The sequence below is a fragment of the Micromys minutus genome (genome assembly GCF_963924665.1).
Source record: "Micromys minutus genome assembly, chromosome: 10".
Taxonomy (NCBI): domain Eukaryota; kingdom Metazoa; phylum Chordata; class Mammalia; order Rodentia; family Muridae; genus Micromys; species Micromys minutus.
The window spans coordinates 20,852,183-20,921,178 of record NC_137979.1 but is presented as its reverse complement, the minus strand read 5'-3'; the positions used below and the strand labels follow the sequence as shown (position 1 = coordinate 20,921,178).

At 50.6% G+C, this 68,996-nt stretch overlaps 5 protein-coding genes across 11 annotated transcripts in view; all 5 read right to left on the bottom strand.

The window, feature by feature from the left end:
• ALOX12B (arachidonate 12-lipoxygenase, 12R type) overlaps positions 1-2,447 on the bottom strand; it is a gene marked incomplete at both ends in the record, with an annotated part of 11,130 nt that extends 8,683 nt beyond the window's left edge. Inside the window, 2 exons of the mRNA XM_080922814.1 lie at positions 1,291-1,495; positions 2,301-2,447. Of these exons, the coding sequence (XP_080778940.1) occupies positions 1,291-1,495; positions 2,301-2,447 (352 nt within the window). The remainder of the gene's footprint in view (positions 1-1,290; positions 1,496-2,300) is intronic.
• Positions 2,448-10,202: 7,755 nt separating this feature from the next.
• Positions 10,203-31,714, bottom strand: ALOXE3 (arachidonate epidermal lipoxygenase 3; the record flags this gene model as incomplete). Its single annotated transcript, XM_080922243.1, has 15 exons — positions 10,203-10,605; positions 16,179-16,349; positions 16,915-17,015; positions 22,135-22,256; positions 22,766-22,935; positions 23,398-23,484; positions 23,574-23,777; positions 23,860-24,003; positions 24,636-24,808; positions 25,275-25,378; positions 28,059-28,184; positions 28,508-28,624; positions 29,423-29,504; positions 30,613-30,817; positions 31,568-31,714. The coding sequence occupies 15 exons, from the start codon at positions 31,712-31,714 to the stop codon at positions 10,426-10,428; spliced, it is 2,133 nt and encodes a 710-aa protein (XP_080778369.1). The 3' UTR covers positions 10,203-10,425.
• A 3,128-nt stretch (positions 31,715-34,842) lies between these two features.
• Positions 34,843-38,668, bottom strand: HES7 (hes family bHLH transcription factor 7; the record flags this gene model as incomplete). Of its 4 annotated transcripts, XM_080923476.1 has the most annotated exons (5): positions 34,843-35,291; positions 35,609-35,696; positions 36,249-36,344; positions 38,192-38,258; positions 38,607-38,668. In XM_080923476.1, the coding sequence occupies 5 exons, from the start codon at positions 38,666-38,668 to the stop codon at positions 34,843-34,845; spliced, it is 762 nt and encodes a 253-aa protein (XP_080779602.1). The 4 variants fall into 4 exon arrangements, with proteins under 4 accessions (XP_080779602.1, XP_080779603.1, XP_080779604.1 ...); XM_080923477.1 differs by lacking the exon at positions 38,192-38,258; XM_080923478.1 differs by lacking the exons at positions 38,192-38,258; positions 38,607-38,668 and adding an exon at positions 37,273-37,314 and having other exon boundaries at positions 34,843-35,306.
• Positions 38,669-46,787: 8,119 nt separating this feature from the next.
• On the bottom strand, positions 46,788-61,356 carry PER1 (period circadian regulator 1). 4 transcript variants are annotated; one of them, XM_080922376.1, is made up of 23 exons: positions 61,279-61,356; positions 55,754-56,163; positions 55,521-55,619; positions 55,273-55,427; positions 55,058-55,179; positions 54,765-54,966; positions 54,604-54,655; positions 54,331-54,473; positions 53,880-53,958; positions 53,701-53,807; positions 53,380-53,533; positions 53,186-53,294; positions 52,972-53,103; positions 52,702-52,807; positions 52,429-52,600; positions 52,215-52,345; positions 51,823-52,002; positions 51,011-51,253; positions 49,607-50,217; positions 48,976-49,162; positions 48,606-48,795; positions 48,178-48,328; positions 46,788-47,618 (listed from the first exon to the last, which is right to left on the bottom strand). In XM_080922376.1, the coding sequence occupies exons 2-23, from the start codon at positions 56,026-56,028 to the stop codon at positions 47,361-47,363; spliced, it is 3,858 nt and encodes a 1,285-aa protein (XP_080778502.1). In that variant the 5' UTR covers positions 56,029-56,163; positions 61,279-61,356; the 3' UTR covers positions 46,788-47,360. The 4 variants fall into 4 exon arrangements, with proteins under 4 accessions (XP_080778502.1, XP_080778503.1, XP_080778505.1 ...); XM_080922377.1 differs by having other exon boundaries at positions 51,020-51,253; XM_080922379.1 differs by lacking the exon at positions 61,279-61,356 and having other exon boundaries at positions 48,606-48,791; positions 48,972-49,162; positions 55,754-56,142.
• Positions 61,357-63,650: 2,294 nt separating this feature from the next.
• VAMP2 (vesicle associated membrane protein 2) lies at positions 63,651-67,514 on the bottom strand. Its single transcript, XM_080923046.1, has 5 exons — positions 67,389-67,514; positions 66,763-66,883; positions 66,127-66,285; positions 65,983-66,034; positions 63,651-65,392 (listed from the first exon to the last, which is right to left on the bottom strand). Coding segments are annotated over exons 1-5 (351 nt in total). The 5' UTR covers positions 67,391-67,514; the 3' UTR covers positions 63,651-65,375.
• Positions 67,515-68,996: the final 1,482 nt, after the last annotated feature.

Below are 68,996 nucleotides of genomic sequence, written 5' to 3'. Positions count from 1 at the left end.
GGCCTCCTATGCGAGCCGGGGAATCCTTGCTGAGTAGAAAAGCCTATTTGGATAGCAGTGAATCCTGTTAGGAAACCAAGGTATCCCACTGGGGTAGCAGAATCCTCTGAAGCAAGATAATGGCTCATTAGTGTATATATATATATATATATATATATATATATATATATATATATACACATATTTTCATTAGTGTAAATATATACATTTACATATATATGTGTGTGTGATACATATATATATAGTATATATACTATTAGTATAGTAATATACTAGTATATATATGTATATATATATATACACACACTAATATATATGTGTTCTTGTATATTCTTAGTAGTTTCCTAGCTGAATGTTTATATATATATATATATATATATATATATATATATATATATGCTTGTATGTATATGTGTGTGTATAAAATGTTCAGCTAGGAAACTAAGAATATAGCTTAATTGTAAAGTTCTCATCTACCATGCATAAGGCCCTGAGTTCAAATTCTTACTATCACAAAAAAAAAAAAAGAAAAGAAAAGAAAGGAAGGAAGGAAGAAAGAAAGAAAGAAAGAAAGAAAGAAAGAAAATATCAGGCCAATGAGACTGGTTGCATGAATATGGGCCCTTTCTGCCAAGACAGATGACTGAGTTTGATCACCAAGATTCACATGGTAGAGAGAACCAACCCCCACAAATTGTCCTTTGACTTCCGCTGTCACATACAAGGCTTGGCATGGTAGCACATGTCTTTGATCCCAGCACTTAGGAGGTAGGGGCAGAAGGATCTCTATGAGATCCTCAGTCTACACAATGAGCTCTAGAACAACTGGGACTATAGAGAGAGAGACCCTTTCTCAACCAAACAGTAAAATCATGTACAAGGGTTTGGTGACCCAGACAGCTTAGAAACTAGGCTTGTAAGTAGAACACAGATCCGGCTAGAACAATGGGGCATCCTATTGTAGAAACAGAATCCTGCTCCAGAAAGCCGCAGAGATCCTTGTAGCACATCAGGCATCCAATAGGAGTCAAGAGAGAGTGAAGCATGGAGAAGATTGATCTGGGAATGCTCTCTGCGCGATGCGGATGGTGGTCCCTGGGCCTCATGCACTTGGGTTCCTCCAGCATGCAGCCCCAACCTGAGCCCAGAGCAGCAATGGGGACTAAGGCAGGAGCTCTCTGGACTTCCTGGTGCCTGGTTGGCTCTACAAGATCCTAAGCCAATCTGGAGTAGCTGGGCCGGCAGAGAAAAACTCACTGCAAAGGACGAGGTGATTAGTGTGGGCTTTACCTGTGGCCTCCCGGAGTGCCAGGGTCTCATAGCCATCCATCCACTGGTAAGCTGGGAAGTGGTAGACGCGGCAGTTGGGAGCACAGATCTGCACATAGTTACAGTACCAGGGGTCCTTGGGTAGGAAGGAATGAGGCTCCTTGTGCAGACGGATGATGATGAGCTCCCCCAGGTCCTGCTGGCACTGCACCGTGTACTCATCCACCTGTATGAAATACGGGGGCTGAGTGCCTTGGCCAGGTCCTGAACCTTACCCTTTACTTAGACCCTGTGTTTGCAACACTCCCCTCCGGGACTGAAGAGTACACAGAGCAAGGATAAAGAGGACGCAGATGTGAACCTTCTGACTCGGCTGCCCTCTGCTGGACACATCTACCCAGGGCAGAGAAGGACCCTTACCTGCCTTCCCAGTCACTTGAAGCTGCAGGAGCTATTTAGAATCTTGGGAGCTGGTGTACAACTCCCAGGATTCCCTAGCATCCTGAAGTCCTAGAATGGAAAGTAGGGTACCCCTATCCTATTCCCTTCTCCCACTTCTCAAGGAAGATGCAGGGATCCAGAAGTGGCCACACAGGTGAAGGAGCCTATTCAGGTCACACAGGAGAGAAGGCTATCCCACTGGCCAGGCTGGCAGGATGCCATTTGAAGTCACAGAGAACCCGATGCAAATGGAAGCCAGTTGTGATGCAACTTGGCTGAGGAAGAGTGAGTAAGGATGGGAGAGGGGTGATGGAAAGGGACCTTAAGGTGTGGAAGAGAACCAAGAGAAGTGGATGAGCTGGGAGGGGGCGACGGGGGCGGGGGGAGGGATGTATTGGTTAAAAGGGATAAAAAAAGAGCAAGCAGAGAATGAATGGGGGGAGGGGAGAAGTAGGGAACCACTTGGGAGCCCACAGTATCAGAGCTGTCCTTGGTTCTCCAGTCCCCTGGCCCCAGCTCTGGCCACCCCCGGGACACCTCCATCCACCCCAAGCCTCCATCCATCCTGGGTGACACGCGCACGCTCTTACCGCTCCCGTGGCAAAGTCTCTTCCAAAGTGGTTCAACCGCTGCTTGTGGCTCTCTCCTTGGGTCCCCACGATGGTCAGTGAAATTGAATCCAGCGTCCCCGAAAAGAAGTCAGTGCCCGTGGCCACCTTGACTTTGTAGGTGGCCATGGCCGCTCTTCAGGAGGCAAGAGAGGGCTCAATCCCGGACACTATGGCTAGGGCCACACAGAAACAAGGTAGGCAGGGGAAGCCAGACAGCGCAGTGATGAAGCAGTCAGCGATGGAGAGTCAGCTTTGGAGCACTCAGCGGGAACCACTGTCCCGGGAATGGCTCTTGAGGCGGGAGCAGCTGCTGCCCTTGGCGGGCGGGATGTGAGCCACGCAGGTGAGGCGGGGCCGGGACAGTGGCCGGTGAGCTGATGGGGAGGAACCGCAGGTAGGGCGCTGGGTCTGCCTCTGAGAGGGCGGATGGAAGATGCTGCGACTGAAGCCGCCTTCAGGGTGTGGGAGCTGTCCAGGCTGAGCCAGGGCCCCCGGGAAGTTGGGGGAGGGGGCGGGGCAGGGCCGTCAGATCTTTATCAACTAATAATAAGCTCTTTCCTCCTGTTCGCCCCCATTGGCTGCAGCGACAGGCACCCATGCTGAACCTGGCCAAAATCAGACGTGACCTGCTTTGAAAGCATGAGGAGTGATACAGATGTGCTGTATACAGATGTGCTGTCCAGTCCTCCCCCCCCACTTCCGCCGCTTCTGCGTTAGAACCCAGGACCTGCAGTACTACGGGGGTGGGGGGGAGACGGGGAGATGTAGAAGCCAGGGAACTAAAGACCACAAGAGATTAGAGATGCCCTAGAGAGCGCCAGGTGGAAAGGTTTGGAGCTGGAAGGGGGTATCTGTTGCTTCCTTCCTAGCCAGTATTTACTTAGGGCTAGTGAATTAGTGATTAGTGAGTACACAGAGGACAGCTGAGTGAAAAGTTGAGGCAGGAGAATAAGACTAAAGGACTGGGATGCATACAGTTCACTGGTAGAGAACTTGCAGAGAATTCGAGAGACCCTGGATTCCATCCCCAAACCCCAAAAGGAGCCAGGCTAGAGTTAGGCACAGTGGTCCACACCTCAAATTCCAGTTACTTGGGTAGCTGAGACAAGGACTTCTAATGCCTGAACTACAAAGGGAGATCATCATCTCACAAGAAAAGAAAAGAAAAACCTACCTTTTTGTCTTGGATGTGTGGGTGTCTATGTATGAGCGTCTGTTTACCACTTGGGTGCCTGGTGCCTGCAGAGGCCATAAGGTAAAATTGGATCCCCTGGAACTGGAGTTATGGTCCATCATGTGGGTGCTGGGAATCGAACTTCAGATCCTCTAGAAAAGCAGCAGTTCTCTTAACAGCTGAGCCAGTCTCCAAATGAAGGTATTTTGCAGATGAATGCCCTAGAGATAGATGATAGAGAGCAAAAGATAACACACATTCAAACATGAAATGCTTTCTTGTCCCATTGATCCGAAGTTTCAGAACAGACAAAACTTGGCACCTCTTACACAATTCAGACCTGTGAGTACTTTTGGAATGGGGAAACCATGAAGGCAGCTAGAATGTTCTCTCTGCTGACCTGGCTCATAGAATAGGGCACTTGACAAATTTGACTATATCTGTGCTGTTCTGTAAATCAGTTTTGTAAAGAACATACTCTTACCGAGGGAGTCAAAACAAAACAGAAATAAAATGCTGGTCATGATGATTCATGTCTTTAACTCCAGCACTCTGGAGGCACAGGTAGGTGAATCTCTGTGAGTTCAAAGCCAGCCTGGTTGACAGAGCAAATTCCAGGTTGGTCAGGTCAGGACTAGAGAGTGAGATGCTGTCAGAAAACCAAAAACCAGAAACAACAACAACAAAGCCACCAGGATAGAAGGACGGAGAAGGGGGACAGAGATGGTTCAGTGGATAAATGTATGTCCCTCTAAGTCTAATGGCCTGATCTGAGTTTAAGTCCCCAGGTCCGTAGGGTCCAGGAAAGAACTGACATATGGAAGTTGACCTCTGACCCCCATACATGGCACATACTCTCACATATATGCTCATATGCTCATACATATACATCAAATAAATATCTTTTTCAAGGGAATAAAATTATAAAGAACTTGGATGAAGGTTAGGATCCAGTGAGAACTGAGTTGGTCAGGAACCTGCTATTATTACCTCTTTCTCTCATTCCTCCCCTTCATGGACTAGAGCACACACTCTTCCAATCATCGAAGACTCAAATGACCTTGGAACTTACTGACGAGCTAGATGAGGACAAGCAAGCCTATTTGTCAATATGGATTTGGATATTAAATAATCTGAAGAAAATAAATCTGAAATGGGAGGTTATTGAGACCAGGGGACCAGGGCTAGTTTCTGATTAAAAAATAAATAAATAAAATCATAGCAGCTGGCGTAGGGAAGAGCTGGGGACAAACAGCACCCTGAGGTAAGGAGCAGGGGTTGGAGCTGACAAAAGGGAGATCTGACTTCTGATCCCACCAGATAGTGTCTAAGACCCAGGGAGAGTGAGGAGAGAGTCATGTCCCCATCTTCTGGAACTGCCCTTTTCCCAGACAGCTCCTGTCAGCCAGGAAGTACCAGCTCTGGTTCCCTCCCCGGTGGCACCCTCTGTCACCACCCAGGAAAGGTTACACAGTGACCATGCCAACTTAGGGACGGAGAGTCAGACCCTGAGACGGAGAGAAGGTAACCGGTAGTTCCGGGTTGGAAGAGGGAAGGGACGGGGCTGGGATTGGAACTGCCATTCAGGTCCAGTTCAGAAACTGGAATGTGGTCGGGGCTAGGAACCCAAGTGACTTCTTCATGACTCAAATCTGCTTAGGTCACTGGGTGCTCCTCACCGTGTCTCATCAAGTCTGGCAGCATCTCTCCCTTGCCTTTGGGATGATACCATGTGCATTTTCTTCATTCGCCAGCCCCTGCCGCGTGCCCAGCTCTGTATCCGGCTTGGAGAACATCGTGTAACCAAAACAAACTGTGCACCCATGGAACTAACATTCTAATGAGGGAGCCAGAGAGCATTACATAACAGCCAAAGACGTTGAATAACACCAAGTGGTGGCAAGTGCTGAAGGGGGAAATAGAAACCAGGGGACGGGGGCATGATAAAGTATTGAGTCATACGGAGGAACCGGAAGTAGTTACGGTGCTTGCCGACTAGGTTCAAGCCCTGGATTTAATCCCCCGCCCCCACACTGGAAAAGAGAAAGAAAACAAAAATAAACTGAGGCTTTTGTAAGGAAGGTTCAATTTAACTGTAAATGGTTCTCAACATCTTTGCTTTGTATCCATTTACCCACTGTACTCGATTACGTAGCCTGTAACTTATTTTGTTTGATTTTCTCCCCATCTCCCGCCACATTGCCTGACATCAAGGAGACTCTTGAAATATGAGTCTTTGCTTCTTTTTTTTAAAGATATGTTTATTTTTAATCATGAGGGGCTGCCTCTGGAGTCTAGAAGCATTGGCTGCACCAAGAACGGTTGTTTCTGAGATATCTGACATGGTTGCTGGGAATCAATCCCCAAATCCTCTAGAAGAACAGTTTGTGCTCCTTAACCACTGAGCTATCTTTCCAGCCCCAAAACGTAGTGACTGGGTGGATTGGCAATAAGATAATGGTGACTGGACCGTGGCAGCACATGCCTTTAATTCCAGCCCTAGGAGGCAGAGGCAGGTGGATCTCCAAGTTTAAGGCCATCCTGGTCTACAGAGTGAGTTCCAGGACAGCCAGGGCTACACAGAGAAACCCTGCCTTGAACAACAAAAAAACAAAAGGGGAGGTGGAGGAGGAAGAAAAGGAGGAGGACAGAGCTGAGGGTAGTGAGGGTAGGTGAAGGTTCACAGAGTAAAGCTGGTCGAACTCCATTCAGGAGGAATGATGGAGGTAAGGAATGGGTTAAGGAGAGGGATGAAAAAGATCATACTGAGGATGAAGGTCATAGCCCAGCTTCTGGGTGACTAGCAGGGTGCTTCATCCCCTAGGCACAATGCCATCCTAGGCCAGGACAGGAGCTGTTAGGCCGGTCATGCCCGCCCTCCTGGGCTGTGTTCAGCCACCCTCATGACTCTGTGGATGCTGAGAACCTGAATATGCAAATGTGTATCTCAATAGCAATCCTCAGAAACTTTCCTAGCCACGCCCCCACCCTGGAGACTGTGCCTCCAGGGGGCTGCTAATGAGGGTGCTGCTCAAAGGGATAAATTGAGATTCAAGGACTTGGGAAACTTCATCCCAGGTTCCTTGGGGATTCCAGGTCCTAGGGAACTGAGGATACCAGGCCCTAGGACCTTTGTAGTTTAATCCAGTAGTAAGTAAGATGGGTATGTAGGGAGAGGAGGTAGGGGCTCATAGAGGATCCTAGAGGACTGGATAGAAGAGGCTCGGGAGAGAGACAGAATGTGACGGAGGTTTTAAAGAAGATGGGTTGCCTTGCATAGAATTATTTCCACCCTGAAAAGCTGTCTCCAATCATGACCCAGTAGCAACAAGTCTCAAAAAAAAAGAAAGAAAGAAAAGAAAAGAAAGAAAGAAAGAAAAGAAAAAAGGAAGGAAGGAAGAAAAGTCAGGAGATGGTGGCTCACACCTTTGATCCCAGCTTGCAGAAGGCAGAGGCAGGTGGATCTCTGAATCCTAGGCCAGCCTGGTCTAGCCTAGTCTACAGATCGAGTTCTTAGGACAGACAGGGCTACACAGAGACACCCTATCTTTAAAAAAGAAAAAAAAAGTCCCTCTAAGCCAGACCACTTGCCCCCAAAGATGGAGTGACCCTTCTGGGTTTGATCCATCTTCAAGCCTTGGGTGAAACTTATGTTTCTCAGGAGAAAACAAAAGCTAGAGATGGGTGTAATAAACTACGTGAGTGTGGCCAGGAACATGGGGCCAGGACCGAAGCTGGGGACTTGGATGGGATTAGATGTAAGGATACGGATGGGCACTCCCCATTTGTGACCCAAACTTGGATGCATAACTCTGGGCAGGTGCTCACTGAAGAACTGGTTCTCCTGGACCAGGGGTGGGACCGGCAAATGTAAGAGGCCCTGGAATAGATGTACATTTGCAGGGGAGGTTCCTGACACCCACCTACACTAGAAGCTAGGTCCTCACTGTTGGGGCACCCCCCAGCTTGCCTCACTCCAAGCCTGAAAGGCTGGTCACAACCCCTGGGGCCCCGCTCCTCGGGGACAAAGAGGACAAAATCAAATCATACCCATCTCTTGCTTAAAAAGCATCGCCCTTCTAACCATAGATAGGGACCTGTGTGACCCAACATCTTGTTACAGTCACTTTGGCTTCCATTCTGTCTCTGAAACATATGCCCTTGATTTGTAACAATTTCCCCCAAACTGTTTTCAGGGTGGTTCGTTTGTTTGTTTGCTCGTTGGTCGGTTGGCTTCACTGTTTGTTTTTGTCTTTCCATCTGGGTCTCATCTCCGGTGTCATTTCCTTTGACAGCTGCCACAGTCCTCCCCTGCAGTCACACCATCACATGCACATGGTTTGTGTTTCTGACTACATTGCCACCATCAGAAATACTCCTCTGTTGATGGAATGGTTGGTCCATCTCCCCATTATCTGAAAGCCGGAGCCAGCCTGGGGAATTCTCGGTTGCTTCCCCGGCGTTGAGAGCAGAGGTAGGGAGACAGAGTCATGAGTCAAGCAGATCCTAAAACACCAGTTCAGGGAGGGACTTTCCAGGGCTTCTTCTGACTCCAGTTTCTCTGACAGATTTGGAGCTCTGGGGTGAGGGACTTGCTCAAGGCTGGCACGTGTCTTACGGTGACAATTAGTCTTCCCATTAGACAGAGGTGCAGAGCAAGGCTGACACTCTCCTGCATCCTCTTCAGACATGCTGAGTCAGGGAAGGAGTCCTCTGTGCCACCCCGCATGTCTTCCCAATAAATCTCCTCCAAAGCTGGCTCTCCAAGAAACCAGCTTCCAGTGATGCGCCCGAACCCCTCCCTCTGCTGCTCAGGAGTATTTCTAGAACCGGTATGCCTTCTGAGGGATGGTGCACAAGGAGAAAGATCACAGCTGCCTGTGCCTGTGCCTGACCAAGGTCGGGATTAAAAGGGTCTCCATTTTCCTCCCGTCATAGCCCAGATGGCCACAAGAGGGCACCCCTAGAATTTCTTAGTGCTAAAGCAAAACAAAACATGTTTTTAGCAAAACCACTGGACTCTTCAGACAGAATATCTCCAAACACCTCTGTATATACAGTAGTGTGTGGATTTCACTCTTCCAGAGTCAGGAATAGACAATCCAGTCTTTGCCACAGCTTGTGTGCATCAACACACACACACACACACACACCATACACGCCATGCATGCATATACACTCATACATACACAGACACACATACACATCACACACATATACACACACTGTACACACCATACACAAATATACACTTATACGTACTAACACACACACACCACACACACATATATATACATACATACATACAAACACATATACACACACACACTACACACACAGCTCACAAACACACACATGTACACCACACACATTACATACACAATTCACAAACACACACCACACACAAACACAACTCACACACATACACAAATACACATACAGCACATACACACCATACACCCATACACACCACACACACACACACACACACACACACACACACACACACACACACACGCACTCACACATTCCAGTGGACAGGGGGTTTGTTTGAATCCGGAGATTCTGGGACTAGAAGACGGAGAGGAAGCAGGCAGTGCGTTCTCCTGGCTCCGTGAGACATTCTTTATTTGAACATTTCAGCCCAGCTAAAGGATTTTCACTGAAGCTGATACTGGCCTGGGATAGAGTCAAGAGACCAAAGCCCTCAGCCAGAGAAGGACCTGGTGGAGGACACAGAGTTGTCACTAGGAGCAGAGGGGACCACATGCCAGAAATAGGACAGCTGATGGCTTGGGGCTAGCATGGACTACATGACAAGGCAGAAGGTGAAGACAGCAGCCGGGGAGAGAATGTGGGTAGCTGCCCGAGGCTCACAGATCTCCATTTTTAAAGACGGTGTGACTGAAAGGGGAAAAGGAAACTGTTCAGATCCACCCAGTCCAGTCAGGGGAGACTAGGTTACTCCCCAGTAACAAACAGACCGGGCAGATCTCAACAGCTTCTCTGACATCCAATTCAGCAGCACCTCTCTTTGGTTCTCTCAGACGCCGGGATGAACACCATCACCACTACATTAATGTCGACGGCCAGAATGCAGAAGCAGAGAATTCCAGACCGTCTCCATGAAGTCTGGAGATGACAACGCCACTTCTGCAAGAAAAGTCAGCTCAAAATTCTACATGTGACTCCACCCAGGCACCAGAAGGTCAGGGATGAGCTCGGTACGTGTCCAGGAGCAGAGCTTGATTAAGTAGCCCCACTAACAATGCCACACCCAGAACCTGGGTTCAGAGCCTTTGCAAAATGCCTGGCCTCTTCCTGCTAATCCTCTGGGTCCAGATATTTTTCTGATCCTGATGCCTCGCTCCAGGAAGTAAAGGTGGGAACAGTAGACTGAACAGACCATAGAGTGAACAGGTGCCTCTCTCCTCAAAGATGGCCCACAGATTCACTCTTGCCCCTCACCCCAGCACTTCTACACACCCCACCTTGGTCCACCTTATATCTCATCATCATCATCATCATCATGATCAAAACAAAAGGAAATGGGAACCAAATATGTTAGCTTTTATTGAAGTCACTGGGCTCAAAGGCAAACAATACAATGAGAGTGTCTTTAAGTAGGATGTGGAAAGAGAACTCAGAAACTCAAGTTGGACATCCTGATGTGGAAGGATTCCCACATAAGAAGGGCAAGGGGTCTATTGTGCATTTGACTTTAGTTAGCGGCTTTCACCCTGAACATGCTGTACTGGTCCCTCACAGCCCAGGACCCATTTATATAATGCCAAAGCCATCGTGGTCCCATGGGCAGAGGAGAAAGTCCACACTGAGATTAAAGAGGATGGAAGGTACTGGAAGGCCCTAGGGAGTTAGCCTTCCCCTTTGTTGGAACTTTCTCTCCTGTGGGATGGTTGGAAGTAGGGCTTAGATGGAGACACTGTTCTCAATGAGGGGAGGATCCAAATAGGCATAGGGTAGTGCCAGGCTCTGGTTGCGCTCCCTGATGTCCTTTGAGATCTGTGCCAGGCAGTTCTGGAAGGCTGCAATGCTTCGCCGTGGGGCCTCCTCTGTGAAGTGTTCATCTGGATAGGTGCCCAGAGGCCTCTAGGAGAAAATAGGTTGAGATGTTAGAAAGCCGTTCAAGATGAGATAGAGCGTTGTGAAGGTTCACATGTCAACAAATATAGCCAAGGTGTTATCTAAAAAAACATAACCAGAAATACAACCAAGGGGTTATCTAAAAACACAACCAGAAATACAGCCAAGGAGTTATCTAAAAATGCATCAGTCACTGCCATGGAGAGCAGGAGAACTTCATGTCCCAACTTCACTACAGTGTGACTCTGAATGAGCGTGGCCCCCACAGACTCATGTGTTTGATGCTTGGTCTCCAGCTGATGGAACTGTTTGAGAAGGATTTGGAGGCATGCCCTTCTTGAAGGAGGTGTGTTACTGAGGTGGGTTTTGAGGTTTCAAAAGCCCATTCCATTCCAACTTTTAAAACACCTCAAGTTGCTGGGCATGTTAGCACGCACCTTTAATCCCAGCACTCAGGAGGCAGAGACAAGTGGATCTCTTGTTTGTTCGAAGTCAGCCTGGCCTACAAAGAGAGTTCCAGAACAGCTAGGGCCTATTACACAGAAAAAAAACCTGTCTTGAAAAACAAAACAAAACAACAAAACATCTTGAGTTTATACATCAGCTGTGAACTCTCAGCTACTGCTCCAGGGTCATGCTTCCCGACATCAAAATCTTGGACTCTAACCCTCTGGAACCATGAGCCCCCAGGTAAATGTTTTCTTTTATAAGTTGCCTTGCTCACTGTGTTTTGTCACAGCCATAGGAAACAAACTAAGACAACCTCCAACCGCAGAAGCCCAGGCAGCGTAGAGCACACACTGTGACTTAGGCCCTATCCAATCTGGTCTGACTGCTTCCTCTGCTGGCCACCTTTTCTTGTCACTCTGACTCTGAAAGCCAATTCCTGGGTCTCAACAACGGAGACTGAAGAAAAGCTGGAGTCCGGCCCCTTCCAACCCCCAAAGCCAGACCCACACTTTAAACTCGGGGTACAGTCGCATTCACCGTTCAACAGAGGTTAGCAGACATATTCCAGAAAACAGGTCCAAGAATAGGTTTACAAACCCAAGCCCTGAGGACAGTCAGCAGCCTGGTTCTGGGCTATCTTTACAATCATCTGAGATGATGAAACCCTTGTCATCTATCTATTGCCACTATCACAGTAACATTGTCACACTTCGGCCACTGCTATCAGAGAATCTCACAGAGAACTTCAGTCGGGGCCACCCTGCGTTTAGGACTGTCCCTTCATGGTCACTGTCACTGCTAAAATACACAGGTCTCGGGCTGGAGAGATGGCTCAGTGGTGAAGAGCACTGACTGCTCTTCTAGAGGTCCTGAGTTCAAATCCCAGCAACCACAGGGTGGCTCAGGACCATCTGTAATGGGATCTGATGCCCTCTTCTGTTGTGTCTGAAGATAGCTACAGTGTACTCGTATATAATTAATAAATAAATTTAATAAAAGTAGATACATCTAAAAAAAATGCACTGGTCCAGCTCCCTAACCTTCATACAACACCAAGGCTACTGATGTTTTGCCATCTCTTGTTAAATACCAGCAGTAATAGTGAGAATTTTCTCATCCCGGATTTTAATGTGAAGACATCTATTCATCATAAACACAATGTTTTTTAAAGATAGACTTTAGGGCCAGAGATGGCGGTACATGGCTTCAGTGCCAGCATTCAGGAGGCAGAAGCAGGTGGATCTCTGAGTTCGAGGCCAGCCTAGTCTACAACTCAATTTCAGGGCAAGCGGGGATGTTGTACAGAAAAACTCTTTCTCAAAAAAACAAACAAACAAAAAGAGATACTTTAATTAAAATTCTATCGGGGGAGGGGTTCATTTGAAACAGGTTTTATTGATGATGGCTGTTTACACTGATCAAGTTCATTTCCAGCCTATGATGAGTTAATCATACAGCATGCTTCAGTATTGATGGAACAAAAGATATCGCTAAACTTCACAAGGTGAACCAGCCTCTTATTCTTAGGATAAACTAGACCTCACCAGGGTACATTATTGTTTACCACACAACACTTACCTTTATTAGCTGATATATTTTTAAGATTATTGGAGCTGAGTAGAGGAGTTTATAATTTCATTTTCTTAATGACAGTTGACACGTAAGTACTTTATATGAACTGTCATGATCATACAAACAACCCCTAAGACGGGTTCTTCTATCAGACCCACTTTATAGATAAGGAAAATTGAGGCTTAGCATGGCCAAATTAGAGACGTCACGAATATTAAGTGTAAAGCCATGATGGGGGCCCTCTAATGAGATCCACCTCCCTTAAGGTCACACACAGCCTCAGCCAGTTGGAGAACCAGGCTTCGCTGATTCAGAAAGATTCCGCCTTTTCCTGTGCTTTCCAGAAGTTTGAAACACAAAGGAACTGGGTGTGGTGGCAATTTGCTTGCCTTTGATCCCAGACCTGAGAGTGTGACTCCCTGGGATTGGCAGCCAGTGCCAGCACACCTATCCCTTATGTATGGTTTTCATAGCTTCTAAAGCATCCATTGTTTCTGTGTTCTTAGAAAACCATTCGCTTCATCCCAGGTTTCCAAACTTTTCTTCCATGAAACTGTAAGCAGTATCACTCTCTCTATATGAATTCCCTTTCCCATTCTGGATGTGTACTTATGTAGTTAGTTAGTTAATTAGTTAGTTAGTTAGTTAGTTAGTTAGAATTGCTGGAGAGATGGTGCAGCTGTTAAAAGTCAGGCTCAAATCCAAAAGGTCAAAAATTGTTCATAATTTCCTTATATTACCAATTTTTTTTCAATTTTCTTAACGGAGTCTCACACTGTAGCTCAGGTTAGCCTAGAAGTCACTATATAGCTCAGACTGGCATGTACCCACACCAATACACACATTACTAAAATAAAATACATTTTTTTTTTTAAAGATAGAGCTTGGTGGTATGTTTGTTTAATCCCAGTGCTCTGGAGGCAAAGGCAGGAAAATCTCTGTGAGTTCAAGGCCAGCCTGGTCTACACAGTGAGTTTCAGGACAGCCAGGGCTACATAGAGACCTGTTTCAAAAAACAAAAACAAAAACAAACAAAAAACAGCTCTGTGTTTATTATCACATTGAAACCTAATTCCTAAAACTACAATATAATTGTGAACAGAAAGAACACAGAGACATAATAGACTAAATTCAAGGCCCTCACATAGTTACTTGGTCAACTGAGCAAACAGCTTAATTTCTGAACCTCAATTGTCTCCCTACAGATGTTCACCAGCACCGTACTGGGCATCTTAAATATAGATATTTACTTGCTTTGTGTTATTTACATACTTATTTTGGTTTTTCCATGATAGAGTTTCTTTGTGTAGTCCTGGCTATCCTGGAACTCAATATGTAGATCAGGCTGACCTCGAACCTGGGCCCTCTGCTTCCCGAGTACTAGGATTAAAGGCGTGCACCACCACTGCCCGGCTACTTTGTATTTAAGATACTGTACTTTATATCTGATTCAGTGACTGAGACACAGACCAGATCCTCATCACTGAAGGCTACTATCATTGTTGCTGAACATTTCTCTGGCTATGAGAAGGGAGTCTCCAAATGACCACCCCCTTGTTCATTCATTCCTTGGGGACAGAAGGGTTAGTGTCTAAGAATAAGTTCCTGTGGTCCCAGAGCATAAGCTAGAACTTGCTAGGAAAGGATCAAAGAGATGGAGCAGTAGATAAAGGGGTTTGATCCCAAGCAGGACGACCTGGGCTTGTGCTCCTGGACCCTTGTGATAGGAGAGCACAGACTTGTAAAGGTTGTCCTCTGACCTTCACACATGGGCCCAAGCATGTGCACCCCAATCTCCAATAAATATACACAGAATTGTAATTTCCAAAAACTTGCTAGGAAGGTTGAGGATGTCGTTCATGTTACAATTCTTGCTTAAAATGCTGGATTCAATCCATTTCTCATGCACGCACGTGTGCACATACACACATACACTCACACTAAACCAGGTACTGTGATAAAGGCCTATAATCTTGGTTTCTTTAAAGGCTGAAACAGGAAGAGGGCTCAAACTCAGAAGTTCAAGGCCATCCTGGGAAAGACTGAGAAACTTATCTTAAAAAAAAAAAAAACATTTTAAAAAGACGAATTATGTTTATTTTATATGTATAAGTGCTTTTGTATGAATGTATGTATGTATGTATGTATACCATAAAGACCAGAAAGGATGTTGGATTCCCTGCAACTGGAGTTACAGACAGTAGTTAGCCTCTATATGGGTGTGGAAGCAAACCTGAATCCTCTGGAGAAGCAGAAAGGGCTCTAACTACTGAGCCATCTTTCCAGATCCTCAAAATAAATAAACAAATAGATAGATAGACAGACAGACAGACAGATAAATGAAAGACAGGTGTTGTGGCACACAGCTTTAATCCCAACACTTGGGAGGCAGAGCCAGGAGGATGTCTGTGAGTTAGAGGCCAGCCTGGGCTACTTACTGAGCTCCAGAACAGCCAAAACTACATAAAAAGACTCAAAAAAAAAGACAGACAAACAAAGCAAACAATAAAAGATCAAATAAATAAAAAGGTTGCTAGAGAGAATTAAAAAGAAGAAGAAATCTAGCACTAGAAAAAAAAAAAAAGCCCCCAAAAATGTGAGAAATGGGAGATGCTTGCAGGGGACAGGTGACCCTGGTGTGAAGCTGAGATCAAGAAGGCTGAGGTGACCTGGGCCAGGTGTAAATGACCGTGCAGGGTGTGAACTGCTGATTCAGCGGCTGCTCACTCTAACCTCAACTCCTTAGCTGTTTCATTTCCTCCAAACCTGTCCCTCTCAGCCACTGACACAGCCACTGGAACACCCTTGCTGGGACAAATTAAGTCATGTCACTTGTACTTTAAAAGCCAGAGCGGCCCTATTGTCCTCTGAATAACCACCGCACAAACCCTGCTTTTCTCTTCACCCTGCCACGTCACCCACCCAGCGATCCCGAGATACTCTCCCTTCCACATCCCCCGTGAAACCTTCTTGGGTTCTCCCAGAGCTGTGGAGGGTCCACCGGGCCCTATCCTTGCCTCCGTTAACAACAGTAAGCATCGCTTCCCACCAGTGGTGCTCAGGAAGTGATGGCAAGCCGAGGGCTAATATGTGAGTACTTCCTGTGACACTCCGATGTCCTCGTTCATTCACTTCTATGTCACATGATGGTATCATGGAACTGGTGGTCCAGGGGATGGGGTCTCAGTCAACTTTATGTACCTAGTATCAAGCACTATGCCGGCATGTTTAATGCTTGGGTGAATTAACGAGCAGTTGATGGATGAATGCATGATTGGATGGATGGATGGATGGATGGATGGATGGATGGACGGATGGGTGGGTAATTTGTAAATTACGTGGATGTCATACCCAGCCACCAAAGTGGCAATTGCTTCTATGTGTGTCCTAGGCGATCAAGTATCATTTCCTGTTAAGATAAAAAGACTTTCAAGGCAGCTGAGCGCAGTGGACGTAAATACCAGCAATTTGCATTCAACCCTCCTTCTCCAAATCCAATCTTCTCTGTGCAGGGCCCTGCAATGCCTAGCCCGTGTCCCATGTCTCCACACACGTACCTGGTCCTTGGGCTCTTGGCTGACCAGCCAGAAGAGGAGAAGGTTCCTACAGGTGGTGTTCACCTCTGGGAGGGTGTCTAGGTAACTCTTCATTGTTGTGTTGCCCTTGGTCTGAGGCGGAGGCTGCCTCATGGATGATGGGGCATTGGGCATCCAGGCCCCAAAGTCATGCTGTAGAAACAACCCCGACACCCCAGTTGGATGTGGATAAGCATCTTCTCCCTCATTTCTGATTCCACCACCATCACCCAGATCCCAAAGTTTAGAAATGAGAAGAATATGGAAAGACCCAGAGGTGGCCCATAAGCCCATGTCACCCATTTGTCATTCTCTACCCACTGTTCCACAAGTGGGCAGGATGAGTCACCGCGGAGGGAGGAGGACCCAGGGCAGAGGCAATCCTCAACAGAGGCCTTAGGCAGGCATGCCTCAAGAGCAACTTGATGCTCTATGTATCCAGTTCTTGCCAAGTTCAAGCTTTGTTCCCAATATAAGCTCCCAAGAGTCGCCATTGTAAGTCTGGAAGCAGCCCCACCCAGGTATCACTCAACAGTAGCCCTCACCCCACCCAGTCACCACTCCAACCTCAGTGCCAATAATAATCCCACCCCAACCCTGACCCACCCATTCATTCAAGCAGAACCCTGTCTTGAGTCCATTGCCAAGGCTGATACACCTTTGGAACCTAGCACGTTGGGTGGCCCAGTGCCCCTAGGCCGGCCCTCCCAAGCCTTACCTGCCCACTATTGACTGCCGCGTGCTGGGCGGAGCAGTTAAAGATGATTGCGGTGAGATACTTCACGAGCTGTCCTGGGGTGCACAGCCGGCTTGGGAAGCCTGGGTGTGGAGAGGAAAGGTAGAGGGTGTGGGTATGGGTGGGAGGTGCTGGATTTCTGGGGATTTCTCAGGGTAGGGGCTCACTGTGGGGAGGGGGGAGAGGAGTAAGGGCTGGACACAGGCTACAACCATCCTTAGACAAAAGTTAGCGCTGGGATGGCTGCCACCAGGAGCTGTGGTCTTTGAAGGGGCTACGTGGTTCTGGGAAGAGGAGTCTCCCCGTATTGAGGGATGGGTGAGATTTAAATAAACATGAAAGATGGCAGAGGCTGGGTGCAGAGGCCACAACTACAGAGTCTCAGATCTTTGGGAGGTTGAGGCAGGACTGCTTGTGCGCAGAAGTCCAAAGTTGATTGGACAGTAAGATCTCATCTCAAAAAAAAAAAACAAACACAACAACAAAAACAAACAAACAAACAAACAAACAAATGAAAAGGGCCGGAAAGACAGGTGAAGGATCTTGCCTGAGTTTCACACACACACACACACACACACACACACACACATGCACACATACACACACATACACACATGCACACACATACACACACACACACACATCTGGGACACACATGTGAAAGGAAAAAAGCAACTCATGCAAGTTGTTCTCAGACCTCACATACACACCATGGTGTAGATGCCTTTGCTCACACATATATGCATCGTACACATACACACACAAAATAAAATAGAACTTTTTTTAGCTCAGTGGTAGAGTGCTTGCCCAGCAAGCACAAAGCCATGGAGTCAGTCCTCAGCTCTGAAAAGAAAAGAGAGAGGGAAAGAAAGAGAGAGAATAACAAAAATAAATCATTTAAAAAGAAAAGACAATGCGGCTTCGTTGGTAGCGTGTTGTTTTTTGGGTTTTGTTGTTGTTGTTGCTGCTGTTGTTGTTGTTTTGTAATGTACATGAAGCCTCAGTTTGCTCCTCAGCACAACATAAACTCAGTGTTGGTGGCATGTGGCTACAATCCCAGCATTCCAGAGTAAAACCAGGGAGATCAGTTTAAGGTTATCCTCGGCTACTTTAAGTTTAAGACCAATCTGAGAGATACGAGACTGTGTCTCAAAATAAATAGATCAGAAAGTAGCCCTGGCTGTTGGCTCTATGTAGGTTAGACTTCTCTAATTCAGAGATCTGCCTTCCTCTACCGCAGAAGCGCTGGGATTAAAGACTAGCCACCACCCCTGGAATGACAACTGTATTCTCTGGTTTATTTTGAGTCATGGGGGGGGGTCTCTGTGTAGCCCCAGCTATCCTGTAACTCAATTTGTAGAGCAGGTTTGCCTTGAACACACAGAGATCCTCCTGCCTCTGCCTCCAGAGTTCTGGGATTAAAGAAGTGTGCCACCACTTCCCAGCGGACAACTGCACCATTTATCCAGTTACTCAGATCACAATCGGTGTGCTCACCTCTCCTCTTATCTCACATTATACATACAACAAACACTTCCCGGTCTAACTTTCCTGCCCACCACGTTTTACACCACCATCTGTCCTGGGTGAGTCTTGTTATCTCTTCTTCTATCCTAAATTAGGGGTTGGAGGTGGGTAGAGTGTACACTCGCGCGCGCATACACACACATACATACAAACACACACTCACAAGTCAAATGATGTCACTTTTCACTAGAACCTTCTAGAGAGTTCCTCTGTCACTCACTTTTCTATCAGCTCCTGTTCCCCTTCCGGTGTTTACTCCCCTTACCTACTCTACTCTGGCTACACAGGACACCTTTGTGAGATCCCTCAAACACTCTGGTATGCCCAGACCCCAGGGCCTTTGCACTTACCGTATCTCCCAATTATTCACACATTCCCTCACTCCCTTTGGAGCTCCACCCAAGCCCTAGCTCCTCAGAGAGTCTTCGAATGGCTACCTATATGAAATATTCTTCCTAATAAGATTCTGGTTTCCTTCCTAGCATTCAGAGCCATCTGACATAGTTGTTGATCATCATCCCCGCTCGCCCACCACAAAAAAAAAAAAAAAGTTAAATTCCATTAAGAACCGAAGTTTTGTCTATTCGTTCTCTGCTAAACCCCCAGCATCTAGAGCGACACTTAATAGATATAAGAGCCCTGTAATTGTCGGTAGAATAAAGTGAGAAGAGACGCTAAGAAACAGGAGTGATGGGGCGCGGGGCATGCAGTAGATGAAGGGCCTGGGGGAGGACTGAGCATGCGTGCTTCTTCATGGTTCCCGAGGGGAGTGACCTGCAGGCTTAACGAGCAGGCAGCAAGAGGCTGGGAGAGGGGAAGCAGAGGGAAAGCCACAGCACAACGCAGAGGCAGAGTCTGGTCCTGATGATGGAAAGGATGCAGGCGGTAGCGACTAACCATCCACTTGGGTCCAGGAAGACGAGAATGGAACATTGAGCCGACGCATGCTCAGATATTTAGAGCCAGACTGAGCGAGTGCGGGGAGGGGAGAATGGAAGGAGGACCAGGCATTAACCCAGAGTGGGAGGGGTCCTCTGAGGTTCTCTAAACTTTCCATCCTAGTTGATTCTCTAAATCCAGAAGCAAACGAGGAAGAAATGCAGGGAGTCAGGCCACAGGGACTTTTCTGTAATCCGGGTGTTTATTCCCCTACCCTCTCGAAATATGAAAGCCATAGTCCAACTGGCCCATTAGTATGTTTTACCTTTAAATTAGGATCTAAAGTAAGTTTGTACTGGTTGGAAGAGTTGTCATCAATCTAAAAAGGGCTATGGTGTACAGACTCACAGCTCAATAAAGAGGGGAACTGAACCAACAATAATTAAATCTCAATCTGAGTCTTCAACAGGAAGCATACGCCAAGAGAGAAAAAAAAAAACCAGCCAGGATCATGATTATCAGTGAGCTTGCAAAACACAGGAAAAGGTCACCCTTTAAAATATCCGAGAAACCCGGCTGTCATCACCTTAACCTAGAATTCACTCCTGGCTGTGTTAATGTTGAGGCAAGCTGACATCGGGCACCTTTCATTATGATGCAAACAGGACACAGAATCACCTGAGAAATATTCTTATCAAAAATGTGCAACCCTTAAACATTCCTCCCAGTCTACAAAAACTACACCAGACAGGAACAAGATGGGACACAGATAAGAAAGCGATTAGGTCAAGTCAAAGGTGACAACACTGAACAGCACATAGGGTTCCCACAACTATAAAAAGCAGGGGCCAGACACGGTGGGAGAGAAGGGCAGGCAGATCTCTGAAAGTGTGTGGCCAGCCTGGTCTACATAGAGAGTTCTAGGCCAGAAAGATATATGGCGAGACCTTGTCAGAACAAACAAACAAACAAACAAACAAACAAAACCCCCCAGAAAAACAAAAGTCAAAACAAACAATAACAAACTCCACAAAAGGCTTACGTTCAAAGAGTCTTTAAAGTTTAAGTAAAACGTGGTCCTTTTAAAAGGTTGGCTCCTGTCTCAGTTGGATCAATGGAGGAAACGGGGGGGGGGGGTGAGGAAATGTGGAGATGGCCTAACTGTGAGGTGACAGGGATGAGTACTAACAATTTTGTTAAGTGTAGGGCTAAGGGGACTGTGGTCCTGATGTCATGCACATGCCAGTATTCAGTAAGGGACACAGGCAGGCAGAGCTTTGTAAACTGAAAGCCTGGGCTAGCCTGGTCTACGTATCAAGTTCCAGGCCAGCTAGGGCTACATTAGACATGCTGTCTAAATCAAATAAACTCCAGCAATAAAAGCAAAACGATTAATCAAGAATGGCAGGCTGGAGAAACGGCTCAGTGGTTAAGTGCACTGATTGTTTTTGAGTTCAATCCCCAGCACCTACCTAAGGTGGCTCACAACCAGCTATAATGGGATCTGATGCCCTCTCTTGGCATGCAGGTGTACACACTGAGAAAGCATTCATACGTAAAATAAATGAGTCGTCTTTTTTAAATATGGCAAAATATTGGCCATAGTAGAATCTGGTGGGTAGGTTATTTATGAAGGTGTTTATTAGAGTGTACTCTAGTATTCTGTATCTTTGAAACATTTTGTCTAAAAGATTTAAACAGACACACACACACACACACAAGTCCCTTCTGGATAGGATTGCAATAGATGTTCTTTCTATTTGGAGGTGATATAAATCTAACCTCTTCTTTGAGTCTCACCAGACAGAATTCCCCTGTGTAGCCACCAGAAGCAATCAGTTGGCTAAAAGCCACATCCCTACTGAGAAGCCCAGGATAAGAGAAATTGTTGGATGGACATTTGAGCCTCTTTGATACAAGCAAAGACAGAAGGCTCAGGGAGTAAAGGCACTTGACACCCTAGCCTGATGCCCTGAATTCAACCCCTGGGACCCATACACTGGAAGGAGAGAACTGTAAGTTTCCCTCTGACTTCCATGCATGCACTGTTGTGTATATTATACACACAAACCAACCAAACAAATAAAATGTAATTAAAAATTAAAAAAAAAAATAACCAGGCATGGTGGCACACACCTTTAATCCCAGCACTGGAGTGGCAGAGGCAGGTAGATCTCAGACTTGGAGGCCAGCCTGTTCTACAAAACAAGTTCCAGGAGGAATGTGGGGTATGCAGAGGGATCACAGAGCCAGGGTTAGGTCCACCAGGGAGCAAGAGCCCAGTTCCCTGGGACTGAGAGAACACTAAGGAAGGGAGGTGTGGGACATCAGCTTGGACCAGAGCTGAAAGGAGCCGTGTCGTAGACAGGCGAGTGCTGTGGTTTAGGTGACTGAGCAGCAGAAGCCAGGAGTCAAGCGGCTCCAGACCAATCACTCCATGAAGAAGCTCGTGACCAGAGGAAGTGGAGAGAAGTTAGGGGCTAGCATGACCACCTAGCAAGATGATCACAAAAGCATGTAAGAAAAATTTCCAGACTCCATTAAAGTCCCAGGTGACTCCCACCACATGGCACGCAGCTGATCAATAGACCCGAAGGTTGGGGGGCCTTAAGATCAAGGTTGAAAAGCAAGAGCCTCAGACAGTCCGGAGGGGTCTGGAATTCTGCCTTAGCTGTTGAATGGAATAATAGCATGGACTTCAGAGGCCACATATCAAATGCAGTTTAGTAGTATGGATTTCAGTAATAACTGACTCGTGGAGGAGAGGTAGGTGGTGTGGATAAAGACGGAGGATACCTGAACTCTCCCGGCCGAGGAACGCTTGAGCAAAGATCTCACCCACCCAGGCCTGCAGCTCAGAGTCCTCCTGCACAGATGCATCGCTGGAATAATAGTAACTCACGATCTCTGAGACAAACCTGCAAGAGAAAAATGCTGGTGCCGGTGGAATGGGCATAGGCCGGGCCGGGCCAGACACTGAGGCCCACAACACTCAGGGTAGGGAGAAGCAGACGGCCAGAGTCTATTACCAAGTCCCCAGAGACAGAAGGTGACTTCAGTCAGTCCCACAGACCCAGCTGCCTAGCCTTCTTTAAGTACCCTGCCCCCTACCCCCAATCAAGGAAGTTTTGGGTCTCCTCCTGGGAGGTTATAAAGAGGAGAGTCTACGTGTTCTGTTCCCTCTCTATTCAGCAGGAGGAAGAAGTCCTGCCTGCCTCAACAAGCCCAGAAGAAGGTACCCCTTCCCTTTCTTATTGCTGTCTCACAGGGAACCTGTCTGCCGGTTCCTATGCTTGGGGGTTTCTTAGGCTGGATGGCGTCAGAACACCTAGAGACTCTGGCCTCAAGTGCTCCAACTGATGTGAAAACAGGAACCCACGATGCCCGGAGACCTTGGTGGCTGGAAGGACCTTAGGGGTCCCCACACCTCTCAATAGCCGCCCAGATCTTCAGGCCATCGTCTCGGTAGTGGTAGTTGGGAATGGTCAGGACCCCACGAGCCCGTAGGCTATCCGGAAGGCAGAAATCCGTGTAGGTGAAGTGGGCCAGCCCTGTGCTCATGAGGTAGATGAGGCCGCGCCTACCGATGGACGTAACCTGGGGACACAGGACACAGCTGGACTTCCCAAATTGGCTCACACCCCAACCATAATGTCTGGAGAACAACTGACACTAGTGGATCAGCTCAAGAAGGGGCGTATGTGATTTATCAGCAGTCAAGGATCACTCGGGCCTGCCTAATGCCAGCCGCACAGTCTGAGGACCTACCCAGTGCATGGGAGGGGACCTTGGGGGGGGGGGGGACGAGATCTCAGGATCAGCTGGGAGCAATGCTGAGCTAAGGCCGCCTTGCCCATAAAACCTACTTTTGAAGGGGTGGGATTGACCAACTGGGTCAAGGCTTAGGGGAGGGGCAAACAGAAAACTGGCCAAGAGGCGTGGTTTACAGGAAGAGGCAGAGGAGGATTACACAAGGGTCTGGGGAGCGAGAGTATAATCTGTGGGCGGGGCAAGCATACTTGGGGGCGGGGCCTTATGGTCGTGGCGGGGAGGCTGCACCTTGTCCACAAGGCCTTCTGGGTTGAGCAGCGTGGCCCTTGCGATGGTGTTCACTTGCAGCGTGTAACGAGTGTGAGGAAGCAGGAGCTGCGAGGGGAACGAGGTCACGTGAGCCGAATGTCAGGGAAGGCCTGCAGGCCCAGCTCCCTTTAGTCTCAACCCAGCGTCCCGCTGACCTTGAAGACTGGATGACAGAGCGGCAGCTGGCGCAGTGTAGCCATGGAGAAGGCCTCACAGAGCAAATGCGTGCACAGAAAATGCGTGTTGTTCTCATGCACCAAAAACTCAGAGTTGCGCACCCACGTCTTGGCCAGCAGCCAGTCCAACTCGCAGTCAGTGGGCAGAAAGATGGGGCTCTCGGGCCCTGGTATCTGGCTAAGCTGCGTGCGGGAGTAATAAAAGATGTGGCTCAAGCCTGTTAGCCCGAGGCTCCACCCCCTTAAGTCTCACCCGGAGGCTCACCTGTATTGCCAACGGCAGCAGCACCCCCTGTGGGTTGAGCCACAACAGGCAGAGCGGAGCTGTTACATACTGTTGACGACCGTTTAGGCAATGGACTGGAGCCTCCGCCAGGATCCAGTAATCGGCTAGGAAGATGTGCCCCCTCTGGAGAAGGCACAAAGACACTTAACAAGTCCTCTTCTTCCTGTGCCCCTCTTTTCTCTGTGTTCTCTGCAACAAGGAGGAGCTGAGGTTCCCCAGTTTGAGATTCTGCAGTTCTTGCTTCTTGCCACTAATAGCCAATGCTTAGGTGCCGCACCCTTCCCAGAATGTCCGGAATGAGGTCTAGTTGGGTTCTGTCATTGTGTAATCCCTCACCTGGCCTCTAGGATTGGACAAGGCAGCTCCCTCTGCTCCTCCCCCCACACCTTGTCAGCCCTACTCCCTCAGCTCAGAGGGAACCTCCTCCTAAGGTATGACCTCAGTGTATCCAACAACAGCAAAATCAATACATAATGGATTTACCAACCACAGCCCCCGCTTCAGAGAATGTCTGAGAGCTTGGCTGTCACAAAGGAGACTAGGCTGTCATCTACCCCACATCCTCGGAGCTCCTGGTCCTTTGTAATCATTCCTGCTACACCCGCCAGCCTTGGGTTGGCCTGTCCTACTGCAGCTCTCTAGCTTTAACACTGGGACTTTAACTGGACTATTCTGCAGTTACACACAACCCTAGTCCATGATGGTAGCCCACCTGCCTCCCTCCTGTTGTATCCACTGCCGAGGTCCTCACCCACCTCTAGCTCTGTTTGTAGGCAGGTGCCTGGTCCCAGCAAGGGTGCCACCATGTCATTGGTGACTGGCAGCTTACTGGGCAAGCTGGAGAGGCAGTGAAGCATGACAGGATTGACACCATTCAGGTACTGGTACCCAAAGAAGCTGTCCTCACACCAATGCTCGGTGACATACTCTGGGGGGGGGGGGGTGACAAGAGAGGGAACCAGTAGGTCTCTGGTCCTGCCCAGCCCTTTGCTCCCCTTTATGGCTCCCGTTTTTCTCCCAGCAACAATGCAAGTGGATGTAACTATATTTTCGGTTGAATGCTGGACACACATCAAGGCACTTGATTGGCAGTGTGGGAATCAGAAACAAAGTCATTCTGATCCCGAATCCCAGGACATCTGGCATAGGAGTAAGAAAGGAGTCGAGTGGCTCTGAGGAAAATCAGAATTTCTTAAATGGCCACAAGTTTCTTCTGGGTAAGTAGAGTGTCTCTATATCCTCCCCCATCCCTGTCTGAGGCGGTGCCTGGACTCCTTAAGGAAATCTGGAAGATGCTACAGGTGACATGAGGAGCTCAGCCCACTAGGATCCAACAGTTGGTACAAACATGAGATACAGTAAAAGACAGGCACCCCCTGCCCGGCTTTGCACACCTGAAGTGAAGGTCTTATGGCACCAGAAGATGTTCCGGATGTCATCCAGCCTCTTCCAGGAGCCCTTTCGGTCTAGCAGACCTCGAATCTTCATGCCCAAAGATCTGAGGGACAGAAAGTGAGAGCTGGTGGGGAGGGGGGCACATCAGGAGTCACTGTGCTCTAGACTGGAGAGGGTCAACAGGTTCACTTCCCAAGTAAAAGTGCCTAACAACCCACATGGGAGAAAAGCCTAGCACCAGGGTAAAGCCCTGCAGAGTTCAGGGTGCTGCTTCAAACGCTGATGTCCCTGGGTCTCGTGTGAGCAGAAGCAGTGTGCCCTCTCTGGAGTTTTGACCTGCTGTTGTCACGTTTCTAAGAACCTCTTAGATCTTCAATTGCTCCTTTCTACCTATAAGAAAGTCCCAGCTGCCAAACCTGGCTAGGTAACGATGCCCCACTCCAGGAACTCCCTTTAACCTTTGCAGTGTTTTCTCCCACTCCTATGCACCCACCAAAGCCTGTTTTTCAAACATCAATAATGTGCTGTGCTTGCTCTTGGACTAGCAAGAGTGGGGTTGACAAGCTGGGGCATGTGCTTCTTCTTGTAGATGCCTATATTGCCTGGTTTTTATTTTTCATGAGCATCAGAGATTTAAAAAAATAATCTTGAAATAAGATTGCCTTTCCTCTACTTCCAGGGCTTCATTGAAGCTGAGTCTCTGCTGAGAAGCCTCTTACTACCGTAGGTCAGTCTGGTCCTCTAGGTGCATCTCAGATGCCAGTTCCTCGCCCGACATCACTAAAGCCCTTGGAGCATTTACAACCCTCTGTGTTTCCTTGTAACCCTGTCCATCTATCACTTCCTATTCTCCTGTGGGCTCCTTAGGGAAAGGGCTTTCTATCCCGACATGCCCATCTCCCCGGAAGCACTCACCAAATGGGCTTGAACTAAAGGAAGAGGAATGGAGTCCAGAACAGGTAGGTTTGCAGCAAGGGGTCACTGAGGGACCTAGCTATGTAAGGACGCTGATGTGCTTTGAAGAGTGTAGGCAGCTGAGGAAGGCAGGGGGTGGAGGTGGTTTCATGCATGACCTTACAGACCCAAAGTCAAGGTCATCCACGCTCACAAACTGCTGCCTCGCTTACTGCACAAACAACTGTTGAGCATTTTTCTAGGCACCACCACCCAGGAGCTGAGCCTCGGAACACAAACCCATGTGGTCCCAACGACTCAGATGGTTAAGGAAGATTATATGCCTAACCCGCCTGCCTGAGTTATAAGAGCTAAGTAATGAAGGCAGAGGCTAAGAAAGGAAATAAGCAAAGACACTCTTTCCCTTTCCGAGGGCCTGCCACAGATGTCTTTCATGACACACCCTGGTCACCAAGGCCAGGCCTGCTTCCCTCTGACCTGACTCAGAACCTTCTGCTGGTGACCCCGTTCTTGCTTAGACCTTCACGTCCTTCTCGGACTCAGTTCTGGTCTTCTCTACCTTCCCAGATGCCACCCTCGGCAGTCCTGCCTGGGTGAGATAATGCATCCTTGTCCTGAATCCTGGGCCACCTGTTCCCACTCCATCCATCCCACCCACAGCCACACCCTCTTCCACTTGTCTTTTTCTGGAAGGGTTATTCTAGACACAGGAGTTCGGGAAATGAAGACCCAAGGTTCCACCTCTCCTCCTTTGGACTTCCACAGGACTCGGGATGAGTCTTTTCATAGAACCCTTGGCTCACTGTGCCCACCCTGGACTCAGCAGTCACTTTCTGTTCCCTCCCTCTTCCCTCCCAGGCTTGCTTCAACCCTGCCCTTCTACCTAAGAGACACATCCAAGACACAGCTGTCCGATGGCAACTGGACTCTTCCCTCTAGTGATACCATGATTAAAATCTTAGCTGTTGAGCTAAGCTGATAATGCCTGCCCCCGACAACTCTTAACTATACACAGACTTCCTTAGTGATACCATGGATCCCTTCTACCAAAAGGCATCTCTTTGAAGAGATTGTCTGTCTAGAGATTTTGTGCTTAGATGATCTCACTGGCCTTTCCTTAAAAACCTATGTTCAGGGTTGGAGAAATGGTTCAGTGATTAAGAGGGCACTAGCTTCTCTCAAGGAACCATTCAATACCATTACCCACAAGTGGGGGAGGGGTGGCAGCTCACAACCTCCTATAATCAATCTGACACCATCTTCTGGCCTCTGGGACACCTGTGTGGTCATGGCATGCACTCACATAGACACACACAAACATTTAAAAAATAATAAGAAGAATGTAAAACTTACGATGTTTGAGCGAGTGAGTCATTTTACCCTCTGGCCAATTGTCTAGAGACTACATAAGAATTAAGGTTATGCTAGGCAGGGTATGGTAGCTTGGGCCTTTAGTCCCAGGCAGAAGCAAGTAAATCTCTGTGAGTTTGAGGCCAGTCTGGTCTACATAGTGAGTTCCAGGCAGCCAGGGCTATATAGAGAGACCCTGTCTCAAAAAAAAAAAAAAAAAAAAAAGTAAAAGAACGAGAACAACAAAAAAATTAAGGTTACACAACCTGAGATGGTCTGGCTACACACCCTCAAGGCAAAGACTGTCCTACTTCATACGGTCCCTGGGACCATGCCCTGAAGACTAGAGAGGAGGTAAGAACAAGGCAAAGGGAGGCTGGGAGGAAAGAAGGAAGAAACGTGAAGATCTGTGTGGAAATGAGAGCAGAGAGAAGGACAGTCCTTTGAGGTGCTCGTGGCATGGATGGGGAAGAAGGGGACAAGAGCAGAGAGAGGTGCAGGGGAGACGACAGGCTCACGCAGGAATGGCGTTGAAGATCAGTGAGGCCGTCTTGGTGGCTGAGTAGCGAATATTATGTTCCATGTGCAGCAGAGACGGGATGTCGATTTTCATAGGAAAGCCAGGCAGGTACTGGTTCCCAGAGCTGAGGAGAGGCAGGCAGAGGGGATTGAGTCAGTCAGTGAACCTATAGCCTGTCCCCTTTAATTACCTTTCTCTGTCTTGTCTCCAGATTTTCCAGGCCTTCCCTCAGTCTTATCTCAACCCTGCCCTTTCTGCCCAAACCAGAAGAAACCTCTTTCCCTCTCTGCTAACCAGGTCAGAGCCATCACTGGTCCCTCTCCTGAGGGGGGATAGAACTGGGCTTCATATGGAGTCTGATACCCCTCCTTCCGTGCCCCAGCACCCATCTCAACCTTCCGTCTACATTCCTCCCCTCCACCTCCTTCCCAAGCCGCGGGCTCTCACTTATCCTGGTCTGCACAAGGTACTGTCTTGGTCAAGGCAAATTTCTTGTCTGACTCCATCTCCTGAAAGGTGCTGACATCCACCATTCGAGGGAAACCAGGAGCGTAGATCTTCCAGCTGCCCAGGGAAGGGGGCAGAAGCAGGCGGTTAATCTTGGGACATACAGAATCCGTTGCTTCTAAAGCTATGACTTCAGGTGACCACTGCTGTTTTCTGCCTCCTGTGTTTGTGACAAAGAATCGGATTTCCTCCATGAAGGGGCTAGGCTTTCAGACAGGGAGTGGAACAGAGGCTCTTGCGCGTGCTGAGCACACATTGCACTGCTGAACCACATCCCTAAGCCTCGGAGTTGCACTTGCGGATGACATAAACCCCAGCACTGATTCGGAGGTGGGTTTATATTATGATTAAGGTAAACCCAGCTTGGTGACACACACACCTGAAATCCCAACAGTTTGAAGGTCCTGAGTTCAAGTCCCAGCAACCACATGGTGGCTCACAACCATCTGTAATGGGATCTGATGCTCTCTTCTGCTCTGTCTGAAGAGAGCAGCAAAAGTGTACTCATAAGTAAACAAATCTTAAAAAAGAAAAGTTCCCAATACCGGGGCAATCAGGGGCTGAGAATGGTTAACTGATTAGTGTTGGGTTTGGGAATTTATGTGAGTGTTCAAGGGATCAAACTTGAGGCCTAGAGAATGGTCCTGGGCCACAGCTCCATCCCCTGATGAAAACGCTGTAGATATCGGTATTCTGGGTCCAGACTCGGGACCACTGTTAGAGCAAGGTTTAAAGGAGGATCCGGATCTGAATTGGGTTCCCAAGGTTTTCACTGATGTCAGAATTAGAAAAACTCTGAGTAAGGCTGAAGTCAGAATAAAGACGGGGCAAATGGTCCAACCAGGCTGCCCTCACCGGTAGCATTCTTGACGAGCTTGGAGTTCCCGTTTCCTGTGATCCAGAAGGAGGGGAAGAGAATCCTGACAGATGGTCCTTGCTGTAGGGAATGAAAAACACTCTTTATATAAATCTCTTTTTCAAACAGTACTTCCTACTGCCAATGTCTGAACCCCCTAACTCCTGAGCACAATCCCCGTTATCCCCTGCCGATGCAGGGGAATATCTATATATACTCTCTTGTTCATCCATCACAGGTGGGAAGCTATAGCAGTATACCAAGTCATAGCTGCGTTTCTAACTGTTCATGTTTGTCTCCTTTCTAGAAGATACACTCCTTCGGGATACCAGTGATGTCATACTCTCTGTCTGTCCTTCCAGGGTCTAGTTCCATACCTGACTATACTACAATGCTCATAGCAAACACTTGATAACTTTTGGATTGATACGTCTTGCTAAAGCCATCATGTGTTCCGATGCTGAATGGGGATTGACAGTCAAGTCTATGAAAAGTCCATGGTAGACTGTAGAATGATGTTCACGTGCCTCATGTTAACACAGACACCCGTCTCTCATCTCTGAGACCTATAACACACACAACACAAGCACACACACAGAGGCACACATGTCACACACACAGCAACCCCAGTGTCACACCTGTGGAACAAACAGTTCTGAAGGCAAGAAAGGGCTCACACCAATATCCTTGAGATCCAAAATTCAACAGGAGAGCCTAACTCACTTCCCAGAAAACTTCAACCCCACTAGAAAAGCTAGCAGGAAGTAACACACGGGGTCTTTGCAAATCAATTCTCTAAATACCCATGGCTTTCCCACCTGTTGAAATCTAGCTTGCAAGTTTATTCCTTTCTAAGTTCCAAAACATCATGTTCTGGAGAAACAAAGAGGGATACCATGGGATGTCGGCTGCCCGCTATGTAAGTGTGTGTGTGTGTGTGTGTGTGTGTGTGTGTGTGTGTGCGCGCGCGCGTCTGTGCGTCTGTCTGTCTGTCTGTGCATACCTCCAGAGCAATAAAGACTACCCAGGAAGCTCTTGCATGTCAGGGCCTGGGCAGTGCTCTTTAGCAGACACCGTCTCTTTGGGATCCCCGCTTTCCTAACCCCGATCCTATTCCCTACACACTGAGTTCTGTCAGACTCCATTCCCAACCCCGTAAGGAGCTGTGCTGTCTTTGTGCCTGGCCCACCTGCTCCTGGCCGCAGCTCCACAGTACAGTAGCCATCAATCCATTGGTAGCAGGGAAAGTGAACCACAGAGCCATCTGGGGCAGTGACGCAGATTCGACTGCAGTACCAAGGGTCTTTGTGGAAGAAAGCAAAGCGCTCCTTGTGTAAGCGCAACAACAAGATCTCGCCCAGCTCCGACGCACAGCGCACCTTGTACTTCTGAACCTGGAGTGAGGAAGGCAGCAAGCAAGTGAGAGACCAGGGACTGCTGAGGCCATCTTTGCACTTTGAAATGTGCATCGACGCCTCCGCCTATTCTGGTAACATAAGCCCGAGCAGTCGTTGATCCATTTCTGTGAATGAGAGAAAGAACCGGTCTTTTTCCAGGTCGAAGCAGGCACTCGGTGCCTGAGTGAGTTTTTGCAGGGGTTCCTGCTCTCACTGGCCAGTAGTTCACTTTTATGTAGTGCCACTAGCAAACTAAACTAGAAGCTGACAAATCAGACCCCTTCCAAAGAACAGGAAATCCATGATCTGATCAAAGGAATCAATTTGGTCGAAGCCTAGTGTCAATTAGGGGAGGAGCCAGGCCGGGTAGTGGTGGCTTTTAATCCTAGCACTCAGGAGGCAGAGGCAGTCAGATCCCTGAGTTCGAGGCCAGCCTAGTCTACAGAAAGAGTTCCAGGACAGCCAGGACTACACAGAGAAATTGTGCCTGGAAAAACCACAGAAAACAACGACGACGACGACAGGAGAAGCCAGGAAGTCAGAGGAAGTCCCTAGAGCCCATTTCTAACGCCCTTTATTCTCCACAGCCCGGTCTCAGAACAGTCGGTATGGTTTATCACCGCCCGAAAGGCAGAGATGACAAAGAAAATGGTCACGGGTTTTAGTAGGCATCCCGAGTTCAGGAGTGAATCCAACAAGAATAATCCCCACTTCCTTCAGGTTCCCCCATCTCTCCTCTGTACTCACCGATCCAGAGGCGAAGTCCCTGCCTACATGATCCAGCTTCTGCTTAGGGCTTTCACCACAGGTGCCTACCAATGTAGCATAGATGTTATCCAATGTGCCAGCCTTCAGGTAGGAACCGGTGCTCACACACAGGCGATATACTGCCATCAGTGCTGGCCTAGAGAAGGTGAGCTACAGGTGAGAGAGCGTAGGCTCCTGGGCAGGAGGAGGCTGGGGGCTGGGGAAGGGAGGGCCTGAGGAAGAATCCAGCTCTAGGATGTTCCTGGGCGCGCGCGCTCTCTCTGTCACCGCAGCTCCGCTGGTAGCTCGGCACTACTGTCCCCGCCCACAGACTTGCACCCTAATACTTGTTTGCCCGCCTCTGACACAGCCTGTCCCTCTAGCTGGCTCACCCAGATGGATATCAGAAGCCCGGGTCCATTGGCGAGGGAGGGAATTAGGGAGGAGGGACCAAATGTCAAGAGGAAGGTGACAGCTGTGTGGTTGAAACACTACCCTTGTGCCTGGTCAGAGGCTTGACTAATGTCCTGAACCCCATGTTCCCACCCAGACCCTTTTCCTCCTATTTCCAAACCAGAAACGGGCATCAGAACACAAGAATTCCTGCATGTGTGTCATCCAGGTGAATCACACGGTACGTCGGAAAGCTGCACCAGTTGGTAAACGACAGGTGAATAACACACATCTTAGCACGTGACAGGGTCATCTTTTCTCCATCCTGCCTCCGAGCGAGGCTCCCATCTCCTCCTCAAGTCTAGTTCTCTCTGTGTGTTTCTAGTTTTTGGTATTCCTGACCTCAATCACTCCTTTGGGATAGGACCTGCCTGCCAAGTGAATGGAAGCCTGCCCGACAGCATCTGGAGGCCCTCATGAGACATTCTTCACGCTCCAGTCTGCCTGCTGAACCATGGGAGGCAACCTGTGAGCCCTAGGTGTCCAAGATCTAGGTCACAAGGGCCAGGGAAGAAAAAAGGCTCTAGCTGGAAAACCTGTGGCTCGCAGCGGCCTCGCGTGGCTGGTCTCAGGCGCCTCTCGGTTCCAGCTTGAGTGGCGCTCCGGCCCTGCAAGCACCTTAACTTCTAATGAAGACAAAGGCGTTAGCAGCTAGGTTTCAATAAGTCACTAAATAAAACCAAACCTCATCCTTTGACTATAGACTGCTGTTCGTAAGTATTGAAAGATATTCTTATAGGTAAAAGCGGAAACATTCTTTAAGAGCCCGGATAGCTCAGTCGGTAGAGCATCAGACTTTTAATCTGAGGGTCCAGGGTTCAAGTCCCTGTTCGGGCGCTCGACTTTTGAGGACCTCTGCTTCCTGACAAGCGCTGGTTACTTTGTTATGTTCGACAACAGCAACGTAATAGCAAAATCATGTTTCTATTTTTTAAAAAAATGTAAAATGAACATAAGTAACGAACAACGATAATAAAAGGGAACAGCAGTATGTTAAAGGAGTGGCTGTATAAACCAGAATACACCAAGAAGAGTAAAAATAAGATGGAGAAGTTAGTATCAATTATTTACTTCATTTAATACAGCATTTGAAAATCTTATTTTAAATCTAAACTGATGTTTAAGTATCAGCATTTTAACAAATTAAAAAATTTTTTTCATAATCTTCAGGTTTAGAAGAAAGCATTTGTATTTCAGGTAGTCAATAATCACATTTAGTAGTTGGATTTATGTGTTTCTTTTGGATACTTTTGATGACTGGTAAAGTTGGGGTGATATGCAAAATGGGCGCAGAATAATGTATATAATTTCCGAAAAGGTTAAGGGAGAGGGGGTTCCATGGTGTAATGGTTAGCACTCTGGACTCTGAATCCAGCGATCCGAGTTCAAATCTCGGTGGAACCTTAACTTTTGATATTTAGTACATCAGCATCATAATAATAAAGTTTTTGGTTTTTTGCTATTTTTTATGTAGAATAGTATACCTCTACAGACCTACTGGTAGAACTTAAAATCACTTAAATACACCAAGTTCTGCGCTGAAATTAGTATATAAGAATATAGATTTCAGCAGTGTTTGTCAAGTCCTATCTATAAATAACGACAGCAACCTAGGGTTCTGTTGGGAAGACAAATGATGGTGGAACTCTAGGTAAGCAGTTGTTCGTTTTCATAAAAAAATGGAGAAAAACTCTGGTCTGGCAGCGGTGGGATTCGAACCCACGCCTCCGAAGAGACTGGAGCCTAAATCCAGCGCCTTAGACCGCTCGGCCACGCTACCCACATGGAGTCCCCGGCTTCCTGTTGTCTTCCTAAGAGAACAGAAGGAGGTCTGTTCGGACCCGAGTCTCTTCCGTTGTGGCGAATTTCAAACCCGAAATGAGGACTCGCCGAGACTCCGTACGACACAGTGAGGCGGCGAAACGAACGGACCAAAAGACACGGAGATTTTAAAACGAAACAAGTTTATTTAGTGGGAAACCGAGAGCAAGGCCGAGCCTTTGCCGTGCTGGGGAGCTCGGATTTCGGTAGTCTCCCTCTCCGCCCGCTCGCACTGCATCCGCCCTTGCTGCCCCTTGCTCGCGCGCTTTCCGTGTGCCACCTCTCGCCCTGAGGCCCTGAGATCCACACCCCTCGCTCCTAGGGCGCTCACCCGAGTCCCTGCGCGCACACTCCGCGCTACCCTTTTTTTTTTTTCTATGCTGCTGTCCGTAAGCCGAAAGGAGGCGCCGCCCGCCAGGTGGCTCTGTGGCGCAATGGATAGCGCATTGGACTTCTAGTGACGAGAAAGCGATTCAAAGGTTGTGGGTTCGAATCCCACCAGAGTCGATTTTATTTCCTTTTTTTTTTCTTTCTTTCTTTGGCTTTTAGTTAAAAACCCACAAATAAAGTTCGGTTCCAACCTCAGTTTGTCTCTCCGCTCTTTACTTACCTGACTCCCCCCACCCCAGGGCTTGGGCCGTGGAGAGCAGGCCTAAAGGTGGGAGAAGGGTATGGGCAAGTAGGCGTGGCGCCAATATAAAGGCAGGCCCCTGGCTAGGGGACACACCGGGATTTAATAACGATTTTATTCCATGCACTAGGGACTCGGGAAGGGACTGGGACTGGACTAGGATAGAGAGGGTACATTGCTACACGCAGGGTAGTGGGACAGGGGAAGGGAAAGGGAAATATATATTTATATAGATACTCTAATATAGACCACATCTCACCCGCGCGCTGAGCCCGCGCGCCCCGCTGCCCTCCTCGCCCGGATGCCTCTCCTGCCCTCCGGCTGGAGTCTCTATACCACCCCCGATCCCTGCCCCAGGCTCCCCCAGAGCTCAGGGCCAAGGTCTCCAAAACGCGGGCGGTGGGGGTGGCGGGGCCTTGGGCGCCCCGTCTTGTCTGTAAGGCGGCGGCGGCGGCAGCAGTCCGGTGAGAGGCGCCGGCGCGCCCGAATCCCCGGCGCGAGGGGAGCCGTGGGTTGGGGACCAGGCGAGGCGGGGACTTGGGGGGCCCTGGTGCGCTGGGGGGCGCTGGTGCAGCGCGGGGCCGAGGATTGGCGAGGCGGGGTCCAGCGGTGGGCGCGGCGCTGGGAGCCCGGGGTCTGCGGCCTCGGGCCGGGCTGGCTTGGGGCGCCGGCAGCCGTGCAGCGCGGAGAACAGCTGGGAGCGGGCGGCCGGGCTGGCGTCGTGCGCAAAGGCCGCCAAGCGAAGCAGGCACTCGCGGAAGCCGGACAAGTAGCAGCTGGCGAGCGCCTCGGCGTCCTGGCCCGGGCACCGGGGAAGCCCTGGTGCGGCCGGCGGGAGGACAGGCGGGCAGGGCGGGGGTGGGGGGGGAGCGGGGTGGAGGGAGGGGGAGGGGCGCAGAGACACCGAGGTCAGACGGGCGCACGGACAGAGACAGGAGGCCGGATGGACGTGCAGAGGAGCGCAGCGAGGGAGACACAGAGACAGACACGCGCGGGTGTCATTAACCTCGCCTAGCAGAACCCCCCCTTTCCCCCCCAGCCACCGCAGAACCCGCCCCTTCCCCGGCCCGAGCCTTCGGGGCTCTCCCCCGCCCGCCCTCCCGCCCTCCCTCCGCTGCCCCACCCCCGCGCTGTACCCGGGGGCTCCACCCGGCTTCGCTCCCTCAAGTAGCCCACGGCGAACTCCAGTATCTCTGCTTTCTCCAGCTTCGGGTTCCGGAGGTTCTACAGGCGGGGGGAGGGGCGCAGAGACAGAAAGGGGTAGGGAGAGAGGGGGAAAGTGGCTAGGGGAAGAAGGGAGGGGCGGATACGGGAGCTGCGGGTGCCCCCATGACTCGCGACCGAATGTGGAGAGGACCAAGGGGAAAAAAAAAAAAAAGTCCCTGTCCCGCCCTGAGACGAGACTGTCCAAACCGAGGGAGTGGAAACCAGTCCCCAACGTGTGAGGTGTGGGAAAACAGCAACCCGGAGGGTGAAAACCACCCCAGAACTGAAGCTCACTGGCCAGGGGTGGGGAGGTGGATGAGGACATTTAGGAACCCCACGTGGGAAGCTGACGCGCGCTGGATGCTCGGTTTACGGAGCCAGACAGGAAACTTACAGACCAGCAAGGTGGAGAAGATCAAATTCTGAGAGCGAGGGGAAGGGAGGGTCTGGGATGGGGATTCAAGGAGCAGGCTTGGGGTCCAGGATGCCTTGGGGCCAGATTCGCCACTCCAGCCTGTCTATGTCCCCCCACCCCGGTGGAAAAACTCTGGGGCCAGCGGTGGGACTGACCTGGTCCCTGGTCCTCTCCAGCAGCAGCAGCCTCAGCTCTTCCAGGCTGCGGTTGATGCGGTCCCGGCGCCGTTTCTCTACCAACGGCTTCAGCATCTGTGACCGGCGGGAAGGGAAAGCGGGCCGACGGGACCGAGACTCAGCGCCGCCAGGCGAGCGTCCCATCCTGCCTCCGGGAACACCCCCGTGCTCCCCTTCCCCCAAACCCCAGGTTGCTTGGGGACCGGTCCCTTCGTTCACTCTCACCCCCTCCTACTTCCCAGTGCCCCTGGGTCGGTTTCAGTGGCTCGCCCGCTGCTCCCTGCCCCCTTGCCCATGTTGGTTCAGCTTTCTCCCCTCTCCTCTATGACACTCCTCCTTTCTCTGTGTGTCTCTGTCTTGTGTGGTCTCCCTCTCTGTGCATCAGTGAAGAACTTTACACTCTCCCCCCCCCACACACACACACACCCAAGCTAGTGAGCCGCGCGATACAGACCTAAGGAGAAAGGCAGACACATAGCGCGACCACACCTCCTCTTCTCTCCCAAACCCTCCTAGACAGTCGCCTAGAAGCCGTCACTCGTACCCCTCTCACCCGGCCTCGCACCTCTGGAACCAGTGACTCAAAGGTCCTCCCAGGCGCTCACACACAGTGCCCGTAGCCTTTCCCCCTTTTAGTTCCCGCCTCCCTCCACCAGCGCTGCCCTCTAAGCTTATCTTACGTTGTTATAGTATAGCTCCGACCTGCCTCCAGCTTCCCGAGCCCTAGAATAGCCCACGATGCCCAAATTCTGGCACTTCCTAAGCCACAAGCCACAGCCCGCAGTAGTGCAGGCCCCAAGACCTCGGCTTCCACCCGAGCAAGCTCGGCTCTGGTGACCCTGTCCTCTATACTTTACAGGTTCTTGGGGTCGCACGAGCGCTTTGGTCCTTTCACTCCTGTGTCTCCATCCTCACCCTAGCCTCATCCTAACCCACAGAGTTAGAACCTGTAAGTCCTCTGGCCGGAGCAGGGACCCTATCTCCCTCCCTTCCCGCCTCTCACCTTGGGGCCGTCCCTATTCTCAGCTCGCTCCCGGGTGACCATTGCTCCTCCGGACCCTTTAGTGGACCCAGCGCGTGCAGCCTAGACCCTTATATCCCACCGCTGTGGGGTAGGAGGGCTAGGGCCCGGCCCCGCCCCCTTCAGCTCCTGGATGCCCAGGACAAGGACCCCCGGCACGAGGCTCCCGGAAAGGCAGGGAGTGAAGGGGGAGGGGAGGAACTAGCCCCAAGTGTGGGAAGTGAGGGGAGGAAGGGACCACAGGCTGCTTTAAGGACCATAAAGCTGTATAATAAGGCGGGGACCCAACTGGAGGGAGGAGAATTATCGGGGGAAGGGAGTCTAAGCGAGCTGGGCAGAACTCACTTAGGCATGAAATTTGGGGGTCTCCTAGACTAGTAGGTTTCTTGGAGGTTCACTATAACCTCACCAACACTGAAATAAGTGTTAGCACGCTTCAGCCTCCAGGCTAAATATTATAATCTTCTCCCAAGCACCAAAAGTGCAGAGCAGATAGATCTGCGGGATTCTACTGGCTAGCTGTGGGAAAAGACACCGTTGTACCTGTTCCATCCTCTCAATTCCCACGATAACTCCGGTACACATCCCTGCAGACCTGGCAATAAGAATCTGCCGCCAAATGATCCTATAGATGCTATAGAAGAGAAGAAAGTGGTTCCCCGGGAACAGATTTTTCTTTAGGATGGCTGGACCAAAGGAAACTTCTGGGGCAAAATCCTTAAGGTATACATAAGAGTGAAGAAATCTTTACCTTTACAAGAATTTGGTTTAAAACTAAATTCAGGAGTATAGCTGGCTGGGAAACCTACGAGTGCACAAGGGTTACTTGCCTCTGGAAGCCTCTAGTGTAGGGGAGCAGGGACAAGAAAGGATTGGCTGCAAAAAAGAGATCCGCACCCACCTCCAACCAAGAGCATGACCCTCTGCAGAAGGATATGTCAACACCTGGAGACGTCAGGACGAAGTGCCTGAGAAGGTAAAACCGAAATTGAAGATGACAGGAAGACATGGAGAAAGGACTTAATAAAGACGGGGCTACAAACCAAGCCAGAAGGTAGCTGTGGCGTCAGAGACAAGCCTCCTCCCAGAGGAGGAAAAAACCCACATCCTGAGAGGTTTTTCTGGCAGAGGCTGCCTTGCCAAAGGCAGAGCAGGAGGGGCCCGGTACTTGAGAAAGGGTCTCCCATTTGGGATTAGGGTCCTCAGTACATCCCACCTTCCCCTACTTCAGCCAAATGGGAGCACAGATGTGTGGCCCCAGCAGGCCCCACCGCCCCCCTCCTTGGGAACCAGGATTGGGGTTGAGTTTTTCTCACCTGCACGTGAGGCTCGGGGCCTGAGGCAGTTTGCACCCGGGTGTGGGGCCGCCCCTGGCCATATGGAATGACTTTATGGCCCGGTGGCCGGATCCGACCGAGAGAAAGAATGGCCTGGCGCTCCACCCACTTCAATCATTCGCTACAACCTTTTCCCACACCCAAAAGGATGAGCAGGATTGGCTCTGTCTTTGACAGTTCACATAGGCTAATAATGACAGCTTCTTCTGCCTGCATTGGTGGTTCAGTGGTAGAATTCTCGCCTGCCACGCGGGAGGCCCGGGTTCGATTCCCGGCCAATGCACACAACATCTTTTCTTCCTACTCCAACTAGTTCTGAAAGTAAAATTGACCACACAACAAGCAAGCGTTCTTTTTGTCCTAAAACGTTTCAACCAAAACTGAAATGTAGTGTTTTGATTTGATTCTGTGACTGGCTTGGACGTCCCAGAATTAAGTCACTGATTCCGTAGGTCTTCACCACCTATCCCTAACCCTGGGGGGGTTCTGGCTGGCTTGTCACAACACACATCCTTGTCCGCACCTCCAGAGGGGCAACCCTGAGAAAGGATCGGAGCTGGGATCGCTGCCCAGGGGTCCTCTCTTTCCTCGGCAGGGGAAGGCAAGGTCTTCCTGGTCTATTTCCCTCTTCCTCCCTCTCTGTTCTCTGGAGCACCTTTTCCCCAGGTCCAGTCTTGGCCATTTCAGTTTTCCGGCTTTTCTGGTCCCTGGGCACTTCTCAGCGACTCCATCTCTCTGATAGTTTTTTTCAGGTCTCTCGGCGACTTCTGCTGGGGTCTGTCCGGGTCTAGGGTGTTCTTTTCGGCTTCTGAGTCTCGCGTCCCTCTGTTGCTCCCTCTCTGGTCTCTCCCGGCTATCTCCTTGTCTTTCCCAGTCCCTGTCGCCTCCGGCGACCCTGCGCTCCCACGCTCGCACCCCCAGTTCCCTGCAGCTCCCTGGCCCGCCCCTTGTCGGCAGCTTTGATCCCGCACGCGCCGCGCCCGGGAAGGGCGGGACCCGGCACGGCCACCTGCCGGGGCCACTTGTGAGCGACCCGGGGGCCCTGACGCCCTGCGCCGGCTTTCCGCTCCCCTCCGGAGCGCTCCGCCACCCTCTGCGCCCCTCCTCCCGGCCTTCTCATGCTCGCACAGTCTGAATTCCGGTTTAAGCCTTCCTCTCCTCTCTGGGCTGTCAGCCTGGTCTCAGAATGTGTCAATGACAACTCTTTACTCGGTTCCAAGAAGAGGCCGTGGCCCTAGGAGAAGAGTAAATAGTTTTGGCATCTCTGTGAACCCAACTGGCACATTGGCCCACTCAGTCTCAATCTGTGTGTGCCCACTCCTGTTAGGCTTTCGGGTTACACTGGCTCCGAGCTCTCCTGAAACGTACATTGTTGGCGGGGATGGTGGTTGTGGGGACAGGAAACATCCCAAGAAGGCAGAAAATGGAGTAGGATAATTTCACGTGGTTGTAAGGGTAATTGCAAAGATGTGACAGTGAAGTGCTAGTTCGGTCCAAGTGGTCAGAGGCAACCTCACGGTCGTGATAATATCTCAGCATGGTTCAGCCATGAGTCCAAGCAAAACGGACAAATCCTGTAGAAAAAGAGATTTGCTGGTGGCAGCTAGAGAAAGAGAACCTGGAACGGAGAGTTTGGGGATGGCAGCTATGAGAAAGAATGTAAGACAGGATTTTGGAAGCTTGGGGATTAGTCTAAGTGCAGTGACGAGTTCAAGGCCAGCCTTGGCAACAAAGTCTACTTTCCAGTTGGCATCCTAGTTTGAACCATTTGCTCTCTAAGAAAGAGCAGCAATTAAAAGAGCCCCACTTTCCCATGTCATGCCCTCCACCTCCGACGGGAAAGGGGTCTTCCCTGCTACTGAAGCTGATTCCTCACCGCCATCTGACGTCAACTCACTCATCTCCAGCCCCACCTCAGATCCTGGTTATTCCCACGGGCATCAGAAGTGCCATAGGCCATTTGATGAGAAACAGGTGAAACGCTCGTTTTGAGAACTAGACAAAGAAATCTACAGGTTTAAGAAAATAGGCTTTCCCAGCAGGCTGAAAGTCTTTGGTGGGTGGAGGGAACAACAGAAGAACTTCTAGGGCAAGGCCGATTCACCTTGTTGCTAATGCAGCTGAGGGACCCCCGAAAGCAGGCTGGGGCAAGTTCCTACAAGGTGCTCACAGGACCTATAGAATTCTGAAAAACCACACATACACACCAAGAAAAAGAAATGTATAAAGTAGGTAGGCAGTCTGCAGAAAACATTGTAGAGGTTTGCCAGGAGTTAGGCTGCTTTTCTGGCATGTGCCAGTGTTAGACTTATGGGATATTAATTATCATTACAACCCTCATTGTACCTATTTCTGAGACAGGGTCTTGCTTTTCTTGTTGTTTTACTTCACTGACAGTTTGTCAGATTTTTTTTTTTTCCCATCAGTATTGAGGATTGAACCCAGAGTTTCCCCCTCTATTCGTCAGCTTCTGTTTTTATTTTTGGTTTTTCGAGGCAGTGTTTCTCTGTATAGTCCTGGCTGTCCTGGAACTTTCTATATAGACCAGGCTGGCCTTGAACTCACTCACAGTCAGCCTGCCTGTACCTCCTGAGTGCTGGGACTAAAAGTGTGCACCACCACTGCCTAATGTTAATTTTTTAAAGATGTAAACCATTCCATCCTTTGCTTTGTTCTAAATATGACTTATTATGCCTAGTTTTGTATTTTCCATTTGTTCTAAATATTTCCTTGTTCCAAAGATGACTTATTCCTAGTTTTGTATTTCTACACACTGGGTAGTGGCACTGCATACCTTTAATCCCAGTACTTGAGAGGCAGAAGCAGGAGCACCTGTGTGGGTGAGTGCCAGGACAGTCGGGGTTACAAAAAGAAACCCTGCCTTGAGAAACCAAAACTAAAAATTTAAAGCTATGTGCTCTTCGGACCCTCAAAGCCTAAGGTTACCCTCCAGAGAATGAGCTGGATAATCTGACCTCCAGCTTTCTGCTCTGTGAAGATGTCACCTTTGTTGGAGGGAGGGACTAGGGTCTCGATGAAGCTCACAAGTCTCTGCCAGAGAGGACATGCTTTGGTTGTGCTGACAGTACAGTGTCTCCATAGAGTGTAGTGTGAACTACACTATAGTTCAGAGAGGGCAGAGTATGGTCATGTGTAGGCCTCTAGGGATTCAGGCTGGAAAGAAAGACTGGGAACAGCTGGCAGCCGCTTAACTTCCGCTCTCCCACTGGGGCAGCTGCCCAGGCCTGCCTTTCAAGCTGCTTGTTCTTGCCCTTTAGTTCATCAAAGGGAAAGTGGTCTCCTTAGGATCCCTAGGTCCTGAGTTGGGGATGTTCCTAGAAGGCTGTTTCCATAGCCTTAGAAAGTAAGAAAACTCACTCAGCCAAAGCAGCAAAACAGAGGAGAGTTGTGGGCTCCTAAAGCAACCGTGGCCTGGCTTCCTGGTCTTTTGTTTATGGTTCAAAACTAAACCGGGGGATGGATCTCAGGCTCTGATAAAATAGAAAAGAGCACTTGTTTCTTTTCTTTTTTTACTCCATCCTTTTCCCCCTCCTTTCTTTCTTCTTCCTTTTGTTGTTGTTTGTTTGTTTGTTTTGAAAAGGGTCTCAACAGGAAAACACTTACAAACTTTAAAGACCACAGCTACAAAAGACAAAAGTTGAAACCTGCCTGCCATTTCTCTAATCCTCGGTATATATTTATCCTACCTGCTCTGTTCTAGGCCCCAGCTCTGAACAAAACAGGCAACCGGCTCTGCCTTTACCGGCTTCTGCTTTTGTGGGGAATCAGTCTGTGTGCATTGCTGGGCAGTCAGTAGGTATGATGGAGAAAAGGCAGAGAAAGGGAGAAGAAGGTAAAAACTGTAATTCTGCAAAGCCTCATCCTAGAAGAATAGGGAGCCAGGACATGGCCTTGTAGTTCTAGCACTTGAGAGGCAGAGGTGTGAAAATCAGGGACCCACAAACTTCCCCAACTATATAAGGAGTTTGAGGCTAGCCTGGGCTACATGAGACCATGCCTCCCCCCCCCCCCAAAAAAAAAAAAGAAAAGAAAAGAGGAAGTAAATGTTTTTTGTTCTGAGTCTCCTCTATTTAAGTTGGCTAGAAATATTCAACTTGTATTTTATCCAATGAACTATACACTCTGTTACACTTATTTATTAGAGTTAGTTGTGATGGCATACACCTTAATCCCAGCACTCAGGAGGAAAAGGCAGACAGAGCTCTATGATCTGGGGCCCAGCCTAGTTTCTTTTTTTTTTTTTTTTAAAGATTTGTTTATTTTATGTATATGAGTACACTGTATAGCTGTCAGACACACCAGAACATCAGATCCCATTACAGATGGTTGTGAGCCACCATGTGGTTGCTGGGATTTGAACTCAGGTCCTCTGGAAGAGCAGCCAGTGCTCTTACTGCTGACTCCTTTCTCCAGTCCTGAGGCTCATGGTTTTGACACATACACCTTTTTGTGAGGCTCATGGAAGAACTGGTTCATTATTATTTGAGAGGGGAGAAAAGGGGTCACTTTCCTCTATGAATATACCACCTGCCTCATGAGTATGTATACAACATGCTACCCACCTCTTGAATATTCATAGTTTTCTTTAAAATCCACCACGCAGAACCATGGGGCTGCCCCATACCACCTCTCTCTCTCTCTTCCTTACCTCCCTCCCTCCTTCCTTCTCTCTCCTCCCTCTTCCCTCTCTCTCTCCCTCCCTTCTTCTTCTTTTCTCTTTCTCTCTCTCTCTGTAGTATTACTTTGCTTTGTTAAATAAACTCTGCTTAAGAGGGTTATATCCATTGACCATTTCTTCCCTTCAAGAACAGAGTTGAGAGTCCCCATGACCAAAAGCGCCAGAGAAAATTGTGTATGTGAGAACTCAATTCTATTTGTGCATACAGTACCAAAAAAAAAAAAAAAAAGAGTTTCTATTGACACTGCCCACTGGTCTCTGAAGGGAAGGAATCAGATTCATGCTCCCCCCCCCCATCTGGGGATTAGACCCCAGGGCTTTTTCACAGGAGGCAAGTGCTTCTCTACTGGCTGTAGTCTGGGCCCTTGGTGCTGTGTTTGAAACCAACTCTCACTACGGAGCCCAAGCTGGTCTCTAACTGGAGAGCCTCTTGCCTCCACCTCCTCAGAGTGAAAGAGTAGGAATGTGTGTCAGCTTCCGCTCCTTCCTCCTTGGCTTATGTATTAGAAGTTCCACTCTCTGCTAGTGAGGGAAGGGAGGGGTAAGGGGAGGGGAGGGGAGGGGAGGGGAAGGCCCAAAACACCAGGAGGTAATTTTGGAAACCCTGCAATGATCCAGGTGACAGATGAGACAAGCCTGGATTAGAATGTAATAGCAAAGCCAGTGTCATTGTCACGTTTCTAAAATGCTAAGCCTTGCTTATTGGAAGACGAAACTCCTGACTGGTCAATATGGAATGTTAGGAAAAGCTTGCAATCCCTAGCACACAGCCCAGCGGAGACAGAAAGTGGCCAGTTATAGTATATAAGCATCCAGGGACACTTCCAGAGCCAGGGAAGAGAACATGAAGCAATGTGAGGGACCATCTGGCTTTTTAAAGGCACTGGACTAGCAATGTCTCAGCAGAAACCGCAGGTAAAGAAGAATGACCCTGAAGAGTGAGCTTTGTGACTCTTCTAACATTGAAGATCCAGGTGAACCTGTGAATGAGCTGCTAACAAGGCAGAAGGACTATCCGAAGGGTGCTGTAGGCTGGAAGGCAGGGGAAGACGCAGTTTCTAAGGGCGAGCATCGGACTACTGCTCATTTAGCAACGTGCTGGTTATTTGCTAGCCGAACTGCGATGGCAAAAAGGTATGTCCGCGGCTGGAGGAGATTCAAAGGGGTAGAGGAAGGCAGGGGCAGTGACGTCTTCTTGCTGTATCGAAGAACAAGAAACAATGTTGGCTGAAGATGAACACAGGGTCCAGGCAGCATTCCTCTGTTTGCTGGCCGTTTCTCCAGCTGACTTACAACAACAACACTATATTCCGAGTCATCGGGAAAGAATAGAGGCCTATTTAGCTCACCGCTCTAGAAGCCGGGAAGCCGGAGATCATGGTGCCAGCATATCTGGTGATAGCTTGTTACATCAGAATGTTGTAGAGGGAAGCGTGGTGCGACAGAATAAGCTCACTGGAGTTGCTTCTCAGAGAGATGTCGATGTGGGCGTCATGAGGGATCTACTCATGTGACATCCTCTAGTTCAAATAATGTCCCAAAGGCCCTACCTCCCTCCAAATTCCACATCTGAGGATTAAGTTGCCTACCCATGAGAGTTCCAAGGACACACGACAGATATTTTTTGTTGTTCTGAATGAAATCACCACTTCCGGAAGCCGATGAGTGCAATACAGTAGAAAGAAAAACTTGGATGATATGGGAACCAGAGCACTGTGGGTCAGAGAGGTGGAAAGTCTATGGGGTGGGGGTGGCCACAGTTCCCTGTAAGTGCTCTCTCTTCTGCAGCAATCAAAGAGTGGTGTGGGTAAGCTACGTGAGTTGTGGAGTCTGTGGGAAACCATTTTCCCAGTGAAGCCAAAAGTAGAGCCAAACGCCCACAGAAAGAGCTGCAGGCAACTGAAGAAAGCTGGGAGAGGTGGCCCACCCGCACCAGGAAAGACTAGACATACATACAGGTAACATTATACAGACTGAACAGATTATATTTGGTAATATATGTACATAGACACCTACTTATATGCATGCAATAACAGATAAATAAGGCCGTGAATTTGAAGGAGAGCTGGGCGGAGTGTATGGGACGTTTTGAAGGGAGGAAGTGGGAGTGAGGATGTGATCAAATCACAATCTCAAAAATAAAAAATAGTAGAAGGTAAAGTAAATGGGTGATTCGTGGTTTCAGGTGATAAGAGTCGGAAAGTGGCGAAAGGGATGAGCAGATTCCGGTCGGCGCCGCTAATCTTCGCGCACCGACGGCGGTAGGAGTTGAAATAGAAGCGTCTTTTACATGTCCACAGTCGTCGTACCGAGGCGCTACCGAGACGGTCCCGGGTGACTGAATCCTAGTGGGAGCTTCTCCAAGGAAAGAACACGGAAAACGAAATGAACTACTTTTAGCTAAACGGGACAGCAGTGCCAAAACTACTAACGCTGTGAGCAGGATTCGAACCTGCGCGGGGAGACCCCATTGGATTTCGAGTCCAACGCCTTAACCACTCGGCCATCACAGCCGCGTGCGGCCCTTGGCCTGTGGAGCTATAGCTGGCTATCAAGGCTCTTGACCCCTGCGGATTTCACCAGTTTTTTTTTTTTTTTTTTTTTTAAAGCGGCTATGCGCGTGCGCTATGACTAGAATACCAGCGCCAGGTCCAGGCCTTGTCTCCTCACAGAGCCACAGTGAAACCCCAATAAAACTATGACCATATGACAATCATTCTTAGGGTTGAGCAGCAGAGTATCAAGAATCAGAGGTTTGTCTCTGAATACTCTTAAAAAGTGCATAGGAAAGCTGACATTAAGGTAAGAAAGGTCTAAGTAAGGGGCGGTCGCAATCTCCAAGTTACTAATCCAGCAATAATATACCACTTGTCACACAAGCCAGGCACCGCTGGGATTTGAACCCAGGATCTCCTGTTTACTAGACAGGCGCTTTAACCAGCTAAGCCACGGCGCCAACGAAAGTTTTGTGCACACTTCAAAGTATATCAGCTGTTACAGTAGGTGCCAGGTAGCAGGTGACAAGAAATGGAAAAGGGTCGTGTGACTTGACCAACAGCCAGCACTGGACTTCCTATTATTCAACCCACCCAAGCGCCCCTCTTCTAAGTTTTGGGTTCAAGGACTGGTGTCTTAACTGACCAGCTACTTCTGGTGTTTTAACATAAACCTTTACAAGCCAGCCCACGGAGTCCCCAGAGCTACCCCCTTGTTTTTCCACCGTACCCATGACTGGGGCTTGCTAAGACCTTAGTCACGCTGCCCCTTTGCTTCTAAAGATAACCAAGCTAAGGTGATGGTAGAGACCATGGTTAAGTGTAGAGTGTACAGGCTTAGCGAAGTCCTTTACCGCCAGGAATGTGGAGGAAAGAGAGCTCATCCACCCACTTACATTACAACCCTTGCTGGTAGCAGGGCCACCCCTCCCCTCACCCAAACTCCCAACTTCATTTCACAAAGTCTTGTTTTTTTGTTTCATTTTGTATTAAAAAAATAACAGACACAATATCAAAAACACAAATGTCATTGGTAGAGGGTAGAGCTGAGAACGCCTGGGTCCCACCTGAGTGGCAGCACCAGGGACTCCATGGTCCACCAACCTCCCCCACCCTGGAGCAGCTAGGGGTTCCCGGACCTGGATCCTACACGGATCCCATCTTGGGGTGAGGTGGGAGAGCGAGCTATCTCCCCCAATAAATTAGTGCAGCCCCAACCCTGTGACTGGGACTCAGGCTCAGCTGGGATTTGGAGAGACCACCGCAGCAGCTTGTCAGCAACCTTAACCAGACAAAGAACTCCGTCTCCTCAGCAGGATGGGAGCAGACAATCCTCCAAAGTGAAAACTTCCACTCTGCCAAGAGGCTAGAGACAGCTCCTGAGCCTTGGGCTGGTAATGGGGGTCCTGCCCCCTATGTTGGGAGAAGCTGGGGCAGTTTCCTATTGGTTGGTCCAGCTGTATCTTGAGTTCTAATAATCCCAACATGGTTGAAAGGAGGCCTCTCATTAGACTGCTGTAAGTGGCCCAAAAATGAAGTCTAGCTGGTGCCATTTTCTTCTGCAGGTAAAGCTGGACTGGATGAGCGCCCACCTTGTTCTTCCTCCTCCATGGCAGAGTCCTGAGAGCTTGAACCTTTAGCCCCAATTTGGGTCTGGGTCTCCTCACCACCCTCACCCCCACCACCCTCACCCCCACCCTCTTCCATGGGCTCCAGCCCCAATCCATCCAGTTCTGAGAAGAACGGGCCGTCAGAGTGGCCAGGGTCTTGAATGCTGCTACCACAGTCCACACAAGCCTTGGAGGAAAGGGGGAGAATGTTATGCAGGATCCTCATTGGGAGTCTGCTAGCCCAGCACCCCAACCTCAACCTAATAGTGAGTCCCAAAATACACTCCCTAGAAACCAGTCCACACGTGTATCTCAGTCTAACAAGCTAGGGAAATCCTCTACTGAGGGGCCTGAAGAGTCCAGCCAGCTTCAGATGCCAGTACCCACCCACATGGTAGCTCAATCATCCTCGACTCTAGTCCCAGACTGTCTTCAGACCTACATGGACACCAGGCGCACGTGTGGTGTATATACATATATGCAGACTAAACAATCATACACACAATTTTTGTTGTTTAAAGAAAGTGCTCTGCTGAGATCCTACTATGGGGTGGTAGGAAGTTCTGTAAAAACTTGTGAGGTGATGTCGTTTAATATTATATAACCCAGCAACAGGTTTATGGAACTAGCATCTTTCAGAATTAATGATTCAAAGACACCAATATCAGACATTAGTCCTCTATCCCTGAACTTGAGCTGAGTATCTTCTAGCCTCGTCTTTTCCTGGCTTCCCAGGCCTCTCTCACCGTGACATCGAGGGCCCGAGGCAGCTGGCCCTTCCGGACCCAGGAGTGCACAGCACCCAGTTCCCGACGCTGGTCCTCTGAGAACCGTGGCTGTTGTTTCTGCATGGCCCGGAGTCTCTCCCGGTCTTGCTTCAGCACAGAAGCTGCATCCCTAAGTGAGGAAGGCAGAGGTTAGACTTCATCTTCAACAATTCCGGAGCCTGCTGTCTTCTGTGCCTTCCTTGAATCCAAGGAAGCTTTCTGCACCAGGAAACCTCCCTCGACTTAAGAACTACTGACAGGGCCAAGGAATGGGGCTCATGCCACACCGGGCACCTCCACATACGATCCAGCCCCAGAAGGAAGGACTGCAGGTTATCTGGGCAGTGCGGGTAAGCTGGTCTCTCTACTTCTCTGAAAGGGAACAAGATGAAGCCTCTACAACTCACCTGGATGGCACCTGGTATGTCATCATGACATGCTGGTCAGCATTGGCCATGAGCAGCCAGATGGGATCCTGGAGCACGTACTTAATGACCTGGTCCCCAGGCTCGGTCCTGGCCTGAGCAGCCCCAGCTTCAGCCTCTGAAGAGTCGATGCTGCCAAAGTACTTGCTTGTATGGCTGCTCTGACTGCTGCCTGTGGAAGGGTGGAGAAAACCAATGGAGCCAGGCTGGCTGACACATTGACCCTGAGAGGCTTCACCAGGCCACTCTCTCAGGTCATGGGTCCAACCCACTGGCCTTAACAAGGTGGGCCAAACTGAGATGTGGCTTCTCACCTTCCCATCTCTGGGACATACTAGACAACATTACTCACGAGTAATGCTGGCTGAGGTGCTTCCCCCTTCATGGGACCCCGAACCAGTCCCAGAGCCCAGGCCAGAGCCCAGGGAGCCTGAGGCTGCGGAGCCTGTGCCGGAGCGAGAGTCTTCTTGAAGCAGTAGCTCTAGCAGGTCACTGGAGCCTGAAAGTGCATCCTGATTGGATGACTCAGTAACCTCCACCTAGAGGAGGAGGGCAGTGGAGGGGGACAGGAAGGCAGTAAGGAATCACTACCACGGCTGATTCTCAATGCTTTCACTGTTGAGGGGAACCAAAGGAGGTACACCCAACCCAACAGATCGCTGCTCCTTGATCCATGACACAGGGCCAAGCTGAGAGAAGAGAGCTGACAGTAGGGACATAAGGCCGGACCCTTTCCAAGTGGCAGATACTCTCAGAATGTACACAGATGTATAGTGGGATGTCCTCGCCACCTGTCAGACAGACAGAACTGTTCTCTTCACAGAGGTGGCAGCTGATTTCTGCTGCATTCAGAAACCACACTTGGGTCTCCCACCCATACCCATTCCAAGAAGCTGAGAACCAACCCAGGTAAAAGCAACCGGGCAGAAGAGAGCCAAGAGCTTAGGGCACCAAAAGAGGGGGTAAAGGGAAGCGTTGCTCACCAGTCTGGCCTCTGGCTCGGCAGACTCCTCATTGGGAGGCAGGGCCCCAGCACTGCTTCCGGGGCCTCCCGCAGCAGCAGCCCCCTCGGTGCGGGGGGATTCCTCAAGCTGCAGCAGATTGAGTTGGAGTGGGGAACTGCATCTTGAGTTGAACAGTGGGGAGTCTGGGCGGTGTGGGGGGCTGGGAGGTGGTGGGGGCAGGGATGGAGAAGGTGAGTGGGAAGCGGGTGTAGGTGGTCCCTCAACAGGGGCCTGGGACACCCCATATGGATAACTAGGTGGGGAAGAGAATAAATAGTTAGGGAGCACCAAGGCCACCATTGGGGTCACTAAGGGAGAAGGGAAGGTAGCAGGTGACACAGATGTGGGGGCGGGGGGAAGCGGCTGGGGTCCTCCTCGAGGGGAGAACACTGGGAGTGGGTAGGGCTGGACCACTGCTGGGAAGGGGGTAGTGGCTGGTGGGGGTGGCCAGGGTCCAGAAGAGGGCACAGGTGAGGGATGGGAAACATAGCAGGGCGTTTCGGGCCGGGGGGTCTGGTGGTGGCGAGAACGCTTTGCTTTAGATCGGCAGTGGTGTCGGCGACCAGGGGGAATAGGGCCATGGTGGCAGCCTGTGAGGAAAGACCAGTATTATTAACAAGGGGCCTGCCACCTCTACTGCCCTGAAGCACTGAGGAGAAGACAGGTAAAGGGGCGTCAGCTGCTCGGCCTGCATGTAACAGGCAGGAGCCAAGAAGTCGGGAAAGGTTCAGGGAAGAATCACAGGAGCCAGGGACAAGGGGGTTTATTGTGAAAGGAGCCAGGAAAGGCAAGGTTACATGATGGTCAAGCTGGGGGTGTGCAAAGCAGAGGCACACTGGCAGAGGAGGCAGAGTGGGTCCATGGATGAATAGGCAGGTGACCAGTCCATCTGCCAAAATCCCTCAGGCCATGCCAGCCTGGATACTCGTTCCGCCCATTGGAACTGTGCTCTGCCTAACTCACAATGGAACGAGGCAGTGGGAGAGCAGCCCAGGCCTTGGTCCCATAGCTGTCTGCAAAGGGCTCCTGCAGGTACCCAGAGGGGCTTTTCCATCTGCCCTTCAAGTCCAACCCCAGCCAAGTGTGGCCCAGAGTCAGTGATGCTCAGTCCGGTGTGGGGACAATGTTTCCTCGTTCCCAGGCTAAGACTGGAGTAGCTTACCCAGAACCAGGCACTACCACCTGCTTGTCTTGGCACTAGCTCCCGGGCTTCCCTCCTCGTGGCCTAATAGGAAGATGCTGTCTAGAAATCTAACTAAGCATGGTCCTGATGGTGAACGCATCACCTGGGACCTACAGCAGATACATTTCCCTCACCATCATCATTTTACCACCCCCAGCAGCTGGCTGCAGAGGCAGCTCAAGGAAGCCCCAGGCGGCTACCTCGCTCACCAGGGGCTGAGGGGGCCACAGAAGGGGTGTCAAGTCCACGAAGCTTGCCAAGGTCTCTGAAGCGGCTGAGGAAGGCTTGCTCTTCCTTCTGTGTGTGCAGGGACAGCACAGCCTTGGTCAGACCCACTGGGCGATAGGCATCTGGGGTCGGGTCAGGGGCCACTGTGGAGCTGGGGGCCGGACTGGGGGCCGGGCCAGGAGTCACACCAGGCAGGTCTTCCATCATGATGATGTCTGAGAAGGGTGAGATGAAGGAAAGGTCACCACAGCCACACAAGGCCTCCTTTTCCAACAGCCCAAACAACTCTGGCTCTGTCCAACAGCCAAGGCCTGGGACCACAGGTACTCAAGGGGAAGGCTGGACTTTTCTTTCCAGGCAAATTATCCCAGGAGAAAAGAGAATACTCTGCCTGTGGCCAAGACCCTGCCCAAAACCCCTGGGGTAAAACTTCTTTACAAGGAAAGCTTTCCCACATACTGCTTTTCACATATTTTAAGATCTACCCAAAGACCCTCAAGAGTCTTCAGTCTTCCCCGCTTTACACCATCTGTGGTCAGCATCTCAGGGCTGGACCTCCTCCCCTTAACCCAACTTGTATGTTTCAACTGACAGTAAGAACAGGAAGGAGAATGGGGGAGGGGCAAGCAGCAGAGGCTAGTGGGGTGGACAGTCAAGAGCAGCAGATCCCCCAAGCTAAGAAATAGTCTCCTTCTCTCCATTGGGGGAGGGGAAGGAAGGCAGGCAGGAAAGATTGAGGGACCAAGGGGGGCCCAGTCACTACCCCCCTACTCCACGCCCATACCCGACTCCGGGGGTTTCTTGTCTCCCACATGGACGATGGTGGAGCTGAAGCTACACTGACTGGTGACGGACACCACGCTCTCTGCCTTATTGGCCAGAGCGAGGGGGCTCAGGGTGCCTCCCACCACTGGCTCCTTCCGAGGAGTCGCCCCCTCCCCGGACAGCACTGCGGACGACGGATCTGTGCGGAGAGACGGCACTGGTTACCACCCCTGCCCCTTGGAAGGTCAGGAGAGGGAAGCCCAGGGAGGAGTGGGGAAGGATTGGCTAGAGGGAAGAACCTGGAGCTCAGGAGGCAGGAAAGAAGGGCAGGGAAGAGCAGGGGAGCCCTGAGGCCGAAGTGTATTGGCCTGGGACGGGGCAATGGGAGCCAGGCATACACTGGGTCTTTACCTTTCTTGGCCCCCACAGGAACTGGACCTGCCCTCTGCTTGTCTTCATCAGAGGCTGAAGAGGCAGTGCAGGAAGAGGAGGAGGCACATTTACGCTTGCTTGTGCTGGGAATGTTGCAGCTCTCCAAATACCTGGGGATGGGAGGAGCAAAGGGTTCAGGGCAGGACCTGACAAAGGAAAGGCAGGACCAAGGGAGGTGACTGGCAGGTCTTACCTGAGGATGCTGTCCAGGCAGTTGATCTGCTGGTAGGAACAACCAGAGGCTTCTTTCCTCTCTGGCTCCTCAGGGGCCAATGCTAATGAGGCTTGGTCAGGAGCAGGGGTCACCTCCAGTTCAGGGTTTGGGGGCTGACAGGGAAGAACTTTGGCCTTGAATGTACCTGTAGCTGGGGAAAAAGGAAAAGAAACAGTAAATGGGTTGGGAATGAGGGCCAGGAGACCCTTAAGCCTTACTCCTCATTCCTGGTCTATGGCGGTACCTACTCACCAAGGAGGCGGGGCCGTGGTGGAGGCTTGGCCCGGGACTCAATGAAGAGCTGTTGTCCCTGGTGCTTTACCAGATGCACATCCTTACAGATCTGCTGGAAAGTCACCTGTGGGACAGCAGAGCACTGGGCAGCATTGGAGTGGCCAGTGCCAGGAGCCCAAGTGTCAGTAAGAAAACCAGGGAGCCTGGGTGGGGGTAGCATGAGGGACTGGCAATGATGATTCGGAACAGAATGGACAACGAGAAAGGTGCCACGGAAGAGTTACTCACTGGAGCAGGAGGCCCAGGCCCCTCAGCGTCTCCCCCGTTGCTATCACTGGAGGAGCCAGGGCTATGTAGAGGACCAGGGGACATCAGAGGGCCAACTCCACAGAGCCCTGTTGGGCTAGAGCTGTGCACAGGCTACGGCAAGGAGAAGGATACACTGGTTAGTGTCACACCCTCTTCCTGACTGCGTCACTCGAGCTGTCCAGCTCTCTCTCACCTGCAGCAGCAGTCGATGGATCTGCTCCGAGAGCTCCTGGATATCAGAGTCCAGGGATGGAGCTGGGCTGGGGGCAGGGGGAGTAAAGACGTCCTCATTCAGGGGTGCTCTGAGGGGTAGTAAAGGCACATTCAGTCCTTATCCCAACCCTGTCACATTACCCCATCCCCCGCTCAGACACACAGCTCACTTACGTGCGCACTTTATGGCGGCCCAACACGAAAGCCACCTTGCGGCTCCAGGGGTGCACAAAGCCGGCCCAGCTGGTGTCCATGGTGACATATTCCCCATTCCGAGCACAGAAGCGAATAGGGGAGTGGTCAAAGGGCTGGCCTGCCAGCTGCAGAACTGCGGGGGCAGGAAAGAAAGTGGGTGTCAGTGGATGGGAGAGCTGAATAGAGTGGAGAAAGACACACAGAGATACCTAAGAGACCAAGGCATCAAGAGATACCATCACAACAGGTAAGAAGCCCTGGGGACAGGCAGGGAGGGGGAGCAGGACAAGGAGAACTCACTCTTCTTATGAATGGCCAGCATGAGAGGTCGGTCCTCAGGATGTAGAAAGAGAAGTACCGGAGCCCCCAAGAGATCCTGGGGTAGGTAACCCAGCAGTGGGGCAGCTCTGCAGGGGGAAGAAGTGTCAGATCTTGGCCTTGGCCCTGGCTACCTACCTTCATCCAAGTCTTTACCTTACCTTTCATCTACATCCTGGAAGAGGCAACTTGGTGTGTGCCGTGTGGTAAAGATCCTCTTGTCAGGAGGAATCCTGGGAGCTGCAGCACAGAACATGTAGGTTTCATCCACAGTGCTCCTGCTCCTCAGCCCTCCTCTCTGCCTAGGGTCTGGCTGCCTGACATTCTTCCTCCCAGCTCAGACCTGGCTTCATGGCCTACAGAGTCTGAGTCACCTGGTGACTCACCAGAGATGACACTGAGAATCACCCATGTATTCTTTCTCACCTGCCACAGCTCAGGGACCGCATCCAACCCTACCTCCAAGCAGGGTCTGAACCCTCTGCCTTATAATACTTTTCTAATCCTAAAGACTCAGCATGTGCCTCCCAAGCTCTCATCTTGGCCTTCACCCCATCCTAGAGGAAACCCTTCCTCCCATCATCCCCCAGGCCCGGGCCCTAGCCTATCCACCTTCATAACCAGAGTGGATGCGCTCTGCAATGAGTAGGCAGCACGGCTGTGCAGGGGCCCCATCTGAGACCCGGATCTTGGTCACATATGGGGTTAGGCGGAATGGCTGGTACCGAGGCCCTGGATCCCGGTCAGGACCTCCTCTGGCAAGGGAGAGATGAATATTAGAGGTTTCCTTCCGAGGGAAAGCTGCCCGCCCCCTTGTCAGATCACATCACAGAGACAACAGGGATGAGTAGGAGAGAGGAGCCTGCTCCTACTCCCCCTACCTACCTGATTCGGCAGAAGACAGACTTTTCCTGGGTGAAGTCCTTAAGGCCTGAACCTATGACAGATGGAAATGGAAGTGAGCGCAGCACCATCTCTGTGCTGGGCTGAGAAGAACCCACAACATCAAAGCTTTCAGTCCTCTCCACAGAACAAGGCAACTACACCTGCAGAGGTGCCAGTGCCCCAGGTGGGCAGTCGAGATGGTGTAGTAGAGCCATAGAAGACACCCACATCCTGGGGAGCAAGGAGCTCTGAGAAGCGGGCACCCCGAAACACATCCCGTTTGCAACGCAGCAGGACACCTGCCTGCTCCGAAATATAGACAATCCGGCCCGTCAGGAAGGACACAGCCACAGAGAAGGTATCCTAGAACGAGACCAAGGTCGAGAGAAGATTTAGGAGCAATAGGAATGGGAACGGGGATGTATTAGAACTGAGGACCCAAGCTGTAACTGACCTGGTTTCGAAGAGTATATTCGGAGGTGATATGCTCTAATTCCTCCAGGGTGTAAGTAGACATGTCCATGGCACAGGGCTCACCGTCCTCCAGACCCCACTGCTGGTAATATTCCTGGTTAGCTGTAGGAGGGAATCCCAGCCATATTCCGTAAGAAGAAAGACCCCTACAGTGGTCTAAGCCCTGGCCACACCCTGCCAGGAAGCTCCACTCACCCTGCACCTGCTTGACACAGGCCAGAGCATACTGGAGTGTGGCTAGGGTCCCAGAGCGGCCCTTGCCCCGACGCTCTGGTGGCAGTCGAAGTTTGAGCTCCCGAAGTGCGGTCATGAGTTCTTTCTGGGTCCTGGCTCTAGCTGACTGTTCACTGCTGCAAGACCCACAGGAATGAAGGGGTAAAGACATTAGCTCTAAAGTCTGGCCTCAACCCCTATACATCTCCCATAGCCCTCACCCCACACACCTGCAGCCACTGGTAGATGGGTTGTCCTGCTCTGAGCTTGCACTCAGGAGGCTATAGGCAATGGAGCTGCTGGGTGGGGATGGGCTCTGTGAGTTTGTACTAGAAAAGAAGTAACAGGTTAATTAGGGCCACGTGGTCACCAGCATCATACTCTCTCTCTCTCTCTCTCTCTCTCTCTCTCTCTCTCTCTCACACACACACACACACACACACACACACGTGCACACACACACCTCTTGCTGCTCTCAGTGGTCTCCAGCAGAGCTGAATCCTTGCCATTGCCAGAGGAGGAACTGTGAGAACTCCGTTGAGATGCACCCCTGGACTCGTGTCCATTGGATTCATTGCCACTTGAGCCATTGCTGTTTGCATCAGTGTCATCAGCCAGGCTGGGGCCTGGACAAGGCCGATGCTGCGGGGCCCCGGGGGATGGGACTCCTCCAGGACAAAAAGGTTCTCCGGGCCTGGGGTCTCCTCCCCCATCAGCCCCTTCTAGAGGACAGCTCATGTCTGGGCCATGCAGTGGAGGACAAAACAGGGAAAGTGAAGAAGAGGCTACATGGGTACACAGTGGGGCTTTTGAAGCCTGGATAAAGGAGGTAGGACGCCTGTCTCTGAGGGCTGACTAATTTAATCACAGCACCTAGAAAAAGAAACCACGAAAGAATGTTTAGCAAAAACTGAGTTATTAACCCCACAGCATCTGCTGGCTACACTCAATCCTTCCTCTGTCTGTGCCTCACTGTTGGGACTCAGGCCTGGGGCTTGCAATAGAAAGGTAAGTTCTACTCCTCCTAAGTATACCACAGGTAGGAAGGTAGCTCTCTCAGGCCATCTCTTACACCCTCTGCCAGTGTGTAGTGAGCACAGCTCAAACAATCAACTAGAACTATAGCTGTGGGTCAAAGCTTGCAGGTTTCTTATGCCCAAATTCTCGTCAGGTCCCCCACTTGGTCTGGGACTCTGAGGCCTCGGAGCAGGGGGTGAGCTGATCGCCTCCTATATTTAGGCTTCCGGGCTAATTTTATCCGGGGGCGGTGCCACCCCCGCTGCACATGCGCGTAGATGTGCTTGGCCCCACCACGCGCTTCCGCCACAGCCTCGGTCGCCAGGGAAACCGACGTCAGCCGCTGAGCTCAGCGGTTGCTGGAGGGACCACAGGAGGGCAGGAGCGACCCCTCCCCCAGCCCTTATCATCGTGGAAGTAGGAAACCAACCCACTCCTATACTGGCCAACACACCCTCAAACTGACTAACAAGGTTCAGGTCAGCGCCGGGGAGAGGGGGAGAAGATCACCCACCGTAACAAATCTGGGCTCCTAGGCCCAGAGAGCCTAGGAGCCGTGTAAAGAATGACAAGCTAGAGACTCCAGGAGCAAGTCCTAGCTTCCCCACAGAGAAATACACGACCTTTGCTCTTCGTGGAAACGCCCCCATCCTCACTGTTGCCTTGAACATTATTCTGATCAAGACACTGCTTTTCTTTCTCAGGCCCCAGCCCACTCCCAAACACCAGGACTGGAGTTACCACTTGCCATGGGCAAGGACCCATGCATTTTCCTTCATCCCTCACTTTTCTAGTGACCCCTACTACCACATTAATGTCTTAGATGGGGGACTCACAACAACCAACATACAGTTTTGCCTCTACTCCCTGTCTAACCACACCCCCATCCCAAGTATTTTCTGAGCACCAGGAGAAAGGGGAAGGAAGGCTGTGGCTAGCAGCAAGAACTAACGCTGGGAACAGGATGTTCCAGCCTGAAGCGGCTGACATCACGACCGGCAAAAGGCCAGGAATTGGAGGGAGGAAGACGGAGAGCGCAAAAGCCAGAAGGGGTCTTTGGGCCAGGGCAAACCCATGGACTCCCGAGTGTCGAAAAATGGGTAAGGGGGTCGTGTTTGCTAAAGGTCTCTTAGGTTCTGATGGCTGCCCTGGAGGAGCAGAGCAGGAGGTTAGGTGAACGAGTAACAAACGCAGACAACCCGTGAAGGGTTGAGTTGAACACCTAGGGCCCCAGGGGCGGGGAAGTAGTGGACAGTGACAGGAAAGGAGGATCACTGTTTTGCTCTCTGAGAGCTGGAAGCGACCCATCACATTGGAAGTAGTGGCGACCAAGCTCCGGGACAAAGACTAAGACCCTAGGATTGCAGCAGGGATCCCTACCTGGCCGTTCGAGCGCCCTCCAGCAGCCTGCCGTTTCGGCCCGCAACCGAGAAGCTCCGCGAGGCTGGGAGGCGGGTTGCATAATGCCAGGCCCTGCCCCTCATTGGCCTTCTGCCCAAAGAGCCGCAGGCCCCGCCCCCGGTTGGCTAAGGATCTCTCCCTGGCATCTGATTGGCTACTGGCTCCCACTGAGGTCAGGGCTGTGTCACACACATCCTTGCACGTGGACTTGGGTGCTGGTGCTGGGCTGAAGGGCCTCAGACACCGCTCAGACAGCCAATGCGCTCAGGATGCCTCACAGTCAATAATGAAAGGGAAGTGGGTGGGGGGGAATTACCCCTTTTCAGGGAGGATGCCTGGGCCACAGTGAGTGCTCAAGAGAAACCTACTTCCTAAGCTTTGCAGAACAAGACACTTGTCCTGGTGCCGGTTGAATGTGTCTGGGACCCAAGGGAAGTGGGAGAAAGAAAAACCCAGACTGACATTCCCTGGCCTCTCCCCACCTTGTCATACAGAATCCAACCTTTTCCTCTAACACTCCAGATCCTGAGAGAAGGGCGATTGAGGGTCCACGTGTCATTAAGGGGTGAGTGGGTGATGGAAGGATACAGACAAAATGGAAAAGACAGCGAGAGCCAATGGCTACTGTGAAAGGAAGCAAAAACAGGTGCTTCGATAGCCAATCAGAGACAAGGTCTCCAGGCAGCAACCTTGGCTGCCTCTGCAGAGGATGCAGCGACTCACATTTAGGGCTGCCCCAAAAGTGGGGGCCAGGAAGCCAGAACTACAAAGGGGGCAGCAGGGGGAGGCAGTTGAGGCCCTAGGCAGAAAAAGGAGGGGTGGTGAGGGCTTTTTATTCCTGCTACTTAGAAAAAGAAAGCCAAGGTTTGCAGACCCAGGGCAAGCTCATCCGTCTCATTTACTGTACTGTCAGCTAAGTAAGTCTCAGCGACAGGACTTGACACACAGTCGGTCCTCAGTAAACGGGATGCCCTTAAAAAAAAAAAAAAAAAAAAAAAAAGTAGAGCACCGATTCATAAAAAGAGAATAGGGTCTTGACTTGGGGGATAACATGCCAGTCTGGGTCCAGGAGAAGCCGCAGTGACACAGCCCCTTTCTCTAGACCTGTGCTGAGTAGTTCTCAGGCTTCCCTGGAACCGTAGGTGGCAAGGGAAGAGGCCACCACGCAGCTAAAGACAAAATCAGCTGTAAGTGCACGCCCCTCGCTGTCACGTGGCTAAAGCTGTCCTTAATAATGGAGTTTTCCTTGGAGGAGGCGGAGAGGCAGGGTTCTATAGAAAAGCTGGGACACAGAAGTGTTATAGACTAACCCAGAAAAACAGAAGCAGGAAGACACAGAAAACAAAAGACACGGGGGTCTGAATTCACAGCTTCCTCTTCCTGAAAATGATACTGCTCTCCTGCCCCCTCGTACTGTGTTGTGACCCTGTGCTCTCCTTTCTTTTTAGACCCCTTTCTCTTTCCACAGCTCTCAAGGATTTAGGTGTAACCCAAACAGCCATTGCTCGCCCACTTCCGTATCTGTCATTTACACAGACAAAAGGTTTCAGCACTCCACAGCCCCCACCTGATCCCAAGACCCAGGTTCTGGGGCCTCACAGTCTCCCACAGTAACCAGGCTCTGCTGCCGTCAATGGAGAAGAGGGGGCGGGAGAGAGAGAGATGACGTCAAAGCGGAGGCAGGAGGCGGGGCGAGGCAGCCGGGGAATGTGGGGCAGGGAGGCCGGAGAGGCAGCGGTTTGGGAGGCGGCCAGCCCCAGAGGGCGGCGGCCAGCGCACTAGGGAACATCGTGTTCTCTTGGCCTGTGGCCCAGGACATGCACTCAGCCTTGGCGGCTCCCCCAACCCAACGACAGCGGTCCTATACAAAAGCCAAGGATTCCTGGAGAGACGGCTAGGAGGAAGGGGTCCCCCTGCCCCGCCCCCATGCCTGGTTCTCTTTTCCGGACTTAATTTTGCTTTCCCTTCAGATGGTTCTTACAGCTCCTGGCACTGGCTTTTCCCCTTCACCAAACTGTACACCGTTGCTGGCCAGGTACCAAAGAGCTAGGGCGGGTAAATTGGAGGCCCAGGTCCTGAGAGAGAACACACCTTTGCTCCTTCCCAGGGGCCCCCTTCAGAGGCAAGATTTCTAGTTACTATTACAGCACAGAATTGGTGGGGGGGGGGGTGGGGAGAATGAATTTAAGATGAAGAAGTCAAACTGGGACATAGCAAGTAGCCTCAGTCTGGGGCCCAGATCTTGGGAGAAGAATACAGGGGAGGAATGATGGAATTTGGGCTGGTGCCCGAAGACCAAAAAAAAAAAAAATTCAGGAAGAGGGAAAAGAGGAGTCATCAAAACTTGCAGAAAAACAGAAGACGAAGATTGCTCCCAGCCACAGCATGCACACAGATCCCAAACTACATCTATCACTACTGTTTTGTTACTTTCTAGTTTGTGTTTGTAAATGACCTATACTAAGAACGTTACATATATTGTTCTTATTTAAGCCCAAACAACTGAAGGTAAATATCACCCTCGTTACACGAGAAACAACTAAGACTTGGCAGGTTGTTACTACACTTGATTGTTTGCTTCATAAACATGTTCTCAGCTTCCTAACAAAGGAGCCCAAGGTTCAAGCCCTAATGATTGCTTGTCCTACTGGCTTGTTACCCTTAGAGACCCTGGGAGGTGTTACCAAACCTCCCTACTGCAGTCCAGTCAAACCAGGACTGCAGGGAAGTACTCCCCTGGTTCTAAGCTTGGTGTCTAGAACACAGGATGCATCCAATACCTTCTCCTTCCCCCTCTTAGCCTGATCTCAAGGCACTGTTTGTGCTCCATGCACACATCATCATGTTTTTTTTTTCTGTGCTCAAGCCCCCTGAGACCATCTGAGAAGGCTCCAGGCACAATGCTCTCCTAGGAATCTCACTTCCTCCCTCTCCTACTTCACCCCATGCCAGACTGTCTAGACACCAGAGCAGTCTTTTGGTAACTCCTCACCTCTAGCACCTTAAGAATAGGCAAGCCAGTGTATAAAAAAACCTCTACCCTATCCTCCCTTTCAGAATCCAACAAATATTACTAGCCCATTCCTATTTCCAAGCATGTCCCCGAGGCCACGATGCTACCCCTTTCTCTTTAAAAAGAAACCTATAGTCGTGATGAGACAGCCTTTCGGTCAAATCAACACACCAGCCTTTCTCAGATCACCATGCTACGTTCCCGCCTGCCCTACCAGGGCCTTCCTCTGGCCTCAAGATCTCTACCTCTTTCAAGTGTTTAGGGAGCCTACACAAACCACAACCAGCTCTCGGGGGTCGTATCGCAGGCGCTTCGGGCTTCTGAGCACCCTGCGCTAGGCATTAGTGACCAGGAACCCTAGAGTGGTGAGAGACCTGATGCTTGTAACTCTCATTAATGTCCCCCTAGAACTGGCTTTGTGGTCCCTTTCTCCACAACCATCAGGCATGTGTTCTGCAGATCCCAAACACACACCACACCACTGACACCTCTTTTGGCCAAGCGCACCTCCCCGGAAAAAAACAAGTTCGACAGCCCCAGAGTAAGGGGCTACTCACAGTTCCGAACGCACGTAGACTCCAAATTTCTTCATTACTGGAGCTCCTCCACAGGCTCCGCCAGGCCCTCCCACCGCCAGTCCTGTCACGCCTTCCTAGCTTATTGGTTCAGAGACGCCAACCCATGCCCCGCTCCGCGTGCAGCCGACAAGCCCTTGCACAGCAACCATTGGCATTTCAGACCGCAGTCATTGTCCCATTGGACAATATGACAACCGGTAGTGATAGAGCCACGTGAGAAAGAGGGTGCCCCAGCGCGTTAATTGGACATCTGACCGGAAGCCACACCCCCACCCACTCCCAACGTTTTTATTGGCTGTGAAGACAACCCCGCCCTGCTTAAGTCGATGACGCAAATGCTAGCCCTGCCCTAAAAACTTTCTCATAGGCTGAGAGGTCTCAGAGATGTAGGGAACACGTGCAGGCGAGCTCACGCGGCAACTTGTTTACCCAGAAGCTGGGGATTTTCCTTGACGACACTTACCCAAGACTGCGGAGTCTGCGCAGGCGTGCAGAGCGACTTGTACGCAGGCGTAGCTCTGACAGGCTATGGCGTAGTGGGGATACTTTGTAGAGTCTCTGGCATTACAAGAGGTTCCGGGTACTCGAGTTTTGTATCTCAAATGATTCCCGAAGCTTAAAAATCTTAGCACTAGACTGACGGTATCATTAGATTGCAAGACAATGGCGGTGAAATGACTGTCGCCTTCTATATATTTTTTATGGGCCCGGCCGGCCAGCCGGCTCCAAGAAAGCCAGCTCATCACCCATAACCTCACAAGAGATTGAGATGCAGAGGTTACATAATCTGTCGGAATTAAACTATTCAGTGCTAAAATCTGAATCCAGGTCCCTGACACTGTAAAGGTAGCTCTGTATCATAGGGCCTATGGAAACATTAAACCTAGAAGTAAGTTCAGGAATTAAATGCAAAAAGCCTTAAAACTCTCCTTATAGGTAGAAGTTAGAATAGACTGAAGACACCTCAGCACTTTAGAACCTCTAAAATAACCTCCAATTGAAAGGCCTAAAAATAGAACACACACCCCTTTGCAGGGAGGGCGGGCCTAGACAGGTTTCTATATATTGCTCTGGCTGTCCTGGAACTCAGTTTATAGACCTCCCCAAACCCAGAGATCACCAGTCCACCTGCCTTTGCCTCCCTAGTCTCCGACTCCGATAATCTGTTTTTAAAAGTACCTCTAATAGGTTTTTTTGTTTTGTTTTGCAAGACAGGATTGCTCTGTGTAACATAGCCCTGGCTGTTCTGAACTCTTTGTAGACCAGACTGGCCTTGAACTCAGAGATCCACATGCACTACCTCCCAAGTACTGGGCTTAAAAGTGTGCCCTCTTATTTCATGGCTAGATATGATGATGCACACCTTTAATCCCAGCACTTATAGGCAGTCAAGTGTGAATTTGAGGCCTGGTCTACATCGTGAATTCCAGGACAGCCAGAGCTACATAGTCAGATTTTGCTTAAAAAACAAAAAACAAAACAAAAAAAAAACCCACCTTTTCTTTTATTTATTTATTTTAGACAGGGTTTCATTATGTAGACCAGGCTAGCCTCACAATCAAGAGATCAGCTTGCCTCTGCCTCCTATACATGTGGATTAAAGGCCTGCACCATCCCTGTCCCCTGTAGAGGTTCTTAACCAGTCCTCTCACCCCAGTCTCTCTATTCACCTGTCCTGGAGAGGCAAGGATCACCCTGATCCAGCAAGTACCACACTCACTGACAGTGACTAGTCCCTAATGCCCTGAATACAGTGGGAAACCAGAATGCTACCTATTTCCTATATAGCTACATCTTAACGATGTTCCAAGAAGTACATGGGAATAAGGATGCTTACAGTTCCAGAGTTCAGAAATGACAGCACAGTGCAAGGGTAGTGTCCCGTCTACAGCTAGCTTTATGTCACAGCTTTGTCTCATCAAGCTGATCCTTTCAAGCATTCATTAACCCATCTGGATGTCTGGCACTGAGATGGACAGGGTAAAAAATGCCCACACAAATGGCCCAGGAGTACATGGCTAAGAGAGAGCCTAAGGGGTAGCTAGAAGTGAAATTTAGGAGATAAAGAAGTTCTGTGGTAGCAGCACACTCCAGGCCAGGAGAGGGAAGCTGGTAATCCCAGACTGCAGAGTTCACCTGGCTTGGACACCAGGTGCTTTAGTGATACTTCCGATTCTCATCTGCTGGTGCCTCATGTGGCCACTCCAGGAATTACACTTTGCAAAGGCCCAAGGTCAGAGCCTGCGGCAACAGGCCAGCCAACTCTTCCCAAACAATCTTTCAACCACCCCATACCTGAAAATCCAATACTCTTATACTCATTAAGAAAAAAGATTTTGGACACAACCTGGTTACTCATTACACGTTTATTGTACATTTTCACAATCTGGATGCGCCACAGAATTGGGGGCATGGGGCAGGGGAAGAAGGAAGGCAGGGGACACTGGGATAATATTGGGGGTCTAAAACACAAGCACCCCCACCCCCAGCATCTCTCCTACCCTTTCACACCACAGTTTAGATCTCCTTTGTTCCCCTCCACACAGAAAACCTGGTGTGTGTGTGGGAAGAGTTTGGGGACCCCCCCAGGCAGGTTAAGGGGCTGTTCCCTCAGACCCCTAAAACTGTGCCATTTTTAAAGATTAGATCCTTCCTCTATCATTGTACCCAATAGGGAAATAGCTTTTCTTTCTCTCCTTCTCTCTCTCTCTCTCTCTCTCTCTCTCTCTCTCTGGACTCAACAGCCCTGGAGAAGGACAAGGATCCCCATACTCCAGCAAGTTCCGTACACATATTGGCAGTGACTAGTACCCCCACCCTGAATACAGGGGGGCAGTCAGAGGAGCTGGGCAGTGATGGGGGGTAATACCCCCAGATTGGGGAGGAAAGTTTTCAGTCCAACCTCTAGCAAGAATGAAGCCAGAGATTTCAGGCAGGAATTAGGGGGATTCTGTTTTGTCCCACACCTCCCCAAGGCAGTGATGACCCCCACACACACTGGAGCCACCCCTCCTCAAAGAACCAGATTGTGATAAGCCCCCAGTTCTCCTGGTGGGAGGAGGCAGCAGATCAGGCAGATGGGAGGGAGGGAGACCCCCTGGGAATGTCAGTTGAATGCCCCACAGGAAAACTGGGGAGCAGGAATGTAGGGAGACCCCGGTGGCAGAATTATTGGCCCATCATAACAACACTAAACTCCAAGACACTTGCACACCAGCTGGGGGAGGGAGAGGAGGGTACGAGGTGTGGAAAATGGGGTAAGGGAAGCAACCTAGACTAGAGGGGCTGGGAGGAGGCAACCTTGGGATCCAGAGCAGCCTGGTTCCCCAAAAGCCCAGGCTCCCCACCACCTGCAGATAATGTCGTGCAAATAAAAGTGTGATAAGAGGACCAATGGAGACTAACTTCGGAAAAGAAAGAAAAGAAACCACAGAAGAGTGAAGAGTGATGGAACAGAAAGGAAGGAACCGAGGGAAAAAAATAAAAGAGAGACAGCTTATGCAAATGATATGCTAATCAACATGTTGGAAGCTCCCAGAAAACCTTGGGATTCTTAGGACCAAGTGGAACCAGTCTCAGAACCTCCCAAGGAATACAAAGATGCAACCTAGGGAAGCCTAGACAGGTGGGGTGTTTTGTTTGTTTCTGTGGGGTTTGCTTTTTGTTTTGGGAGGGTCTGGAATTGTAAAGGGAAGATAGGGGAAGGACCGGTTAAACCCAAGGGAAGGAGGATAGGGGCTATTGCATAGCAGATGCAAATGGAGGGACTTGGGGCTGATCAGGAAAGAGGAAAAGGGACAGAGGGTGAGAGAGAGAAGTGATGGGAACCTCAGGAAGGGGTGTTAAGGACAACCGGAAAAAATCTTCTAGTAATAAAACTACAAACAGACCAAATATATATAATATTATATATGTATAAATAACAGCTGGCTATTTACAGGGGGCACACACACGGACACACACACACACATACACACGGATCCAAGGGAGGGGGCTGAAAGATATGGCTGAGAGGTGGAGGATCGGCTGGGGATGGGGGAGAGGCCCTTCTTAGGCAGGGCAGACTCCTCAGGGATTTAAGTGCTGAAGTAAACTGTGGAGAGAGGGCAAGAGGACGAGGGAGAGGGGAAAAGAGAAAGAAAGCAGTGTGTCAGGCCTGGCCCTGTTCCGAACCTCCCCACCCCCCACTGGCTGACATCCCTTCCCTCTCTGCCTCAGTTTCTTCAAAAGGACTTGATGGGGGTATTGAGATCCCTTAAACTCCACGACTGGACAAAGGGGCATAAACCCTTTGATGCACTGGGCATGTGAGACAGCTTTCAAATAGTGGAGAAAGTGCATCCCGGTGGTTGGTGTCCAACGCCCTCAACCTGTCCTGTCTCCTACTCTCCAGTTTTAGAACCCCAAACTGAGCTTTTAGGCTCAAAGGGGTCCTTGAAGAGCACCAGGGACCCACCCAGTACTCCTATCCCCAAAATCTTAATCAGATTACCCATAGCCAGGGAAAGTGAGGCTAAACAACACTCAGTTTTGGGGCTCTAGATGAGTCAGAACTGCCAACAGCAGCAAAATGTGTTTTGGCTTTAGAGTGAAAACTAGGTAATGACCTTCAAAGCCCAGACTCCACAGGGAAACCCTCTACCCCTCCAGGGAAAGGGCCCTGGCCACTCCCGCCCAACTCACCGATGATGATGATGAGGATGATGGCGCAAATCACTCCCAAGATGATCATCATCTAGGAGTGAGAGGGAGGTGAATGAGGTGAGGTGACCCCCCCCCCACTCACCCACTGGCCCTCCCACCTGTCCCCATCTCCTTTCCCTTTACCTTGAGGTTTTTCCACCAGTATTTGCGCTTGAGCTTGGCTGCACTTGTTTCAAACTGGGAGGCCCCTGCCTGGAGGGCATCTGCGCGATCATCCAGCTCCGAAAGCTTCTGGTCCCTCTCCAGGACCTTATCCACATTCACCCTCATGATGTCCACCACCTGGGGGAGGGATCCACGAGGTAGGGAGGTGTGCCAAGGCAGGCCTCAAGGAGGGTACTTCTTGAACATATCCCCATGGTGGCACACATGGAACATGCACCCCGATGTTTCCAGGCTAACATGCCAAGGACATACAACAGAACATGCCTAGCATACCTGGGGACATGCAAGGAGCACACATCAGGGGCATGCCGCCACCTTAGAGCTCGGATGCTCAGCAACACCCTCTATCTATAGGGCCTGGATCAGCCTATCACCAGAGCACACCTGCCCCAGCCGGCACACCCCAGGTTAGCACAACAGATTCATCCTGCAGCCCTAGCAAGAGGATGCTGATAGGGAGACAGAGAGGGGATTCGGCAGGTCTAGGACCCAAATCCACATGTATAAACTGTCATTACCTTCAACCCAAGATGGGCTCCCACACCCATTTGCCAGCTCCATCATCCTGCATCTTTGACACACACATATACTCACCTCATTCACCTGGGCCTGGGTCTGCTGCAGTCTCCTGTTACTGGTAAGATTTGGAGGAGGTGCAGGGGGGCCACCCTCGCCGGCCGGGGCGGCAGGCGGGACGGTGGCAGCGGTAGCCGACCTAAGGAAGAGCAACGGATTAAGACTCGGAGCCTGAAGCCTCTGGCCCTATGGCCGGGGCTCCACCCATCCACCTGTCCATCCATAGTCCCTCCAGTCCTCTCTTGAGCGAGAAGGCCACCCGATGGGAGATATAGCCACTCTAAGGCCCCAAAGCGGTCGAGCTGCGTGACCTTGAGAGACCCTCCTCTTGCCTCAATTTCCCCTCCTGCTAAATGAGGGCGACCTCGTAGATGCTGCCCGGGGTCGACCCAAAATGACTGACGGCCATGGTGACAGGGGCGGGGCGGAGGGTGGACGGTGGGTCCGCTCCCTCCCGCGGCCATCGCCCGTGCCTGACCGCATGGGACCCGGTTCCGGGCATCCGCGCGCAGTCATGGGCACCAGCCTGGCCCGCGGCACGAGAGGCGCGAGCGGGACCCCCGTGTTTCCCGACCCATTCCCTGGGGTGGCGGCCCGCAAGGGGCAGAACATCCCGGGTGGCGAGTGGCAGGCGGCTGACTTACATGGCGGGGGTAGCGGGCAGAGGACTTGGCAGAGGCAGTGACGGCGGCGGCGGTGGCTCGCGCTGGCTCCGACTGGCGCTGGCTACCCGGGACTGGAAGATGGCGGCCGCACGTCACCCGCATCCGGGCACTGCGGCGTGGGCGGGGCGCGGCAGGCGACACGTCGCTAGCGGACCGCGGGGGCGGGGCGCTGCAGGGCCGGGGGTCGTCTTGTTGGGTCTGTCGGCCTCAGGCTGTGGGCCCAGCTCGCCAACCCACCGCCGCCCCCAAGGCATCTGACACCTGCCTCTTTTGGCACCCACAACCGAGATCCATACATCCCCTCCCCCCCAAATTACATCCTCATCTTTAAAGAGGATACACCGGGTCCTTACGCCATATAGTCCAATGTCTCATCCTACAACCTGGTCTTAACACATGGTGTATGAGGGTGGAAAAGCGACCAAGGCAGGTGCCAGAGCAATACTGATAGCTGGGATCCTAACGCTGGAATGGAGAGGAATCTTGAGAACTAATCTCACCCATCACCCTGCAATTGAATGTCTCAAGGGAAGTCTGAGGCTTCTGATTTCCTAGCAGAATATGGGCAAAAAGAGTACACACACACACACACACACACACACACACACACACTCGCACAGCGCTGTGAAAACTGCCCCTCCTTACAAAGGAAGTTCGGACCAGATGTGTTTGGCAGTCAAAGCTTGAGCAGGCCCCACAAAGATTAGACAAGCTAAAGACTCCCGGAAGGACCAAGACAGGTGGTGCTGCAGCCTGGACCCCCGACTGGGGTCAACTGCCCCACCTTAGCTTTGATTCTAGCAGAGAGCCTGGGCTGAAAAGAGACAGTAGTCAAGGGTGGTAGCACTTGAGGTGCTTAAGGTTACAGCCACTTTACATGTGGATTAGTCCCACACACGTGACCTTGATAGAACCAACAGCCTTTCCCTGGACCCTAAATACTAACTGCATCACATAGGGAGACACTCAATATTCGTCCAATGACTTAATCTAGATAACACGATAGGATATTGTCTTAGACCTGGTCCACTCCTGACTGCTCCATTTTAAGAACACTAAACAGCCACAGCAGCTGTACACACACACTCCCATCCTGCATCTAGGGAGAGAAAGAACCAGGGAGCAGCTGTCGATTTAGCAAGCCTCCAGGGTGAAGGAGGCATTTTAGAGGAGGACTAGTAGCTCTGAGGTGGGAGTGCTCAATTATCACCACCACCACCACCACCCCCCACCCCCAGAGCCTTTTTCCGAAGAGCCTGGCCGGGTCTGTCTTTCCTCCTCCCACTCTGGGCTTCCCAGGGCCTCCTGTGCTGCAGTGCCCATCCCCCTCCCGGCAGAAGCCCCAGGACAAGTTCTGTAATCTGAAGTGTGAGTTCCCAGCTGTCTGGGGGAGGTGAAAGAGCAGGGGAGTATGTACTGGGTGCAGACTTCCTCACGCTTCCTGGAGCAGCCATTAGCCTGGTCTTTGTGAGGCTGGGCTCCTGAAAAGAGCAGCTTTGGAGGGGGCTGTTCAGATCAGCTGTGAGGCGCTAGTTTTCCATCCCTGAGACCACTTTACTTTCTAATCAGAGAACAAAGATGCCAAAT

What these genes read in the sequence shown, in the direction of transcription:
- PER1 (XM_080922376.1), bottom strand. Translation starts at nt 56,028, where the DNA reads ATGAGCTGTCCTCTAGAAGGGGCTGATGGGGGAGGAGACCCCAGGCCC. An exon ending in AATATACTCTTCGAAACCAG is followed by an intron (nt 54,967 to 55,057) that starts GTCAGTTACAGC and finishes GTCTCGTTCTAG; the next exon opens with GATACCTTCTCTGTGGCTGT. An exon ending in CCGAGCCAGAGGCCAGACTG is followed by an intron (nt 49,163 to 49,606) that starts GTGAGCAACGCT and finishes CTCCTCCTCTAG; the next exon opens with GTGGAGGTTACTGAGTCATC.
- VAMP2 (XM_080923046.1), bottom strand. An exon ending in CCCAGGCCCAGGTGAATGAG is followed by an intron (nt 66,286 to 66,762) that starts GTGAGTATATGT and finishes TCCCTCCCCCAG; the next exon opens with GTGGTGGACATCATGAGGGT. An exon ending in ACTGGTGGAAAAACCTCAAG is followed by an intron (nt 66,035 to 66,126) that starts GTAAAGGGAAAG and finishes TCTCACTCCTAG; the next exon opens with ATGATGATCATCTTGGGAGT.